At 38.4% G+C, this 63,021-nt stretch overlaps 1 protein-coding gene across 1 annotated transcript; it reads right to left on the bottom strand.

Annotated features, from left to right (window-relative positions):
- Window positions 1-24,042: 24,042 nt before the first annotated feature.
- Plscr4 (phospholipid scramblase 4) lies at window positions 24,043-55,360 on the bottom strand. Its single transcript, XM_005366655.3, has 9 exons — window positions 54,944-55,360; window positions 45,088-45,115; window positions 43,740-43,850; window positions 36,648-36,871; window positions 34,330-34,372; window positions 32,926-33,152; window positions 27,642-27,803; window positions 25,860-26,018; window positions 24,043-25,242 (listed from the first exon to the last, which is right to left on the bottom strand). Exons 2-9 carry the CDS (start codon window positions 45,092-45,094, stop codon window positions 25,195-25,197), a joined length of 981 nt encoding a protein of 326 aa, XP_005366712.1. The 5' UTR covers window positions 45,095-45,115; window positions 54,944-55,360; the 3' UTR covers window positions 24,043-25,194.
- Window positions 55,361-63,021: the final 7,661 nt, after the last annotated feature.

The raw sequence follows: 63,021 nt of genomic DNA, 5'->3' as shown, positions 1-63,021 counted from the left end.
TTTCTCTTCTATCAGGTTCAGTGTGTTCGGACTGATATTGAGGTCCTTAATCCATTTGGACTTGATTTTTGTGCATGGTGATAGATAAGGGTCTATTTTCATTCTTCTGCAAATTGACATCCAGTTTTGCCAGCACAATTTGTTGAATATTATGTCAGTTTGACACATTTGGGGAGAGAGAACTTCAGTTGAGGAATTGTCCCATCAGATAGACCTATGGACATTTCTGTGAAGCACTTTCTTAATTACTGATTGATACAGTAGAGCTCAGCCCAGTATCAGCAGTGCCCTCTGTAGGCAGGTGTGTCTGGGCTGTGTGAGAAAGAGCACATCAATCCAGTAAGTCTTCAAGATAAACTGAAAAACATCCAAGAAGATGGTCAATTCATATTGATTTGGTTTCCTTTCTTCTTAGACATAATGCTTGCTCTAAATCCTGGACCTTACTGAACAGATAGAGCTGTTTCTTCCCATGCAATTCCTCATCTCTCACTCAATCCACACAGCCTTTTATTCCCGATCCCTGGTTCACATCTCTAATATTTTGGCAGTGCTCATCCTCTAGTTACTTCCGGAAGATGGATGAAAGTGTTTTGAAACTCAACACACTAAAATGTTCAGTCCTGCCCTTTCTCATGCCCTGATTGATATTTTCTTGAACACAGAACTCTTGATTGGTTGCTCCATCTTCCAGAATCTTGGATAGCTTGTCCAGTCAGCAGCGACTCGGATTAGGCTTGTGTTTAAAACACATTGTCTTATCTCTCCTTTTTTTTCCTCTTTAAAGTCTTGTGTGATTCCTACACTCTAAAGTTCACTAGCGGTGGCAGAGCAGTGTTCCACAGGTAAGTGTCTGCCACACACTGCTCGCTTTTCACTGGATTATTTTCTTAAAGTTATTTCTCTCTGTTTTCTCTCTTCTGTCCTACATTTGCTCCTTTGATTTTCTTATCTTCTCCTACTGCTTTGTAGAATTTCCTTGCCTTCATGTTCTTGCTTCTTAGAAAATCCTATAAATTTATCTGCCACTCTCAACATTTGGGTGTCATAATTTGAGCTTTAATAATCTATTTTTGACTGCTTATTATTAAATAAAAATTGTTTCATTTATTCAAATATTTTGTTTGTGTGTCACCTATGAATAATTTTTGTGCTTGTTAAAATCCACTTCATGCCTGCACTTCTTTGTCTTCTAGCCCCTTTGCTTTAGACACTATAACTATATGAAGGTCTACATCAAATGCCCAAATCTCCTTAACACACAACAAGAAGATATTCAACATACCAGAGAGAGCTGAGTGTGCTGAAGTTGGGCCCAATGTGGATAGACAGTTAATGGATGAGAAGCCAACTGTTCTGTTGGGGAAAGCTCTAAGTGTCAATGTCCACTTTTTCTTCTGACGTATCTTATCTCCAGACAAAGTACCCCCTTTCTAAAAACAGGAGTGGCCTAGCTTTTAAACCCTTAAAGGCATTAGAGTGCAGCTTTTAAGCCAGGCTGCATTATTGTGGCTCCTAAAGAGGATAAGAAAGAAAAGCTGTGTGCTTTTTCTGTATGGGATGGCATTGATTTGTTGTCCTTTGTTAGGCTGATCTTATTTGAGTTCTTGTACTCCACAGTTTGTAGGGATTAAATCTCTGTTTTAACTGGTATACATCTTCTATACAGAGGACAAAGCAACCTTTTCACTTGTATAAAAATTGCATAGCCTGATCCCCTAAATTCAATAACCCAAATCATGAATTCCTTTTTAAATTTTTTTAAAAGAATCATTTTGCTTCAAGGTGGAATTTGAACTTACAGTTAACCAAGTGTTAGCTTTTGAAAGCCTTGAATAAACTCTGAGTGACCAACATACTAAACATATATTCTTTTAAAACTTTATTATCAACATTAATTTCCCCAATGAAGATAATTTGATATTACCAGAATTTCAGAAGAAGAAGGAACACAGTAAACAGTTTTATCAATTAAAGAGTTTTCCAGATCTTTGCAAACTAAGAAAACTTCCCTCTCCTCTGCCTGGTCTGGCATTCCTCTGCACCCAATTCTCCTTTATAAATTATCCATCTTTTTGAGAGCAATTGCTTAATATTATCACACATATGATTATCACCAGATGCTCACAAAATCTACTTATCTTAAGAGTAAGGGAACAAGCAAATGTTTAAGCAATTCCCAAACTTTATTTAATTTTCTAAAATGACAGAGGAACAGTAATGTTTCTGAGTGTACTAAAGTCCTCATACAAGGGTTGTATTTTCTTTTCAGTCAGGGACATGCCTGACGCTTGTTTGAATTCCCCTAAATCCCTGGCATAGAGCCTTGAAAGTGCAGGCATGTAATAACCACCTGATGAATGAATGAATACATTTACTTTTTTCTCTCCTTTTGGCTACATATAATGACTCAATTCATTGGTTCCTCTTCTGAGCCAGCTTTCAGTATTTAAGACCTATCTGTTTTACATTCCATGTGACAGCTAATAAAGCAAGATTCATCTCTTGTAATGTTGAACCCTAATCCATATTCTTAATGTTATTATAGTAGCACCTCATTATTTTCATGCATTCTTCTCTTTTAATCTATGTATGTGAATTTCTATGGAACCTAGGGTTAAGCTGATACTAAAGACTTTCAGAGAGAACTTCTGTATCTTGTGCATTTTTGTACCCCTGGAGTTCAGCTGGGCCATGTTTTGTTTCCTAAAACTTTGAAAGTCTCTAGTATAAGCAAAATAATGATGTCATTTTTCAATTATACAACATAGTATGCACTTTTATCCAAAAATAAAGAGTAAAGTTTGAAAAAAGAAGATGTGATTGGAACCAAGAGGTTTTCTATTGGAGCACCTTCCTAATCTAATAATGAAGTCAGTAGGAAAAGGGGGGAGGAATTGGTGCTCATAAAACTGCCCTCCAGCAACTATAAAATTATGGTGAGTTTATAAAACTGTGTGCTTCCTGGCTTTATGAGAAGCCATGGCAGTATTGGGAAAGCCAGTCAGTTCTCCACGAGCATGAGTAGCAGCAGATGCTGCAAGAGTTTCCTCTTGTAAGCCGCTCATTGTACACCAGTTGACATTTTCCCAGGCTGCTGAGTTGTGAGAATTTTTAAAGGACAAGTTGTGGGTTTGAAGGGATTAATAAAAATGGATTTGAGTTATCCGCAACACATTCAAACTTGGCTTGTTCTGGCCTCGTACAGGCAAGTAGACCTAATCACAAATGAAATTGTATTGGTAGTTATTCTCATGAAACCAGAGACATTTTTAATGAAGCTAGAACACCAAATGAAATTTGGCAGAAACATTTTTGAAGAAGGAACTTGTATGTTAATCATCTGTCTTGTACCTTGAAGCCAGTGTGTCCTACATGGACTGTCTCTAAGCCTGGAGAGCAAGTTTTGCTTTGCTGCCAGCTGAGGATAGACCAAGGACAACATCTGGCAGCTGAGGTTCTACAGAGCACATCTTAGAGTGAGTCATAGGAATGGAATCTTATCCATATTTAAAATAATTTTCATTCATCATACAAGGCTACAGATAACAAAGTTATCTGTAGAACAGAGTTACATGTTGATTTAAAAAAATCTTAGATTTGATAGCAGAAGGTTCTTGGAGTCAAGAAAAAATAGACGTACTAGAAGGCAGAGTTTAAGTTAAATGATAACCTTGCTAAGTGTTTTTAAATAAGATTTAAATTTATGATTTATGTACCAAAATTTAAATGCTTTAGGGTATTAGGTTGTTTAAATCTTTCTTCAAAGAATTTTCCCTTAAAAGATAACAAGGAGCTTCTAGGTTTTTATAACGAAATTTGTTTATATTTAATTGAATACATATGAATTTTTATCTGCACCACATGCATGCCTGGGGCCCATGGAGTAAAAGAGGACATCAGATGCTCTTGAACTGGAGTTAAGGATGGTTCTGAGTCACCATATGGGTGATAGGAACTGAACTCTGATCTGCTGCAAGAACAGTGAGTGCTGTTAACCACTGAGCCACATCTTCAGCTCAGCCTTTTCGTTTTTAAAGCTGTCACATGTAGTTGGTTGTTTTTTCCTCTTTTTTTGCAGGGACCACCACCCAGCTACCAAGTAAATATACACACCACATGGAATCTTATTCTTCCTGATAAAAGCCCTGTCTCAACTTGGCTTGTTTTTGCCAGCTCTTCTTGACTTAAATTATCTCATCTATTTTGGCTCTTGGCTTTTTCCTTTTCTTGCTTCTCTATATCTTACTTTCACTCTTGTTCCATGGCTGGCTGTGTGGCTGGGCAACTGGCCCCTAGTGCCCTCTTTGCTTGTTCTTGTTCCTTCATCTCCTCCCAGATTTCTCCTTCTACTTCTTCTCTCTGCTTGTCAGCCCCACCTATCCTTTCTCCTGCCTCACTATTGGCCATTCATCTCTTATTAGGCTATCAGGTGTTTAAGACAGGCTAAGTTACACAGCTTTACAGAGCTAAACAAATACAGCATAAAAGAATGCAACACATCTTTGTATCATGAAATAAATGTTCCACAGCATAAACTGTAAAAGGAAGTTTCTGTCCCACCTGGTCCCACAGCTGTTCAGTACCAAAGAAAGACACAGAGGCATATATTAATTATAACTGTTTAGCCTATTGGTTCAGGTCTAAGACCCTTACCCCTTATTCTCAAAGGAACAAGAAGGAATTTCCTAGCGGAGTGTTTTAAAAATCAAAAACCTCAGACTAACTTCATGTTCCCAGGAAGGATAGTGCACCGCCTCCCACACACACACAAAGCATAGAGTAAGGATGCCTGCTCAACCATCTGGTGAATAAGGATGTCCTGATTCAGGGAGGGCGTGGTCTTGCTTGCTAACAAAGCTGGATGGGAAAAAACAAAAAACCTCCAAAAAATTGCACCCATACCAAACCCCTCTGACCATCCTGAAGGGCTCGCTTGTAGTCTGTTCCTTTAAAAAAGTAAACCAGAGGGACTCCTCTCTCCTCACTCTACCTCTACCTAGCTGCAGGGTGTTGGAGACCAGTTACCCAGAGCAATAAAACAGAGCCTGCAATAAAACAATAAAACAATAAAACCTTGCCTACAGCAGTCTGGACTTCTCTGGTTTCTGGTGGTCTCTCTGGGATTCATAATCTGGGCACAAAACATAGGTTTATTATTAGTTAGCTCTTACAACTTAAAGTCATAATTCTTATGCATATTTAGCCATGTGACTTGGTACCTTTATTAGTAAGGCATCTCATCGCGTTTTCTCTGCATCTGGCCAATGACTGTGTCTCTGCCTTTTCTCTTCCCAGAATTCTTAGCCAGGTCATTCCGCTATACTTCCTGCCTACCTACTGATCAAACAGTGTTTTATTAAATCAATACAAGTGACAAATCTTTACGGTTTACAAGAGCATTGTCCCACAGCATTTCCCCTGTTTTTCTTTTTTTTTTAAAAAAAAAAAATCCTTAATCTAATCTTCTTTGTTTAGCTTTTTTTTCCTGACAATCATCCACAACAACTTGTAACCAACACCCTAAACAAAGACAAACATCCATAATCCATTTTTTTAGGAATGCAGGCATAGTTCTAGGCTACTTCCTGATGATTGAGGGTGTAAATATTATTTTAATTTGAAAATTGCAATACATAAACCTTATGCTTGTCCAGTGTGTGAGGGTCAGGTTAGGGTAGTTAACATTTCTACCTCCACAGAAACTTTAAAATTTTGATTAACAAATAATAATCAGAATAATTTATGAAGTATAGTGTGATATTTTAACATATGTGTACAATATGCACTAAGCAAGTTGTTGTAGCCAATATCCCCACCTCCTTATCATTACTCAGTGTTCGGAGACATTGAACTCTCCTTTCTCCTCATAAAAACCCTGTATTACTCTGGACAGTTCCCAAGCTGGGCTGTAGAATACTGTAATTCTCATTTCCTGTCTTCTCAGACTAGTTAAAAAAAACCTCTCGTTGTTTCTCCCTCCAGTAATCACCGTTCCACATCTGGGCCATCACTTTTACCAAACCCTTCCATTCATTTTCACTTCTGAGTGTATGTGGGTGTTTAGAATGTTTCTTTGAAAGAAGCATTCAAAGAAACACTTTTACGTCCAAGTTTATTGCTACATAATTCGACATGACCAAGCAACTACTTATCAACAGATAAGATGGAGGAAGAAAAGGTGGTATACATACATATCAGAATACTATGTAGCCACAGATATGCTGACGTTTTTGCAAACTGATGTTGTAGGGTAAAACGGACAACTGGAGCAGGAAACCAACCAATCACTGAGCACCCTGACTCTGAACCCAGAGTCGGAGAAAGAAAGACACCCTGTATTTGAGACCTGGACCAGTAAGAGAAACATCTTTATCCCTGAACCCAGGACTAAAGACATGTGCCCTGGGTCTGAAACTAGTGTCAAAGAAACACCCTTTTCTCTAGAATCAGAGCCAGGGAAAGAAATATGCCCTGGTCCCAAGATTAGAGTCAAAAAGCTAAAAAGGACCAGTGAAAGAAACACAGTTTGGCCATGAAGTCAGAACCATCTCTGCCCCTGATCAGCTAAACTGACAAATCCCTGATCAGGGAAAAACTAACCAATCCCCCTTCTCCCTGGGAAAACTCTGCCCCTAAGAAGCCCTATATAAACCTCTCCACCCTTTCATTTAAGAGCTGCCACTCTCCTGGATTCCTCCTTTCAAACAAATTTCTTTCTCAAACGAGTCTTGGGTTACAACCTTCATTTGCCAGTGCAGAGTAAAAGAACCTGGCTGGGACGTCACTTAAGGGACTGAGCTGAAAAATCTTACTGAGACCTCTCTAGGGGGCCTCAGCAAGGCCGGGCAGAACAGAAGAACCTTGTTAGTATGCTCCTTAAGAAGGGCTGAGCAAGGCCGGAACCAAAGGAAATTGCTACATTTCTACAGAGGGCTTCTTTTTAGCAGAGTGTTAACAGAGGAAACATCTTGGACCGGAGAAGAAGCAGATAGCTCTGCTAGAACAGAGCAGAACTCAGCTGTAGCGGCTCCAAAAGCAGGATCCCTATATCCTGCGGGGAGGCCATGCCCCCAGCTTCAGGTAGCCTGGCTTCCCAATAGTCAGGATATCCCATCCTCACTATGGTACAACATTCCCCTACAGATGTAACTGCGGACATTGTGCTAAGTGAAATTAGACACAGAAGGTCGTATGCTACACTTCTTTCTTCATGGATGCAAGTATTTTCAAAAGAGGGGCAAGTTGTGCCTTTCTGCGGTGATGACTTTTGAAGAAAAGATAGTTTGAGATAACAAAACATAACACGGGCTTGTTTTATCTCTCATACAAGTAAATGGAAAGTCAGATGTTTTCAGATGAACCCCAATTTGCTAAATCCCTAAAAAAAGTAAGTGCATGAAGGGAGTAAGAGATTCTAATTGATCAGAGATTTTGTAGCAAACTGAGTTTTGTGGTTTGAGGAGTAGTGATTCACTTCTAAGAGATGGTTTCCCAAACAGCACAACAAAGAAGAGAATTTAAGGCATTCCTGTTGTTTTTTCATTAGCACAAAGGTTGTGCTTTAATGTGCTGCTCCTCTAGGAAGTAATCACAGCTCTGCAGTTGCTGACCTGCTTCTCTGGCACTGGCCTGGCTGCTCAGGTGGCAGCCTGGTGGGAATTGAATTCCCACAAGCCACTGGCACAGACTCTGTCTCTGCCACCAAATACAGCTTTTAATTAGATCTCTATTAGTCTGTTTATCAATAAGACTTGGGAGTCAGAGACTGGGGTGAAAACCTTCTAGCTCAGAGAGGTTGAGTAGCAATTAGCTGACATTTTTGCTGGTATCTTGAAAGAGCCCTTCCTGCTCCTTGAAAAAAAAAAAAAAACAAATAGAAAAAAAAAGCACAAAACCTCCCTACTACTTGTGTGTCTCTCTGTCATCTCCCACTCTCTGACTATGATTACTTTCTGTCAATTATTTGCTAATTCTGTCTAGAACTTTACATTGCATTACATTACTTTTTTTTTTTTTTTTTTTTTTTTGAGACAGGATAGGATTTCTTAGCTTTGGAGTCTGTCTTGGAACTAACTGTTGTAGACCATACTGGCCTCGAACTTACAGAGATTCGTCTGTCTCTGCCTCCCCAGTGCTGGGATTAAAAGCGTGCACCACCCCACTCCCCCAGATTGCATTGTATTTTTAAAAGAGCTGCATAGGTACAATACCTTAAACAAGAATACAAACACGTATACATTATGTTAAAACAAAATACCCTTAAGTTCGTATCAATATATAAAAGTTCCTTAAACAAGAGTGGAAACATACATATAGCACCTTCTAACAGAAATAACTTTAAATTTTTATCAATATACAAAATCTCTTAAATAAGGGTAGAAACATATATGTATATATATATTATGTTCTAACAAAATTAATTTTAAATTTCTAGCAATATACAAAAATTCATAACAATGTAAATTATTTGAGACTGATAGTTATTTTTTAGTTTAAAAGTAGGTTCAATAATCTACCTTTTATTCTATCATCTCTATATTCCTCTTTTTTTTTTTCATTTAAGAAAGAGATCTCTGAACCTAACTTCCTTTGCTTAGTTTTTTCCCAGACTGTGACCGGTTGGGATAATGGTCAAGTACTAGAACTAGCTATATAATTTGTCTCTGTAATGGAAAATTTCAGGGCATATCTGTAGTCCTGCCTAGAGTAGTTTGTGAAGCTGGACCCTCTCAGCTATCAATTTTGAAGTTGTCCTGAATATTTGTAGTCTGAAACTGATCTTTGGGTGGTGTTTGTCAGCTTAATGGCATTAGCACACTTCAGGTGGATTTGTCATTGTAGGACATCTATTTGGAGACCTTACATGTTGCTGTTAGGAATGACCATGGTTCACTGCAGAGAACTTAAATATTTTAAATGCTGTATACAGATGAAATATGAAAGGTTAGAGAACCACAATCTATTAAGTGCATTTGGGACATAAAAACTTATTTCCTAATTACCTGCTTCACATTCAAATCCAAACTCATATACAGAAAGGTAGGTGAAGCTTATTTCTAGAATTAGTTAGTACCCTTTATGACTTAATATCCTGGCAGAAAGATATATAGATACAGGTATACAGATATATACATATATGCAATAGTCTTGTAGATTATGAGATAATACTTATATCTTAAGAATAGCTTTAAAGGGTCAAAATAAAATTAAAGAAGTAACAGATTTGTGGGCAATAGAATGGTCACTTAATTTTAGTTTCCTTCTGTCCAAATTCCATGTGGCCCTTCTGACATAAGACAGAGATTTTGAATTTTTATTTAACAAGCATGCTTGGGTTTAGAGAATAAGAAAGCCATGTTCCAACTCTAAAGCAAGCTTAATTTTTGCTTGAATTGAGACCAAAAGAAGACGATTTGCCTTCTATGTTTTCAGAGAGCAGCAGAAACAAGCATTTGGGAAGATTTATGGAATTCCATCTGGTTGGCAGCATGCTAGACCATTAGGCCAGTTTACTCTTTTTCTTGGAGCATTTTCTCTGGATGCTTCATCCTTCTTCTTCAGATGTTTCATTTGACCAGTGCTCTCCAGATTCCTTAGTTGAATGTTTTTATTCTCCTGGAAAGACAAAAACCAACTCTGCCCCAACCCTAACTTTGAGGAGTTACTTTTTTTTGACAGGTTATATCTTTGTTAAGACAAAATGTAATTTAGCAATAGAAAAAGCATGGTTTTCTAATTGAAAAATTTTGAAACTAAATGTATTGTGGTTTATGTGATTATATATGTATACACACACACACACACACATATATATATAAACTTAAGATTTATTTAATTTAGACCACAAGGGACCTTCAATTTGAATTCTAACCTGTCTTTACAATAATCCTTTGAATTTTCTTAAATCATTCTAAATCCCTTAACTGGGTTTTTAATACGAAACAATAAAAATATCCTTTTTATTTAAGAAGAAAACTCAAAAGCTGATGTCAAAGATGGTGTGGGCCATATGGCAATCTACAATTTAACATTCTAATATGGAATTAAGAAATCCATTTTTCCTTTCACGTCAGTAAGGCAATTGTGCTTCTGGGAAATTATCATTTAAAAAGTACTATTATTATTATTATGCATTTTTTAATCTTGATAAAATGAAAGGCATTTATTAGCATTATAACTTGGTTTGGATTGAATGGCCACACTGTTTGATGAATTATCACCCCTCTTTAATCAAGCATTCTCTCCTGTTCAAATCTAATTTTTATCAAGCTTGATGGTAGCCATAGCTTTTCTGATCCTATAAAAATAAAATTAAAACTTCATAAGAATTCTTATAGGTGAATGATTAGAAGGTAAAATAAGCAAAATACAATCAACTCTGGATCCAAACGATTCACATGTGCATCCTGTAATTTCTTTTCTACTAGACCCAATTCTCTCACAACTTCAGCTGATAATTTTCTTGGACTTTTAAGTCCTTATCATCTTGTAAGTTTTGAAATAAATTATGTACTTCATGGGTGGTCAAACCAATTGTGGGCCATAGCCAATTAATATCTCCCAGCAATTCTTGCAAATTGTTAAGAGTTTGTAATTGGTTTCTCCTGATTTGTACTTTTGTAGTTGTATTTTCTGGAAGCCTGTCTTATATCCTAGGTATTAGTAGACTCTCCTCTTTATATTTTTTTAGGAGCAATTCATAATCTCCAACAAGGCAACATTCTCTTTTCTTCATAAAACATTTTTTAAGATATGTGCATCTGAATCAGCTACTAAGATATCATTTATATAATGGTAACTTACAGATTGAGGACAATTTTAAGATTTCTAAAGGCTGTTTTAAAAACATTAACATAAGGTGTGGCTGTTTAACATTCCTTGTGGAAGACCCCCCCACTGGTACCTTCTAATAGGTTGAGAATTATAAGTGGACACTGTAGAAGCAAACTTTTCTCTATACTGTTCTTGTAAATGTGTAATAAAAAAGTACTCTTTTAAATCAGTCACTATAATAAACCATACTTTAGGTAATAGAGAAGGAAGCAGGAGAATTCCAGGCTGTAAGGAGCCCGTTGGTTAAGTCACCTTATTTATGGTTCTTAAATCTGTCGACATTCTCCATTTTTCTTTCTAGTGACAAATAGAGGGGATTTCCAAGGACTGGCCTAGTATCTAACTAGTCGAGCATTTAACTGCTCCTGTACCAACAGTTCTAGTGCAGATCTAATTTTTATGATGTCCAAGGTCATTGTTTCCTCCAGACAGGCTTGTCAGTTGTGGAAGTCCACAGAAGTGGATCCGTTCCACCTTAACTAAAGGTCAGAGAGCTTAGACCTACTCCTGCTCCTTCAAGGTGATATGACAGGAGATTTGACCTAAGCCGTGGCTAATAACAGGATGTTCTTACCTAGGGTGTGGTTACTGGATAATTTGGGTATTAAGAAAGTACTACTTTGTTCTTTGCATTTTGGTAAAGTAATCCGTTGCCTTCCCCTCATTTATGGATTAGTGTATATAAAGGCTATGATAAATAAACACAAAGCTTTTTTTTTTAGTATTTACTGAGTGGCCTCCTGACTCTGTTGTCTCTTGTCTATTTCTTTCCCATTTAACCATTTTAAAGGTAGGGTTGTTGATGCCTTTGAAATATCAGAAGCTGTTGTGCTCTGCTTAAATACAACCTGAATGATTTTTGACAGTTCTTGATAACACCTTTTAATATTTTTCTCAGACGCAGTCTTTATTTTATGGCTTGTTTCTGAGACTGAAGGAATATTAATACATGTTTTTCATTGCTGCAGTAAATCATGTCCCCATAAATTCAATTGTTATGTAAGCCATATATGTTTTAATTTTCCTACCTGTTTTCTGGTTCTATATACTCAACCCATTTTTGTTTTAATTTTTCTATCTGTTATTCTGGTCCTATATACTCAACCCATTTTTCAGTTTGTTCACCTGAGATATAGTTCCAATCACTAGAAGCTAAATATTTACCTCTTAAAGAGGTTAATCTGGATGCCAAGTTATTTGATGAAACTATTATTACAACTGTACCTGTGTCTACTAAATCTTCAATTACAATGTCATTTATTCTTATTTTTAGCTTTGGTCTCTAATCATTTATAGAAATTTGCCAAAATACTTGTTATATGCTCTCTTCTGAATTTTTTGTTTTATCTACTGAAGCTATTCTGTTATCCAGAGCAATATGGTTTATAAAAACAGGCATTAAGTCTTTTAATTATTCTGTGGATGAGTTTATTAAATGCTAACAGAAAATTATTAAAACAAATTCAATATTGGGGCCCGTGAGAGGACCCCTAAGGTGCATCTAATGGCAAAGGGTTATCTTGCCTGTCCCATGTGAATCTGCATTCATCAGTTCAACACTGGCCTTTGCCACACCTTTTGCATACTCCAGAAAGCTGGAGTCTTTTATTTCAATTATATCTAGAAAACACAAAAGAAACCATTGTTTCCAGGAATGCCTTGCCTACAATCCTTCTTCGGATGACCTTGCTTGCCACAATTAAAATATCTGATATTTTGATTTTTTAAATATTTTAGAAATCACTTTTTCTATTAAAGCAGCATCATAAATATGATGTGTAATGTCAGGGGTCTTTCTAATCCATTCATCTATGGGTGCTGCTGATCTTATCTTTAAAGGCCTAATTATCCTCTTACATCCTAAATTAGCATTTTAAAGAGCCAAAAATTCAATTAATATTTTTCTGACTACTAGATCTGATACTATTCTATTTACAGCTGAAAGCAATCTTTGAAAAAAAATCAGTAAAGGCTTCTTGGGTGCCTTGTGTAGTAATTGGAGCGGAGGGGCTGCATCCCCAGCACCCCGCTGCCCACAAGGCTAGCTTTACCCGAAATAATTACACGAACACTGTATTCTTTTAATTACTGCCTGGCCCATTTCTATCTAGCCTCTTTTAGGCTAACTCTCGCACCTGGACTAGCCCATCTCTAATAATCTGCTGTAGCCCACAAGGCGGCTTACCAGGGAGATTCTAGCCTATGTCCATCCTGGGTAGGAGCTTCATCACGTGTGTCTCGCAGAGCAGAGCTATCCCTGCATCTGCCCAGGAGCCGGGAGCATGGCGTCTCTGCTCCAGACAGCAGAGCTGTCGAGTCTCTGAGCTCACTTCCTCTTCCTCTCAGAGTTCTGTTCTGTTTACTCCTCCCACCTATGTTTTAACCTATCAGGGCAAGTAGCTTCTTTATTTAATTAACCAATGACCTTCCTCCGTCAACCTTGTATAATTTTTTTTTTTTTTCGAGACAGGGTTTCTCTGTAGCTTTGGTACCAGTCCCAGAACTAGCTCTTGTAGATCAGGCTGGCCTCGAACTCACAGAGATCTGCCTGCCTCTGCCTCCCAAGTGCTGGGATTAAAGGTGTGCACCACCACCGCCCTGCCCTTGTATAATTTTAGTAAAGGACTCAGACCTCTTTCCTGATTCTTTAACCTTGTCCCAAGCATTCAACGCTGCTAAACAACACTGGGTCAAGGTGTGATCATGAAATCCAAACTCTCTTTGAAAATCAGCATATTGGGATTCACTCTCTGACTCTCTATGATTACTTTCCACCAACTGGCTGTAACTTGAGTTCCTGCCCCAAGGTTGATTTTAATTAACCCAAATGAAACTTGCATGCATTGAATATCCCACAACATGTTCCTCTAAGCAGTCCTCCTCACCAAGTAAGTAATTCCTCACTAGGAATAAATATTTAGTTTAGAATAGATAGACACATGCAGTTGATCACATTTGTAAAACTTCTAGAAATCTAAAGTGAACATCTGAATTACACCTAGACAGATATTTCTTTTTTAATGGTTGGATGTGTTGTGGCTTGTTTAGTTCATGAATATTGTAAGCTTGGAATGATTTAATATCACTTAAGAGGACCCTAAAGTAATGTGATTTCCCTGAGCTCTGAAAACAGAAATGGAATCTGAAGCTTACTGAGAGTTTTGAAGGAGCTAACCAAGACATAAGGGACTGACGTTTTTCAATTTTCCCTTACTTTGTCTCCCAGACTGGAAGGATATTCCCGTAAGTTTGTCTGTGACTCAGCAGTAGGTTCCAATGACTTCATGCTTCCACTTAGAGGGAAACATGACTATTTTTTCAGTCCATGATCCCCAGTTAGGATGGCTGCAGTCTCAGAGGAGATAATCTTGTGTCTTGGCTTTCATCTTTTCTCTTTCCCTTCAGAAAGTCAGTACTTACAGTTAACCTTGTTACCAGATTTTTTTTTATCTCTTTGGATATTTCTGGGTCAGTTTGCTTTGAGATTGTACAAAAGCAAAGAAAAACCTTTTTTTCCCTCATTTTTACATCACTGCTACATCAAGATTCAAAAAATCCAGTAATCTGAAAATTCTCACAATAACATTGTCATCAAAGCAATCAGGTCATTTTGGAGTTAATTCTTTAGACACAGCCATGGAGAGCACAGAACTTCCTTCCTAGGATGCAGGCATTTTAGCAAGGGTGGCTGCAAGTTTCAGGCCACCAAGTCTAGTGAACAATTGCAGTGACTCCTGGTGACTCTAGAAAACACCCAGAACTTGAGAGGGCGATGCATACTACTCACAGTTGGATATCATTCATTTGCAGTGCAAGCATTTGTTATTATTTTTCATTATGTCTCTGTTGTGTGATTAATGGAAAGCTCTGGGAAGCGGCGTTTCTACATTGGCAGGGATTATAGTCTTTCCTTCAGAAGAAGGTTGCATAGTTTATATTGGAAAATGACATTGAAATCATCAGTTAGGAGATATGTTTCTCTGAATTCCTAGCTGAGCAGACACATCTGTACCCTGAAGTTTCTTTCCACACAGATAGTAAGTCGCAAGAAAAGACCTGAGTTTTCTACACACACACACACACACACACACACACACACACACACGCCCACCTGTACTGTCTTGATTTAGAAACATTTGCATGATTCAGATTTAAAAAAAAGAAAGAAAAAAAAACAAGATTAGCAAAGCTAAAGCAAGTACAATTGGTTAATACAGTTGGAAGGGAAATGAGTTGGGTTTGGGAGTCATCTGCCTATTTATTGTGTTGAGTAAGGGAAGCTTGTTCAATATTCAGGACTTGTAGAGAAGAAGAGAGATAGACATTTCTAGTCAACATTACCTAAGAGATTCTTCTCTGCTCTCTCCTCCCCCAAATTTACCCCTTTTCTCCTTCTTTTCAGCCTAATTGCTCTTCAGTGACTTTTAGAGTAGTTTTATGTCTGTAGGGTTGCAAGATTTCACAGGTGAAATCCTAGGGAAATACTACAGGATGCTTCAAATTAGATTGAATTTTCATCAAGTGTATTCAGAAAAGCACACTATTTTATTGTGAGTGTAAGTAAGTTTTAAGTATTTTCTGGAATATGTCTGTATTTAAAAAAATTGGTGTTTGGGGCCTAGAGTGATGGCAGACGTTAAAAGTATGTAGTACTCAGTAAAGGACCCAAATAGCTCCCCAGCTCCCATTTGGGTGGCTCAGAAATGTATTTAACTCCAATTCTAAGATCCTGTGTGTCCAGACTCCTAGGACACCTACTCCCCTATACAACTACCCCCCCCCAAATGACTGAAAATAATACTTAAAAATATTGATTTCTGAAATTGACATTTATGTGTGTACTTGTTTAGAGACAGGGTCTCATTACGTAACCCAGGGTGGCCTTGAGCTTCCTGTCTTAACTTCCACAGGGCTGAGATTACAAGGTTTGGGCTTCCACACCTGGTTTGAAATTTGCATTGAAATAGACTTCTTGTATTCCATGTAGCAATTTCATTAAAATTCATGAAAGCAAGAAAGTGTATTTTATTGTTTTATATGCAAATTGGGTGAAAATTTCCTGGAGGCAGACATTCTTAAATTTGAAGTCAGGATAGAGTTCTGGGGAACTGTGGTACCCTGCTGTTGCTATGGAATCCAGTCAGGATGTAGGATTTCCCACAACTTCCAGGTGACTTCCAAGTGTAATCACCAGAAACTGGACACCAATGCTCAATAGCTCTTGATCTAACCAACACAAAACCCACAAGAGTCTTTAGAACACTGTCTGGCATCTATCTTTAGAAAACTAAATCAATAGCTAAGGACAGATGCTTATTCATATTCCAAGGAAGCTTCTAGTACACTGGAGCATGACTACTTCTGGCTCCAAGGAATACTACTTTCTCTTTTGGCCTTTAGAGGTAGCTACATGCACACACATAACACACACACACACATACACACACACATCATACACATATTTCTTTCTATTTTTTTTTAATAAAAGCATTTGTGTTCAGGGGTAAATATGTTGCTGCTGTGCTTAAATGTAAAAGTCCTTCAGAACAAAGAAAACATATTCTTCATTCTTTTCACGCAGGTTTGCCACTGGATTTTTCTGACAGCTATGGGGTAGCATTACTTTATTTTAAAAGTCTTGGGTAGAAGTCCATATTTCTGTTATCTTGTTCTATCATTCAGTTTCTGTTCTTAAGATCTGCGCACAGTATAAGAAACTCTCTGTGTCAACCATGACATTGACACTGCAGTCCACAGGAAAAAAAAAAGACAGAGAAGGTCATTGACAAATATCATAAGAGCCAGTTACCATTGCACAGAATGGGCAGCCACCAGGTCTCCATCTAGCTGTGCAGAAACACTTTGTGTCCCAGGCTTCATAGCAAATTGGAAATGCAGTGTTGCCTAGGAAACAGGCAACAGGCTTGAATGGATGAGCACAACCTCCACCTTGGTCACTCACAATCTACAGCATTCTTGTGCAGAGAGAAGGTTTTAGAGAAGACACCTGAGTCCTTTTCAGCCCTTGTGTCCTTGCTGTGAATGGAGTTGACTTTCTCAAGGAATCAAAGTGAAAGACAAGAGTGGGCATGGGCAGATCTGCCCCCTTTTGTGTGTCTTTGGGGAGGCAGCTTGTTTAAGAGAGTGCATAGTCTTAGCACACCCATGGGACACATTTTATAGAAAAGACTCTATGGGGCCTCTAGTCACCTGGGACAGGGAAGAAACTCAAGCCGTTGTAGCATTGTTAGGATGATTGTTACAAGAGAATATGGCATGTTCTTTAATTAGCCTACCCAGGATAAAAGTGATGTTTGTTTCCTTCCTGTCCCTGTTTCAAAACCAATTTTATTCACACAGGAAGATCACTGAATACTGGCGATAAAAGCATTTTCCTATAGAAGTTATAAAGTGAAGAAACAACGCCATCTGAATGTGATTTCTTCTGTCCATATTTCAAAGAAATAGCAGGGACACTTTATAAACAGAAAACCACAGGAAAGCCAAATGGAATGAAGAAGATAGCAGAAGCAGAGGAACCAGAAAAAAACGTAATAAGGAAATTAAGTAGATCAAATAGCCACCCCATCTTTACAGTTGATGAGGCTTCACATTCGACTTGTCAAATTTTATGCATAAAATATTCTCACACCCCAGCCATTTGTCTAAAAGGTGTTTGCTGGGCCAGCAGGCAGGTTAGGCCACAGGTAGGCAGAATTAATGATGCCATTGGTCTTATTTCCTTTATCTACTGAATTCAAGGCAATCCCTTAATTTATTATGAAAATAATAAAATAACAAAAATATAAAATAAATGAATAAAATAACAAAATCTTATTTTTGCTTGTCTGAAACTTCTCTTAGACACCTGGAGGACATGGCTAGGGATATAGGAATAGTATTGATTTATTCAAATGAAACATGTTTGTAGGTTGCCCTGCTTTGAAATTGCCATCACACACACATAAATGAAACATACCCTTTTTAAATTTTTAAATTTGTGTTTTTATGCAGGAAGGTTATTATTTGCCCAACAGTTACCTGGAACAGATGGATCATTTTCATTATTAAAAAAAAATGCAGGAGCTAGAGAGATAACTCAGTACCCACATGGGGGCTCCCAGTCACCTATAATTCCAGTTTCAAGAGATCCGATGCCCTCTTTGACCTTATACATACAAGTGGGCATGCACATATGCACATAAAATAAGCAAAAGTAAAAAAAAAAATCCCAAAGCTGTAAAAGTGTTTGCTTCCATACAAAACCATGTTTATTTGTCCTTCATGCAACAGATCTGCCTGCAAAGCCCACAGAGTCGTCAGCAGCGCCCACAGCGCCCACAGAGCTCCCGTTATTACAGAGTTCATTACCGCCGAAATGGTACGCGGCCAAAAGAAGCCACACCCAATGGCTTCTTCCTCAGGAGGACCAAGGTGTTCCTTAGGGCTCATTGGGGTCCACATTAAGGGATCAGTCCAGTGAATCTCTGGAAAGAATCATTTTCCACCAAATGACTGAGATGGACAACTCTGATGTCTGGCATTTTCCACCACCCTGGAATAAACTGACCTCCGAAGTGGCAAGAAGAACTTAACTGTCGCTGATGTTCTTTCTTCTTGCCCTGCGGACTGGACAGCCCCAGCAGTGAGAACATATCTTCGGGTGCTAGGTTACTTATGTAGACTGACCACATGAATGCTGAAAAACACCCTTGAAAGCTAAGATTAATTCAAAATACCAACGTTGTGAGTCATGTTGCGTTAAATGTTTTCAAAACTCTGCGGAAGTCGTGGTTTTATGGCAAGGACATGGAAAATAAACTGAAAAACAAAACCCAGACCAGTGCTTTCACTCTTGTTTCTGCGGTGGGTTTCCAGGGTACATTGATGTCTCACCTCTATTTCTTTCAATTCCCTCATTTGTAGATTCGAATGTACAGCAAGTGGCCCTAAATGTCCCTTCCCGGCTAAAATCCTTAAACCCCATGGACGGAAACAGACTGAGTCTGGCTGAGAACGACTGTGGTTTCCGAATGAAACCCGTAAGCCTGTGCTGCCCCCTGTCGCCCACCATCGGATTCAGCTTCCTGACTCCAGCGGTCGGAAGGCTGCAAAAGCAGACAATACTTTGGTCTTCAGTTGCTTTACAGGAGGACCCTCCATACTTTGGTCTTGAGTTCCTTTACCTGAGTATCCCCCCCCCCATTTATGCATTCCTACAAAACCAACAGTATGAAAGACAGTACAATTTTAATTCTGTTGTTATATAGTACAACGCAAGAATTGAAACTCTAATTGTTCTTAATGACTGTTAGTGAAGACGATTTGGGCCAACTTTTTAAAAGGTTGTTCAGTGAAGATGCCATATAATTTGGCAAAAGACTTTATTTGAGTCTAGGATAATGAATGTGGTGGGGACAAAAGTTCTTAGAAGTTGTACCTTCCACCTGAAGCAACTTCTAGGCTAATTGGAACGTCTACAATTGTCGGGAGGTTGAAACATTCTCGAGCTCAATTGCAATTGACCCTGGGCCAGCTTTAGCCCCTAAATAGCTGTATCTTGACCACCTCAGTGTGGGACCTAATGTTCTGTGATGGCTGAAAGCCTTTGGGACATATTAACTTAGCAGAACACCAGTTTCCACCAAATCAAAGGCTAAGAGACAACACAGAGCACCTGAGGCCATGGCTGAGGTTCTCTGTTTTGCTATAGCCTGCCTCTCTGATTTCCCCACCTGGTTTATGACTTTCTTTTGTCTGTTACTATGAAAGCTTCCTGAAACTGCTTTTCCATTGAACACGGAATTAGGGGTTACTAAATCTGTGTTCATGGCCACACATATTTGGCTCCAGAACAAACTCTTCCTTGTTCCCTTTGAGGTGAGAGTTGTGTTTCCGCATCAACAATCTTTTATCTAACAACAATATTAGGAGTTTTAAGATTTAAATACAATCTGTAATTTAATGATGTGATGATTGAAAGATGGTGTCATTTCAAATAGAAAACAGAGGCCTCACATACTGCAATGATCCGCAAGCACAATGTAACTGCTCGATACGTATATTATAGAATTTCCCATGCTTACCTAGTACCAAATTTCATGCTAGCTTGTTTGTTTGTTGTTTTCAGCAGTTCCCTTCTATTGCTGTTATGATTGCAAAGTAACTGATTACAAACTTCTCTTGCTGTAGGAAGCCTAGAAATTCTGGCTGAAGTATAAACCAAAGATACTGAATGCAGAGTACAGCTTGATTCTAGACGAGTAAGAATTGGGAAGAAGTTAAAAGTGAGAAGTCATCTGAATGCCTGACTATGAAGAGAGGCTGGATGGGAGTCTACCATCCCCATTAACAAACGGCATCAATTTTATCATCCCTGATGAGGCTGGTGGTCAGCCTTGGTCTTAACAAGGTGTGGTTTCAGAGCAGAGACTTGGGCTGGGTGGTGGGGGTGGTGCATGCCCTTAATTCTCAAGAGGCATAATGAATAACCGTGAGTACAAGGCCAGCCTGGTCTACAGAGAAAGTTCCAGAAAAGTCAGGGCTATCTAGAGAAACTCTGTCTCAAAAAACCAAAAGAACAGAGACTCTCCAAGCCCTATAGGTACACATGATGTAAAGAGTGGACTAGAAAAATTCACCCGCTGTTAAGTGGACAAGAAGAGAATTATGTATGTATATACTATGCTATAATTAACATTATGTATTAGTTATATAATGTTTTATATTATTTTTCTTGTGCTACAGGTAAAAAAATACATTGCTTGTGGAGAATTTAAAAACAAAGTATTGTCCTCATTGTTTAGGATTTTATGTGTTAAGACATGTATGAACACAGGAAGTATGATTGCTTGGCACCACTGTGGCACTAGCAGGAATGATACTGAACTCTGAAGAGAGCATACCTCAGAGAAGACCTCCTTCCTGCCTCAAGTCCTTCTTAGCTGTATTCCAGAATATCAAACATGCTGCCATTCTGCTCTGTTTTTATATATGACATTAAAATGAAAATTAACTGAACACTGCCCAGAAGAACACAGCATATAGTTAAGGTGTAACTCCTGATCCTTTTAAGAAAAGTAACATGGGAGAACCATTCAGGATATGTTATGTGAGAAAAAAAAATCTATTTTCAATAAAAGTAAAAAAAAAGTGGTTAGGGATCTGAGCAGAGAGTTCTGAAAAGAAGATATAAAAATAGCTAAGACATATGTCAAAAGTTCTTAACATCCTTAGCAACTAATGAAATGAAAACTAATGAGATTTCATCTTACCCCAGTCAGGATGATAAATGGTAAGAAAAAAAAATCAAGAGCAAATACTGATAAGGATGTGGGAAAAGGGAATCCTCATTCACTGTTGGTGGGACTGCAAGCTGGTGCAGTCCCTCTGGAAATCCAGGCAGAAAATCCTCAAAAAGCTAAAAGTAAAACTGCCATATGACCTTGCCATACCTTTGGGTCATATACCCAGAGGACTCAACATCCTACTCCACAGATACTTGCTCAGCCACATTCACTGATCTTTTCTTTACAATAGTGTTGAAATAAGAGCGGCAGGGCTGCATCCCCGGCACCCGGCCGCCCACATGGCTAGCTTAGCTTATGCCCCGAAATAATTACACGGAAACTGTATTCTTTTAAACACTGCCTGGCCCCATTAGTTCCAGCCTCTTATTGGCTAGCTCTTACATATTAATCTAACCCATTTCTATTAATCTTTGTAGCCCACGAGCTGGCTTACCAGGAAAGATCTTAACCTGCGTCTGTCTGGAGTGGGACAATCATGGCGACTCCCTGACTCAACTTCTTTCTCCCAGCATCCTGTTCTGTTTTCTCCGCCTACCTAAGGGTTGGCCTATGAAATGGGCCTAGGCAGTTTCTTTATTAATAAGAAATCACTCCCACATCACAATAGCTAGAAAATAGATATAATTTAAATGTCCTTAAACTGATGGTGACCGCCTGCTCAGTGATGACCTGGGTTCTTCTACATCAATTATTAATTACGAAGCTTGACAGCAGGTCAATCTTACAGAGGCATTTTCTCAATCATGTGCTTCCTTCTTCTCATGTAATCTAGATTGAGTCAAGTTGACAGCAAAATCAACAAGGGCACTGTTGCCCATGTGTGCCTTCCAGAAAAAGAAGAGAAAACTTTATTGCTGAAGATACCACACACTTAGGGCAAGAGACTTGGAGGAATTGAGCTGGAACTGACCTGGAGGCCCCCTTCCCGAGGGCTAGCTTTCAAAGTAGTGGAAGCTGCAATACAAGCTGCCAAGGAAGAAAAGTAATTAATATCCCTATCCACCATGCGCTGGATAGGTATTTGTCAACTTGACATAAGGTAGAGTCATTGGGAACGAAGAACTTTCAATGAGAAAATGATTCCATAAGATCGATCTGCCAGAAGTTTCTAGGGCATTGTCTTAATTAATGATTAATGTGAAAGGGTCTATCTCACTGATGGTGGTGCCTCCTCTGGGTTGGGGGTGCTGGGTACTACAAAAAAGCAGGCTGAGGAAGCCATAACGAGTAAGTCAGTAAGCAGTACTTCTCCATGCCCTCTGCTTCAGTTCCTGCCTCTAGTTTCTTATCTTAATTCCTACCCTGACTTCCCTGCACTGTGAAGTTTAAGTAAAAGAAACCCTTTCCTCCCCCAAGTGGCTTTTGGTTGTGGTGCTTTATCACAGCACTAAGATACAGCTGTGATACTTAGAAACCATAGCAAGAACCAGAATACCAAAATATACCTAGGGTACTATAGAGACATTTATATCCCTAGAGTAACCAACAGCTGCCTAATTGAACTGAAGGCCTGCTTAATAGGAGGGAATTCAGGTCCAGTACTCTAAACCTAGCCAACTACCCATGGATGGTGATGCTGTGGACTCTAAAGGAGGACCTGTGACTGACACTTTCTTAAATGAATATAATTTCATCCTAAGGATCTAGATAGACAGACAATCAGACTGAAGAATCCAAAAATAGTGTTTTAATTAATTATTTGAGAATTTGGACATTATTTATATTTTGATCATATTCACTTCCCACTCTTAGCCCTTGTCCCTAACCACTACATTTCATGTTCTTTCCTTTTTTTTTTTTCATTTGGAAGAGACTATATCATGGCAGATATCTTAGTGATTTGGCTCTTACTATCTTTTGCCTCCTCCTCTGTGATGCTCCTGGAGTCTTAGGTATAAGCGTTGTGTTTTACATGTGGAGTGGGAAGGACAAGGAAATTGGAGGGGGAAGAGTATATTATATAAATGTTATAAATATATTATGTGTATATGATTTTTTTTTTGTTTTGGCTTTTCAAAACAGGCTTTCTCTGTGTAACAGCCCTGACTGTTAAGGAACTAGCTCTAGTAGACTATGATGGCCTTGAACTCACAGAGATATGCCTGCCTCTACCTCCCAAGTGCTGGGATTAAAAGTGTGTACCACCACCACCTGCCTAAAATTTTTGGTAAAATAAAATAAATGTCCAATATTAATTGGGACTGGGCATAAGACACTCACTTGTTCTCTGTATTTTGACCACTTGGGGATTTCTGTATCAGTCTCTGTCTGCTGCAGTAAGAAGCTTCTTCAATGAGGGCTGGCAGTGAAATTTTGAGCAAATATAAACTGGTATAAACACAGCTGGGCAGTGGTGGTTCATGCCTTTAATCCCAGCACTTGGGAAGCAGAGACAGGCAGATCTCTGTGAGTTCGAGGCCAACCTGGACTACAGAGCGAGTTCCAGGACAAGCACTAAAGCTACACAGAGAAAACTTGTCTCAAAAAACCAACACACACACACACACACACACACACACACACAACAACAACAACAACAACAACAACAACAACACTTAGTCAAAGAAGCTTCCTTTTGTAGCAAATGGAGACCATCACAGAAATTCTTCAGAGAAATCTCAATAAAATCAATAAAGAAAGGAAAAAAATATCTCAAATTATCAAATGTAATTGAAAAAATATTTAAAAAGGAATGTTAGTTATTACTGTTCAGTGACTCAGGAATTAATTAGTAAATCTATATAAGAGTGAGAAGAGCTTAGTTATTAATAAGCCATTACTTTTAATATCTCACTGGAAAGCATTCATACTCAGTCACAACTCAGGAAATAAAATACCATCTTACAATTAGTTCTATTACATGTTTATTTAAAAGTCTAAGAACCTAAGGGGACAAGAAACCACTTAACTATAAAAAAACAATCTGTTTATGTTTTAGTTACATTGGTCAATTTTTTATAATCAAATTCCATTATGAGATACAAAAATTGCATGAATTACATTAAAATATGACACCACTTTATTATGATTAAGAATTTTTTTCTGTTAGAAAAGTATTAGTATCACAAACATTAAAGTAAGAAACACAGAGATGTAAAGTATCCTGACTTGCACTATCAATGTAAGGTAAGTGTGGGAATACAGGGCTGTGGGTGGGTAAAATGACAAGTTCATACACAAGCTCTAAACAGTATGTGCAAAATCTGGTGTATGTGCAAAATATAAGATAGCACTACAAAAATGCATACATCTAGTCAAGATTAGAGTTGAATTTAAAATATAAGGTATTGAGTTTTTAGAAAACAATCCATATATCATATTTTTATAAAAAAATGAATAGCAGCAAGTAACAATCTGTTACAAATAACTGAATAAACCAAACTTTATCATAAAAAGATTACTGTAATTGAAAGTGAAGTATCTGTTTCAAAAAGAGTGGTGGGCTAAGCCTCTTCTCTTAATCTTCATTTAATAACCTCTGAAAGGAAACATCCATGGAAGAACACAGTCCACATATAGACAGAAGCCAGAGTGAAAGACTCACTAGTTGGTGTATTCATACATACACTGACTGTCCTTAGTACGACCTGCCGGTCCTCCATAGTCCTCACTAATAATCGAGAGAATGTGGAGGCAACATATTTACTGTGTTTTCTGATTGTTTGTGTGTAAAGAATTGTTTAACATGAAAATCAGGTAAAGTACTGTTGAACAATGATACGATTTATACATTCAGTTTTTATAAACTGTTTGTCATTAGGACACCCTGGTCATTAGACTGATTTTGAAAACATGTCAAATGAGATACAATATGTAATCCTTGACTTCAGGATAAACATTCAGATATAAGGTGTGTGTGAATGTTAAATGTGCATGTAAGAAAATGTACAAGGTACTGGGACACATATCCTGACTTTATTCTTGAACTTATACCAGTGAAAACAATGTTCAAGCCAGAGAAATATACTTGTGAATAACTGAAGGCTGGCTGTGAGTCCAATGTACATTTCTCTAATTTTGTTTTCAACTGATGCTTGGATTGATCCCTCTATACTGATGAGCGCCGTGAAGGAGTCCTTTCAAAGTACATGAAGTCCTGAAATGGGAAAAGGATTACAGTATTTAGATTGAGAAATGAATGGCAGATAGATAGAAATAATTATACCAAGGCATTTTGTAATTTATCACAGGAACATGTATTCCAGTAAAAGTAAACAATCTAATGAAATATTTATAAGTATGGCTAACATGTGAGAATGCAGATGGACAATAAAGCTTTTCATATTCAGCACCGACTAATTTTTAGCATTGACTGAAGGAAAACCTCGGAGTAAAACTGAGTACAACACTGATGAGCAGGATTACAGTTGACACACAAGAGGAAAAGGGCAGCTGCTTCGTAGTTACTTTATTATACTAATTATCACCGGACAGCTGTTTGGAAGTAGTGAGAAAGATAATAGGAAACAGTGAATACTGTATCCTCTGTCTGCCACCCTCCAGATATGCCCCAGCAGCCTTTACTTCGCTCAGATTGTAATGACAATATTTTTCTCCCTGCTACAACCTGTAAACCCCATCAACCAGTGCCAAACCTGTGCCTAGAAGTGGCACAGACAGAAGCTGGCCTAGCTTCAAAATTAATTTTCTCCTATAGAGTACTGCTTCTCATCAGACAAAATGATGCTCTCAAGCCCACAGCAAAAGGCTTACAATTAGGAAGCAAGCGCCAAAAATCATCGCTTTCATCTTCACGTCCAGATCCAAAGGGAAGCGAATCTCGAAGTGGTCGGCGTTTCCCATTGTTGATAAAAAGCCATTCCACTTCCTGATGATACTGCCGATGTTAGAGGCTCCATCTAGAGAGCTGACCTGCAATGCCAAGAGCGGGACGTTATGATGGCTGAAAAGTGTCAAGGGACATACCTCTGTCCTCTTCTTACAAGCAGTTTGTGGTAGGATAATATAAAAGAAACCCACTAATGACATCATTTCAAATGAGGAATCCTAGGATGAAGTGTCCTGAAACTGTTAATTACTGACCTGGGATATACCTAAAAACCCCCAATCTAGTGACTTTTCCTCCTCCTTAAATATATCTTTTGGGGATTTTTTTCAGAAGGCATGGTTTTAATTGATGATTAAATTGTTTTCTGTAGTAGAGGTTGAGAATTTGGGAATTGGAAGTCACCAATCAAGAGAGCCTTTAAACAAAGCTAGGGGGCGTGTAATACACACTGCACACCACTCAATCTCCTGTGAGCTAAGCCCAACCAGTTTCAGCAGTTTTAGGTATAAGAATGGGCTTCAGCTTCTAAAAAAGCGACCCCAACATTTGACAGTAAAAATACCTCTTACCTAGCTTCTAATGTCACCTAGTAATAGAATGACCTCACACAACCTGCGCCGGAAACCTAGTTTGTTGTCATTTTCTACAGTGTTCTTAATAAGTGAATGATGTTTCATTACATGGTGATATAAAATAAAAACTAGAAAGCTCTTCTGTATCATATGAAGTAAAAGAAGGAATAAATAATAATAATAGTAATTTAGTGTGTTGCAAGCCTTATCTTTTTAAAAGGCTTTGAGAAAGACTCCCAAACTGTAGTAATAGGAGTGGCGGGTCTGCGTCTCCAGCACCCCGGCCACCTGGCTAGCTTATGCTCCGAAATAACAACACACAAACTGTATTCATTTAAACACTGCTTGGCCCATTTCTATCTAGCCTCTTCTAGGCTAATTCTCACATATTGATTTAGCCCATCTCTAGTCATCTGTGTAGCACAGCTAGGTGCGCTTACCGGGAAGATTCTAGCCTACGTCCATCCTGGGTCGGAGCTTCATCGCGTGTGCCTCAGAGAGCAGAGCTATCACGTCTACCCCGGAGAGGGGAGCATGGTGTCTCTGAGCTCACTTCCTCTTCCTCCCAGCATTCTGTTCTGTTTACTCTATCCACCTACGTTTTAACCTACGAGGCCAAGCAGTTTCTTTATTATAATTAACCAATGACCTTCCTCCATCACCAAACCTCTGGGCTTTTTTTTCCTAGCAATTTTTTTGCCAGTCCCTGGGAAAATGCAAAACAAAAAATTGCTCTCTTTTGAGAAAATGTTGCACTATAGCCCTGCCATTCATTATATCCATGCCCTTATGAATTCTCTAAGTGTTGTGATTTGCTAGATTTTGCAATTAAAACCTTTACTCCGATTCTAAAAATAACTAGGGAAAAAAGATGATACATATCAAGAACAGTTACTGATCTAATTATGATGTTTACTCCCCAAAGTTTTAGTGTTCTAAATGGGAAAAAAAACCCATTTTTTAAAAAGGCACTGCCAATCACATTTAGAAAATGTTAAGTAACCACAAGAAACCATGCGAAAAGGATTTGTTGTCAACTTGTGATTAACTTTTCCTTCATACCATTCACATAAATCTGAAGACAAGAACATTATGAGGTTATGGACAAGGTAGAAGCAACATATATATATTGACCTCGAAGACAGAATCTGAACCACAGCCGTAGGTTGCACACGGCCCACGCACTCTCATCATACTCTCTCTCTCCTGATTTTGGATGCTGTAAGTGGCTCTGCATAAGTTCCAGTGTTCTGCAACAAATCCAATGGTGGCACCGGGAGGACACTGCACTTCCAGCTGCAGAGGAAATAGGAACAGATGTTATGATGTTATATGTGCACAATGCACACCTATACCACACATGTGCACACACCTGGACATTTTCATGGTCGTTCTAGGGCAAGGGAAATTAATGCTGGGAGAGGCTCATGTTTCCCCGAGGCCATTTACAGGGTTGTATTTCCAAAAACACTCTAAAGACATGAGCTCATGTTTTACTGTGGGGCAAAGGACAGGAGTAATTATGACTGAACTGCTTGATATAGATTCCAGTTATCTAAGCCCAATGTTCCTAGCAGGGCATACAGCATTGTCTGGCTAGATTTGCATCCTCTCCCAGTCAATTCTAAATGGTCTGAGGCAAAGAGGACCTGACATGAATCATTCATGTTGCTGTGCCATAATAAAGGTGGGGCAAAGGACAGGAGTAATTATGACTGAACTGCTTGATATAGATTCCAGTTATCTAAGCCCAATGTTCCTAGCAGGGCATACAGCATTGTCTGGCTAGATTTGCATCCTCTCCCAGTCAATTCTAAATGGTCTGAGGCAAAGAGGACCTGACATGAATCATTCATGTTGCTGTGCCATAATAAAGACCTTTGAGCAAGTGATGGCCGATGTCTTTAATCCCAGCCATTGGGAGGCAAAGGCAGGTGAGTCTCATGAGTTTGAGGTCAACTTGGCCTACAGAGGGAGTTCCAGGACAGTCAGGATTTACATAGAAACCATATCTTTAAAAATGAAAAAGAAAAAGAAAAACAACAATGTAGTAATGACCTTTGTTTTATCTAGGACTTTCATGTCTTTTCAACAAATACATTTAACATGACTAATTCACTTAAAAAATCATAAGCAGCAAAACTAAATCTCCTACATGACAACTACAGTGGGAAACAAGCTCTGGGGAAATTGTGTGAAAGTGCCCCCGTTTGATGGGAATGTGTTCCAAGACATTAGTAGAGGTCTCACATAGTTCTGACCCCAATACATAACACCCTTTCCAATAAACACATGCCTATGGCCATACAACACATGTCTATAGCAATGTTTAATTTATCAATTAGCCATAGTACAGCACTAACAATCAATACTCTGTCCTATAATAGAAATTATGTGAACGTAGTCTTTCAACTGCTACTGTGTGTATGGCAGGTGCACCTTGGATATGCTGAACAAAAGAATAATTCATGATCCAGAATTCGCCATACTATTCAGCTTAAGGATTGTTTATTTCTGGAAGTTGGCATTAATATCTCAGACTACATTTGTCTATGGTAACTAGAACCACAAAAAGTAAACCTGCTGGTGGAAGTGGAGCAGTTGCTATGCTGTAACAGTAAGAGCCTGTGTGTAGGGACTGACAATAGCATTTTATTAAAGGCTTCAAAAATATTGTACACAATGCTGTTTTATTTAGTTACCTGTATGTTAAAGTTTTATAAAAAGCAGTCAGGAGTTGTATTTCCAGAGCCATTGTTCATATATACAAATTTGTACCTATACAAAACATTAAATTTGATAGAGCCAAAATGTTATGCCTATGAAATAAAGAAAAACCTCAGAACTGTGTAAAATCAAATTACTTTAAAAGATAAGTTAATTCTATCTTAAATAATGCATAAATGCATAAGAGGGTGTATATTAGTGAAGAAATATACCTTGACTAAATGACTAATATATGCCTCGCTTATTATATAACATCCTTGAATAACAAACTGCAGAGATGCAGAAAATATTAGTAATTTCCAATAATTAATGATGGACATGAGAGAGAAAGAACAGCGAAGATATGAAGACTGTTTTTATAGTTATGAAATTGTTGGGACTTTGTTATATGGTGATAGGTAAAGGAGTCTACATAGGTGATAAGGCTATGTAAGGAAAATACACCAAATGAGTATAAAACTGTCTTAATTATGACATTAGACAAAAAGTAAGCTTATAAGTTTGCAGTTCTGGTTTGCCTTAATCTATTTCTGATCTCCTTTATAGGATTAAAGGCTTTGATTTGAAAACAAAATGCTATGTATGATTATAGATGCCTGATGTATTGAGAAAAATAAGGACTGGAAAAAGTCACCTCAGATATAAAGCTCCTATTACGAAGATAATAACTACAAAGAACAGTTGTTCTATTAAGAACAACAGAAACACTGATGGGACTCAACAGTACTATCTATAATCAGAAATTAAGTTTAGAGACTGGTGTGTACTGAAAAATCTTCAGTCTTCAAAGCAACCACTTTGTCAGAGAAGAACTGTTAATTATAATCTCAAATTTGCAGATAAATTGATAAACAGAGACTGTGATAAACAGATTAATGTTTAGGAACATAGCATACCATTTAAAATTCTTAGGTAGTCTAATTCCATGCCTAGACAAGAAAGTTTACAAAGTGGTGAAATTGAGGAGAAATTATAAGACACATGGAGGAGAAACAAAATTCAGCAAGGAATTTGAGGCTCTGAAAAATAATAAAAGAGAAATGATGAAAATAAAATTAGTCATCAGTCACGTAAATAAAACACACAATGGAAAGCATAATGACAGGCAAGACCAAGCAAAAGCATGAGTTTGAGGACTCAGGGCAATGGCAAACAACACATATCTGTCTGTCTATCTGTATGTATGTGTGTATGTATATGTGTATGTATGTATGTGTGTATATATGTATATAAAGAGAGATATGTATGTATATGTACATTTATATATAATACTATTAAACATCATATGCATATATAAATTAACACATATGAACAAAGCTTCCAAGATTTCTGGGGTCCATGCAAAATACAAGATCTAAGAATCTCTGGAATAAAAGAAAGGTATGTGATAAAGCCTAAATTCTAGAAATTATGGTAAACCTAGAGAAAGTCATAGCAACAAACTGGAGGCATTTAGAACCACAATGGGGATGAGCAGAAGAGAACCTCTCTACGGCATACCATAATAAAGATGCAAAAAATACAAAAGTAAGAAACAATACTAAAGCTATAAGGGAAAAACGCCAAGTCACAAACAAAGGAAAAGACATGAGAAAGAATAGCATCGACGTCTTGTCATCAACCCCAAAACCAGGATATCATGAAATGAAAATAAACAGCTGCCAAACAAGATGGAAACACCCAACCAAGCTATATTTTAAATATGAAAGAGAAATAAAACATTTAAAGAAAAGCACAGACTAAGACAATGAATGACAACCAAGGCAGCCCTGCAAAAAAAAAAAAAAAATTCAAGTTTAACAGCTGCCCAACATGGGTGCTGGGAACCAAATGTGGCTTCTCTGGAATAGAAGGTACTCTTTTCTCAACTGAGACGCCCTTTCCTCAAATGATTCTAGCTTGTGCACAGTCCACAAAACCCTAGCCAGCACAACTATAAAATAATTGCAAACATTCTGGCATCAAATATTTAGTCTCTCAGTTTCATAAAACAAACAAAAGGACAGAAGACGGTCAGACAGTGGAAGTGTAATAATTGTATAGGAGAGCTCAGTACCCCATTACCATCTTCAGGATTTCTTCTGGACTGAAAACTACCTAAAAGTCTAAAGAACTTTACAGCTAAACTATGCCATCATTCTTTTAGTGGCATATGGAATCTTTTATAAAAAATTTTATTTAATTTTTTTTTATTTTACATACCAACAGCAGTTCCCCCTCCCTCCCCTCCTCTCATTGCCCTCTCTCTAGGCCTTCCTCCCACCCATTGCCCATCTACTCCTCAGAAAGGGTAAGGCCTCCCATGGGGACTCAAAAAAGTCTGGCATATCAAGTTGAGGAAGGACAAAGCATTCTTCAACCTTGTATTAAGACTGAGCAAGGTATCCCTCCAATAACAGTGAGATTAAAGCAGTCATTACTATATCTCCTTACTAAAAAAAAAAAAAATCTTGGACATCCAGAGCTAAATTCAACTAAGCTTTCAAGAATGAGTTAATGTCTTAAACTATTTTTCAAATTGGAAGGTAAGAGAAACAAGCAAATTAATTGAGCAAAGGTAGTATTACCCTGGTACCAAAACCAAATAAAGGTAGAACAATAGCAACAACAACAAAAACCCACCACCATCAACACCACCACCAAAACCTACAGAGCAACTCTCCTGCTCAACAGCCAAAAACCTATCAGTAAAATATTGGGAACTGAATTCAAGAACACAGTAAGAAGATCATACTTTGTAACACATGATCATATTTCTTGGTCCATTCCAGGGATCCAAATGGCCAAGAACATGAGATTAGGTAGGCCATGGACATGGAGGAAAATTTACCTATTGTGCTAAAGGAAAATATTGTTATAGCCACAGAGCAGAGCCTCGATCCTCATCAGAGAATCTTCTTGCAGTAGGTGAGAATTAACATAGAGACACAACTGGCCCACATGCAGAGAGTGAGAGACTTTGGAGCACTCATTCATAAAGGGAATGTCTTTTTCAACACCTGGACCTCAAACCTTAGGATCTATTCTGAATAGAGGGTGGAAAAAAGCCTGAGAACCAGAGGTGATGAATGACTTAGGAAATGGCATCTCCCAGGCACAAGGACTAACACACATGGACTCACAGAGACTGTGACACAGGCGTAGTTTATTTTTAAGTAATGCTTTTTTTTTCTGAACCTGTGTATATAAAAGGGGATGGACCAACCTTAATAAAGAGCATTTGCACTGTAGGTCTAGCTCTGCCATCGGCAGGACACTCCAGTCTGGCTGGCATTTCATCTATTTTAGGACTCTTTTTTTTTTTTTTTTTTTGCACCATGGTGTAGGCTGTGATGGGTACAGCAATCAAAAGCTCTTTCCAATTTGACACCTGGGAAATATGTGGGTACCAGTACATATCATATGACTACTGGAAGTCCCTGTAAGAACCTAATTGATCAGAAAGCAGTTGTTCACAAAACAGTCTCAAGTTGTACTTGATCTCCATCTCTCACTAGAGAAGAAAAAGGAAAAGTGTGTGTTTCTGTCCTGTGAAATAACTCAGCTTCCTTCCTCCCCACTACTCAGTTTCAGTTTTATTCTGAATGGTAGGGTCAAAAATCTCCATCCCATGTAGTATTGGAAGGAAAAGGCAGACCACACTGTAAAGGGCAGGTCAGGAAGCAAGTCTATTCTGCTCCTGTTCTCTGACCTCTTGTCTTGCACAGGAGCAGCAGAAGCAACAGCAGGTGCATCGGAAAGGCCTCTGCATGGTCATGATCTCTCGGCCCAGGCAGTCAGTGACCCGGAGCACAAAGGGTCGTAGGTTCCGATAGGCATTCCTTGTGTAGTCATCTGTGTCTTCAGTTACGATGTAAACCATCTGGTCTATGTTGTTCTTGATGTCATACCTATTATTAGTTTCAAAACCTGTCATCACTAAAAGTTAGAATGGAGAAAGAATCTTAAATTAGAAACAGTCAAGACAGGCCTCAAGTTGCCTTTGCTATTAGAAGAAGAGAAAGGAAGGAAGGAAGACCAGAAGAAAGGAAGAAAGAAAGGAAGAAGTATGGTTAGGAGTTAAGAAAGCCAAATAGCTTTTTAAAACTTTAGGTGAAATCCAACCATGTGAGCCATGAGGGTTAAACATTTTAAGAATTTTAAACAATTACTAAACTTAATAAGAAATTATTTAAGCTTTCCCACATAAAGTAATGGCTAATTCAGTTTTCTTGGAATAAAGGAATTCAGAAAATTTTAGTAATAAAACCATTTTGAAGAATCAGACATCAGATCATGAATTGATCAGCATGTGAAACTGATGAAATGACTTGGGACATGCTCCCAGAAGATAAGAAAATAAATCCAGAAAAATCAGAGCCCTGTGTGGTGCTCCAAGGGGTGTGCCTGGCTTCTACCCAAGAGTGAGTAAGCAAGCAGGTAACTGAGAAGAGCACAGCGTCACCTGAATGGGATAATTTATTCAAACTTCCATAGCAACAGCCACAGACTGGAACTCAGCTGTCTTAGACTCTTATTTCTCTTTGCCACTGACTCTAGCAGAGTGTGGGGCTCTGGCTAGCTCAGATCACCTCTCACCTTCTTCTTGTTGTACTCTTTGAAATAAATTGAATGCAGAGAAAGAAAAATGGACACCTGGTCCAGGGGACTAGCCAGATTAGATGCAAGTCATTTCTGAGTCTAAGAGATTATCAGTGTATGGAGGATTGATCGATAAATCTACATAGAAAATTCACTCTATTGCTTTTGTGAAAATAAGGTAATAGGAAATAGTCTTCTCTCTTTGAATCACTAAAAGCTCATCGACAGAAAATAAGGCACTAAGTACGAAGTAAAACAAATTTCCATCTGATTAAAACACTGCTAATCAAGGGGTTGGAGAGATGGCTCATAGGTTAAGAGCAGTGGCTTCTGGTTGTTCTTCCAAAGGTCCTGAGTTCAAATCCCAGCAGCCAAATGGTGGGTCACAACCATCTGTAATGAGATCTGGTGCATACATGTAGATAGAACACTGTATATATAATAAATATACATATCTTTTTAAAAAATACTGCTACTCAAAACACAATGCTAGTCAAAACACAATTATACATACCTTCTAGAGGCTCAAAATGCTGAAGCACGTGTATGCTGTCCAGCTGCGGGAACAGAGCAAAAGCAATTAGAAGACAGAAAACCAGGATTAATTTTAATCAGCAAGAGGAAAGAATGTGATTACACGGTATTAAAATCTGTCAACCAGGGGCTGGAGAGTTGGCTCAGCCTTAATAGCACCAGTCATGTTTCCCGAGGATGTTTGTTTGGTTCCCAGAACCCACATGGTTGCTCACAACCATCTCTAACTCACATTCTAGGGACTCGGACGCACACTTCTGGTCTCCCTGGGTACCAGGATGGAAGTGGTACACAGATACATATGCAGGCAAAGCACCTATGTGCATGAAATAAAATAAAAATAGTAATTAGAATGTATCAATTGATGACAGATATCTCTCTGAAAATGAAATGGAATCTAAAAATGTAATCATCTGAGATTATCTTATCAGCATCCAATCAGACGGATATTAACAGAGGTGTCTAAATCAGAAAAACACTTTCAGGTAGTTCCACGTAAAAAATCAGAGAGCTGACTGACATCTGGAAAACATCTGCTTGCTACAGTGACCGCACATTGAGGAGCCAAGTACATGTAAAGGATCTCTGGCTGTTTCTCAGTCAACTTGTCTGAGATGTTCACGTGGGAGCCAGTCAGGATGACTTAACATAGACTAGACTCATGTGATGCTCTTGTGGTATAGGGAAGGTGAACAAGCCAGAGTAAGCCTGAATAAGACCTCTGCTCCACATTACCTCCTGAATACCTTTCAAAGATTAAGTGCGTGGATTTGCATTCAGCTGCATTCACCGAATGCCAAGTTCTTGAACAAGTGCATACTTTAGTATGGATGCATGAGGGTAGCACCATGTGGGTAGGATCTGGAAAAAGGGGTCTGGAGGGAAATATTCTAAAGTAGCAGTCCATGGAAAGGAGAGTTAGGAGCACCATTAGAGAAACTTCTACTTTAACGGTACTGGAATTACTTTGACAATGGACAGTTTAGTGGTTTTATCTTCTATTACAATTCATAACACCCCAGCAGAAGATAGACAATCTCCTCTAGGACAGACAGATCTTAACCAACACAATTACAAATCATTTATGTCATTAGGCTATTCATAATCACTGAACCCAGAATGCTGCCTAATATGTTACATTTCATCAAAACTCATTAAATAAGGAAAGGTATGTGAGTGTAATAACAAGGAAAAAAACCAACTGGTTATGGATGAAATTGTGTGAATAGCTACAAAAGGATATAGGAGGACACAGTCCATGTTCAACGTAAAACTTACAAATTAATAAGGGATCATTTCACAGAAGATAACAAAATTAATAAGGGATCATTTCATATAAGATATCAAAATGGCTGCTACAATTGCTTGCACTTTCCTTTGTAAAATACTAAGAAATTAAAATATAGAAATAAGAATAAAAGCATTGACTACGTGGTAAAAGTGTCTACTGCAGGGCGAAATGTTCTGATCACTGCTGATGCTGAAGTTTCCTAGTGAGGTGCTGTGCCAGCAGGAAATAGACAAGCAGGTGGAGTTACTGGCAAATACAAGGCTCTGGAAAGATTCTAAAGCTGCCGTGGGTGGAGAAGGCCTCGTGGTAGTCTTATCAAAGTAGCACATGATCTCTATGTGTCACCTCAAGCCACCTAACAGAGAAACAACACAAGAGTGTATAACTAATAGTTTCCGCAGCCAGCATCTCTAGGGCATGCCTCTGTGTGTTAACAACATGACAACCATTGCACGTTTATCCACCAAAACGTCTCACAACAGCGCTATAGCTTTTATTCTGCCTCTTTGATTTACATGCACAAGAAATTTGGCAGTCACTGTGCTGTATGAAGAAGACATGAATTTTGAGTTGAAGCAGTATCTTATACTTAGATTTATGTGTTTTGAGGCTCAGGAATGTTAAAGAGTCTGAGATGTTGAGAAGAAGCTGTGGGTTGTACATTTTGGTACCCACCGCCTCCCCTTGTCTAGTTTTCTCTTCTTACTCTCTTTTTCTCAATGTGAACACTTTACTTCTAAGTAAATGGTATAGCATCAGGTTAGTGACTCTCATTCTTATTTTTCTTATTTCTTTGAGAAAGTCACTTTTATTTCATCAAAAAGAACTCATGTGTCCTATGGATGTGTCCTTGTACCCACTGTCTACCTGTAAATCCCCCATCATAGCTCTCAGCAAGCCAGCCTCTGTCATCAGTGACCCTATTCACTCTAGCCAATATCTTGTTTCCTCTGTTCACACCCCAGGGGCATACTTCAAAGGAAAATGTTTTTGATGTATTACAGTACCTGAGCTAAGTATTCCAGACCAGGAGGGCAGTTGGGCATAGGAGCTGGTCCTGGCATCCACATTACTGGAGCAGGCTGATTGGTCATGGGATATCTGCCAGGCTGGTACTGAATAGGATGGGTACTACCAACAGGACAATACAAAGAGATGGCACCAGGATGCTGTGGAATGTTGTATCCTGTAGGCAACCCTGCAGGTGGAGGGGCAGCTGGTCCAGCAGGGCCTGTGTTCTCAAAAAGATGAAAATATCATGTATTATCACTTTAGTGTATTGGAAGTTATATAATTTTTACGTTAAAAAGTAACCATGCAACATGTTCTTAAAAAAAAAACAAAACAAGTCCTCTACTTTCTGAGTGTGTACCTAATATATTAACAACATATTAAGGGAATTATTCACATATTAGTTAATCTGATTCTCTTAAAACTTGTAACATAATTATTCCCATTAAACAGATATAGAAATAAAGATTGACACACTGAGAAACAAAGTAGCCTCTCACTGTATGAGGCGTCTCCTTTACTGATCATAAGCGCACTTCATTGGTTTGAATGGGGTCAGAACAAGGTCTAGCACGCAATTATCATCGTCATTTTTACTAGTTATTGCAAAGGGGTCCTTACCATCTATGCTGGGTTGCTCAATCACTTCTCTTTGTCCTTTCAGCTAGACATCAGACTGCTTACCAACACTGATATCTCTCAGACCCAACTTCTTAAGCTGATTTCTTTATCAGGCTACCGAAAGTGGATTATTTTCAATGACAAGCTTTACCTTCCCTGGCTCTAAGCTTGGAACTTCAAGATGAACTGTAAAGCCTGTGTTCGCCTTCTTCCTGGCCTGGGAAGGGCACTCTTCAAGAATACTCAGGTCATCACTCTCTTGCCATCTGTCGTAAGAGCACCAACTCCACCATAAATGGCTTCATCTTGGGACCTCTAGAAACTCCTTGGAAGACTCCATCCCCCAATCTTTATTATTGGGCCCAGCAGGTAAATTTGGGGTAGGGGTAGACAATGTTCAACTCATAATACTTATCTAAAATTATGGTCAATTCTCAATAGTCAAAAATAATCCAAAATCTAATAAACCATATCTAGGCCATCATAAATCATTCAAGGGCCCATGAACAACATTCCCCAATGTTTTTAGAGGGGTATTCAGAATAATAAAATACCATACAATAACTAATGCATAACCTCCTCTTCCATCAGGCCTGCTGAAGTCATGTTTGCTACAGAGGGAGAATGTATGGAAAAACAAAACCAGATGTAGATTTTTAAAAAGTGGTTGTTTAAATTTACTACTCTCAAACATATAAGAAAATTATTTCAGGATTGTTTCTTTAATTGTGGCTCAATATACCACAATTATAGTGTTTCAAAAAAATAGCCTGGTGTTCTCAGTAACAGATGCCTGGCTCAGTTTTCAACTATTTCCAATTCAACATAATGAAGAAAGTCATCTTCATTTCTTTCCTTCTCTAAATGTAGAATTCAGTGGGCTTTGTTGTTGCTTTAGTGCTAGCAAATTTGAGAAACTATCCTCACTGCCTAAATCCAGAAGAGTTATCATCCATTAGCAGCCACTTATGTTTTCCTCTCTCATCTTTGGAAACCATTATCTGTGGTTTTCCTAGGCAGGTCATGCCGCATAGATGAATGTGTACAGCATATAACCGGTGTTCTAGGTTTCTCTCAATCTGCACGTTTTTGCCTTCCATCCATGTTACAGCACATGTATAGACAAGTATCTCTGTGGCATTCTGACTAAAAATTTTTCAGGTGCATAACCAGGAATGATATGGCAGTTCTGTTCACCTTTCTGAGAAATTCCATGATGATTTCTATCGTGGCTGCCTGAATTTACATATTCAGGCCACCAACAGTAAATTAAGACTCCTTTTCTACATCCTCTTTAGTAGAACTTGAGTTTAGTCCGCAGAACCCAGAATGAAAAGAGAGAAACAACTTCCAAAGTGAGCCTTTACTTCCACACTCACTCTGGTACTCACTGCCCTCCCCCATAATGAAACTTTAAAAGTGTTTTGGGGGTGTTTGTATTCCTCTTCTGAACTATCCACTCATGCCATTAGCCTGTTTGTTGATTAGATTTTTGTTCACTTTTTTATTATTCTAGATATTAACGCTCCATCTGATGTGCAGCTGGCAATATTTTCTACACTTTGTAGGCTGGCATCGTCTGCTGCTTATGACCTTTGCTATGCAGAAGCTTTTTAATTGCATGCAATCCCATCTGTCCATTCTTGCAAGTGTCTCCTGTGCTACTAAAGCCCTTCTCATAGATGTGTTGCCTGTGCCTTTATCTTAAGTGTTTTTCTACAACAATTTCACCAAAGCCCGGATCATTTAATTTCTTTCTCTAGCATCATTTGTTAAAAGATACTGTCTCCACCCACCGGACGCCCCCCCCAGTGTATGTTTGCAACAGCGTTGTAATTTGGTGGCTATATCTCTGGATTTATCTCTAAATCTTCTATTCTACTGACTTATGTGATGGTTGTCAACTTGACACACTTCTAAGAGAAAACTTTCATTGAGGAAATGCTTCCATCAGACTGGTCTGTGGGCATCCCTGTGGTCTATTTTCTTGGTTGGTAATTGATGTTGATGTGGGATGGCCCAGGCCAATGTGATCAGTGCCATCTTTGGGATGTAGACCTGGGTCATCCTGGGCTTTGTACAAGGAAGGTAGCTTTGCAAGACAGAGGAAATAAGCAGTCTTCCTCCAATGTCTCTACTTTAGTTCCTGCCTTGAGCTCCTACCCCGGCTTCCCATCTATGATGGAATGGTGGACTATGATCTGTAAACTGTAATAAATGCTTTACCTGTCAGCAATAGACAGTAAATTAGAACCACCTGTGTCTCTCTTTTTGCATGCCAGTATCATTCAATTTTTGTGACTACTTGTCTTTAATACAATTTAAGATTATGCATTTTGATATTTTCAGCATTGGTTTTTCTACTTGGGAAACTTTAGGCTGTTCTGACAGTTTTGCTTTTGTATGAATTTTAGGATTATATGTTCTAATTTTGTGAAGAATACATTGAGGTTTTGTTGGGGATTGTGCTTAACCTGAAAAACATTTTTAATAATACAGTCATATTTATAACATCAGCTCCCAATTTATGGTCATGAGAATTCTTGTGTTTTCTTCCACTTCTTTCCTTCATGGCTTAACTTTTTGCAACTTTTATGGTTAGGGGTTTGATCCTTATGTATTTTATTATATTGAAAGCATTGTGAATGGAATTTTTCCTGAAAAACTGTAAATGGTGTAAAGTAAGACAACCGGTTTTTTAATGTTGTCTTTACATCCTGATATTGTTCTGCAAATGTTTTTAGAGATAAGTGCTTCATGCTAGAATTCTTAGGGTCTTTTAAGTATAGAATCATGTCATCTGCAAATGAGAGTGTTTAGATTTTGTCACTTTCTCTTTGTAGTCCTTGAATTTCTTTTTCTTGTCTTACTGCTCTAGCTTAGAGTTCAAGCATTATGCTGAATAAGATGGAGAGAGTGCGTGCATTTGTTTCAGATAAGAAAATACTCATTTTTTCTTTTGAGTATAATGCACATTATATATGGGGCCTATATAGCCATTATTATATTCAAAGGTTTCTTCTATTTGTGTTTTCTTCAGGGTTTTTTTAATCAAGAAAAAATGTTGAACTTTCAAAGACCTTTCATGCATCTATATTTCTTCATTATATAACATTAACTGAACACTTAGCTACATTACATCAATACCCCACTGTATCATAAGCAAACATGCTATCTTAAGTAAAAATAGGAACACTCTCTAAAGGATTTTGTGGAGGGCCTTGGATTCAGCAACTCTAGTGCCAACAGCTATCTTAATCCTTAAATTACATACACACATCCCAGTCATGGAATCAAAGAGGTCTCGGATTAACCAATGCTGAAAAAAATCAGTACAAGGAAGACACAATCTCAGAGCTTGAAGAAGTTTCTTTAAGTGAAAAATAGCAAAAGATATCATCTTCTGTAAAATGAGTTGTGTAAAAGCTCAAATCCTTGTGATGTAGACATTAAAGAAGTGTAGTTTTGAAGTAGACATCAAGGAAGAGTAGTTTTGAAGCTAAGGGAATCTCTAACATTCCAATCTCTAATAAAAAGTCATGAATGACAAAATCAATTCTCTAATACAATCTCAAAACGAAGCTATGAGATATACATCACTTTGTCTAGGAAGCATTTATCATACCAGCTTTGAGTACCAGCAGCTATAACTGAGGCTAGAAACAGACCTAAACACATATTGGTATTTTGGAGCATATTCATGCTAGTAAGAAAAGCAAATGGTCATTATAAAGTGTAGCATACCGATATGGGGCGGGATGGGATTTACAACCACGTTAAAGTGCACAAAACTAGTGGGATTGTCAAGATGGCTTGATGAGAGAGAGTGTGGAGGAGAGGGGGAGCCAGGCAAGAATGGGGAAAACTAGCTTTTAAGGATAGGGATAGAGCTCTTGATAAAGTATAATTAAATGATGGAGAGTAGTATTTAAAAATGCTTTAAACTTAGAACTAAATGAGAGCAAAGGTGAGTAGCTATGGAAGAAGAATGAGGGACAGTTTGAGTTTATCATGAAGAATGTACTTTCATCCCCAAAAGGACTATTGTAAGAGTACCCTTACAATAATCAGTGATCCTCCTCAGAGTCTCAAAGCCCTCGGTTAAAGAATACTGATCATTATATTATGTGAAGGAGTTAATTACCATATCTTGTACTTTTAATATAAAAGCACTTGAAGCAATAAAAGTTCATGATCAATAGCCAGAAGAAAAGTAGAACTTATGTTAAGGACTTATTCAATATGATTAAATTTCTGTAGTTATATACCAATTTATACAAATCAGTGAGTTTTGTTATAAAAATGTATCAATCCACATTAAATATGAAGAAGAAAAAACGTGGTAAAATTATGTGTAAGAAACTAGTAACCTATGCTTTTCTGAGTTGGAAATTGCCCGTAAGGGTTTTGACTGTTTTTGCAGGAAAACAAACTGAAACAAAGCAATCCATGTTCAAATTTGTATAACCACAAGAGCTTACATTAATTTACAGAAAACTCTAGCATAAAGCCACCTACCAATGTCATTGTGAGAAAATGCCTATGGGATCTCCTTCTTAATAATTTTTAGTGTTACCATTGTTTTTTATTTCAAAAAACCATGCCATTTTTTCTTCTCAAATGGATTCCATATAACAATGGTTTATTTATTAACTACTCTTTTAAAGAATAATTCTGGACAGCATTGCTTTTGGATGGAGAATACATTCAGAACTAGAATGGAAATTTAAATTAAATTTGAATCTAAATAATTTCATTATATCAAATTTTACAAGCATATTATTTCTGGTTTCTGTGAATTAGAAGAACACAATTTGTGTCATAAGAATTGACACATCCCTGAGTTGTTGTTCACAAAGGTGCCAGAGGCTCTCGAAACAAATAGGTTTTTGTCATTGCTCTTGGTCCCTCAGCTGAACTTGATGGGGCAATCTTACTGCCAAAACACAAACCATATCCTTTGGATATAGACAGAGACACAGAAATCAAGCTGGAAGTGAAGTAGAAGCTTCTTCCCTGATGGCTGGTTTTCACACTGCCAGAAGGTGTTATACAAGCTGCTGGGACAGCCATTGACAGACATCAGTCTTCTTACCCAGCGAGGCACCCTGTGAGCTACAACACTGACTTCCCAGGAAAATGTGCTCACTGGCAAAACAGAAGCAGGATTGTCATGAGGAACAAGGAGGCATGATGCAAAAAGCCCATCTTGCGTACACAGCACAGGTGTTGCCTTCACGAACCCACTGCACCTGTGGCTACCTGCTCATGAGACCTCACATCTCCCTGAGGAACTACTAGCAGTTAGTGGTTGCTGGGAAAAACAGTATCATGTTTTTATAGTTTATACTCTTGTAACTATGTAGCCTCCTCCTATCTTCATGCAAGCAATGCTAACCATACTCTGGGACATACACACACGCGCGCACACACACACACACACACAAATGCACGCACAAACACGTGAACACACACACCAGATAGAGACCGAGAGAAGGTCAGAGGGAGACACCCACAGACACAGAAAAGATGAGACTGAGACGCACACATACGGAGAAGGGTGAGAGAGATACCAAAGTAGGACGGGACTTCCAGGGACACAAAAAGAAGATGGAGGGGTGACAAAGTACCACAGATGAAAGCTACTGAGATTCACCATAATTCACCGGATCCACATGTGTGGAACTGTCAACCACTTTTGAAGGATATGGCCTAGCCACTAGATGGCGATCACAGTGACTTTTTCCTGTAGGGACAGTTCATCAGCAGTGTATTTTCAACATTTTCAACCTACCTATTTAATTTGAAGGCTGCCTCCTGGGACTGAACAGGGCCTTCATTTGCTAGACAAGACTCTAAATCCCCAGTCTCACCTATTTCTGATATAGAGGAAAGCAAGTATTTCCCATAGTGACCAATTTTAACCAATGTTTACTTCTTGGAAATGGTATAGTTACTTCCTAATGTCACTATACTATCTAAAATTTACTCTAGTACTGTGAGAACCCCTCCTCCTGAGTCTCCACCAATAGTCTTAAGACACAAAAATCTATGCCAGTGCCTTAATCACTGCTCATAGCTATGACTTTCTACGTCTCTGCCCCCTCCTGCCATTTACCAGAGCTTCATAAACACTTGTGTAACTTTATCAAATTATATACAACAAAGCCTGCTTTATTCAATCGCAGCTACCCTTCAATCCCTGGTAGGGTCCGACAGCAGCATCCTCTGGTTTCCACCATGCCCTCTTCATCTGTCCACTAGGAACGTAGAGAATGCTATCCTTACTTTGACAACTTCCTTCCTTGGTGCTTCCACAGCACAGCCTGTGATCACAGGAATAAATGAAAAGTGATACTCTTTCAACATTCGGTACATATTTGCTGAATCAGATGTTTACTGAGAAAGTAACCTTCACTGTCGCTATGGTGTTCGGGAGGAGGGTTATTCTTAAAACTTTACCTTACCTGGCACAAAATGAGAATTGTAATCAGGAGGGGCATCGGGCACTGCAGTTGGTGATATTATCTGCTTTTCCATCTCTCCTGTAGGCTGCTCAGGGTCTGTGGGGACCACACCTTGAGGAAGAGAGGAACAACCCACACAGTAAGTGATAGCATGATTGTAAAATGTACTCTTTTCCTCTTACAAGTACCAGCCAATACACTCATATTTCTTAGGAAAAATATCTATTTATAAGTTTCATAAATTTTACATTGACCATAGTTTAGAAAATGAGGCCAAGCATCAGCCTGAGCTTTCCTGTTCCTGCTTCAGCTGACCTTCTGCTGACTCCTGCATGTAGTTAGTCCGTCACAGACAATCGTGATTCACTCTCTTATTATGTGGGAAACACTGGAAATAGAAAGCTGATTCTTCATAGTCTTTTGGGAATACGGTGTCTAAGTTCAAAACATTAAATAAATAAATTCTCACTCGCTAAGAATCTAATATAGTCATAAACACATCAGTCAGAGTTGGTACAGCCCACACCTGTAACAGCCCACATTCTTATTGTATTTTTCCAAAAGCCACTTGGTCACAGTGTCCCGGTGGTTGCTGCAAGGGTAATAAAGAAGCCAGTTCATGGTGTTATAATTTGCTCTCTTGATATTAAAGGAAATCCGTACTTGATTCACTATAAGGACGGGGAGTCTCAATTTTATAAACAACTGATTGAATTTTACATCAGAGGAAACAAAAGACTGTAGCTGTGATGTTTCTCTTCTTATACCCAACAAGGAGAGCCAACATTTCGCTCTCCCACATCCAAATCAAAGGCCACAGCTCTTTCTGTCTGCATTTGCTCTCCCATTTTTCTTTTGTTTCACTTGAGTTATTCTCAACATTTCAAGACCTTTCAGGTCTGTGTGCAAACACGAGCTGCTTTTACTCCTCTTCCAGAGGGTTATATGTACAAAGAACGTCCACACAAATATACTGAAATGCTAACTAGTTAAATATTTCAGAATAAAATAGACCTCTTCAAAGAAAACAATCACATAATTCACATGTGAAACAAAACATTAAAAACTAGTAAAAGTAAAAGGGCTGGAGTGAGGGCTCAGCAGTTGAGTCCTTATTGCTTTTACAACCCTCATTTTGCTTTTTCCAGGTTCAGATCCCAGCAACCATACTAGGCTGCTCACAACTGTCTGTAGCACCAGCTTAATGGGGATCAGATACATATGGCCTCCATGAGCATCAGAACTCACATGTGTAAACCCAAACACACGCACACACACACACACACACACACACACACACACACCTTAAAATAATAAAATAACTCTTAAGAAATTAATAAAATTGTACCTGACATTTTTATGAATTCCAATTAAACCTGAAAAATAAAATACGTTAATGAATTTATGTATACAAATACAATATATGTGTACAACAACAGAGATAGCAGAAAATTTACAAATTCATAGAAACCAAACAACTCACTACTGAGTGAAAAATTGGTCAAGAGAGAAATAAAGAAGAAAATTTAAAACGTTTTATAATTGAATGAAAATGAAAACACAACGTATCCAAACCTATGGGGCACAATGAAGGCAGTTCCAAAAAGCAAGGTTCTAGCACTAAGTGGTTACATTAAAAAAACAAGAAGAAAGAAGAACAGGAAGGGAGGGAGGGAGGGAGGGAGGAAAGAAAGAAGAATAGATAAAGCAAACAAACAAACCAACCCTGGAAAACTGCATAATAATAACTTAGTGACACACCTACATACTCTAGGAAAAAGCAAGGAAGAAATAGTACCACCAGAAAGAGTAGAACGTAAGAAATAAGTCCAAGGCTGAAATCCATGACTTGAAATAAACAGGAAAAAAATACAAACTACAAATGAAGTGAAGATTTGAACTTTTGGGAAGATTAACGAGAGTCACAAATCAGTAGCCATATTAATTAAACTGGAAATGAAAAGGGGGATTGCAGCAGAAACTGAAGCAATTCAGAGCATTTATACAGACACATTTTAAAAATCTGTATCCTTTCAAACTAGAATACCTCAATAAAAAGAGTGAGTTTCTTGATGTATATAACCTACCAAAGTTAAGTCAAGATGAAGTAAACAATTTAAACAGATCCATAACCCCTAGTGAAATAGAACCAGTAATTAAAAATTCCCTAGTCAAATCAAAAATGAACCCCCCCCCCACAAAATCAAGGCCAGACTGATTCAGTGTAGAATAAAATTGTACCAGACCCTCAAAGAACACATTATTCCCCCCAAAAAATATAAACTGAAGGAACACTTCGTAAATATTTTTATGAAGCTATTGCTATCTTGATATTTAAGCACACAAAGACCTGGAAAAATAAAGAAATAAAAATATAGACCAATATTCCCTACACATACAAATAGAAAAATTTTCATAAAATACTTGCATATAGAATTCAAGAAGATATCAGCAAGATTGCCCACAATGACCAAAATGGCTTTAGCTCAGAGATTCAGGGTGGCTCAGCATACATCCTTGCAAGGCAGCTTCTACTTCAAATGACACCTGGCAACAGCAGAATGCCTATTCAATACCACACATTCTAACCTAATATAATTTACTTGTTTTTATTTTTTGTGCACTGATGTTTTGCCTGCATATATGTCTGTGTAAAGGTGTCAGAACTAGAGAAAATCCTTAGCAAATTTGTATTATTATCAATTCACTAGTAAATTAGGCATGGGTAGAATTACTATTTAAAATTCTCTGTCACTCCATCACTCAGCATGTACTCTTAAACAACCGCCAGACTATGCTGGGTTTGGGGAAAAGACTTAACCTCTCCCAGAGGCTTATGTTCTAGCAGATAGAATTGTAAGCTTAGGAAGGAACATGCACCTAGCTGTAGGCAAACAATTAACAAATGTTGGCTAATACAATTTGTTTACTAAGCAGTATATTTTACAAAGAAAAAAAAGCTAGCTACAAATCAAAAGGTCTCTGAGATTTCATCTTATACAGGTCATAATGACTAAGATCAAAAACACAAGCGACAGCTCATTTTGGAGAGGATATAGAGTAAGGGGAACACTCCTCCACTGCTGGTGGGCAGACAAACCTGTACAGTATGGAAATCAGTATGGTGGCTTCTCAGAAAATTGGGTATCAATCTATCTCAAGACCCATGAATTGGGGGTGGAACAGAAGGGGTTGGGGGGATATGAGAGGGAAAAAGGGAGGAGAAACTGTGGCTGGGATGTAAAATAAATAAATAAGTAAATTTATTTATTTTTTTTATAAAACCTTAGCTACATTAAAGCCCTACCTCTTTTAGAGACAAGGTCTCTCTAGGCAGCCTAGGATACCCTAGATTTCACAGTGTATCCCAGGTTGTCCTTGAACTCACGGAGAACGTCTTGCCTTTGTTTCCCAAATTCTGGGATTACAGTACTGAGTCACTTTACTAAGCTCATTGCATTTTCAACACCATTGTTCTTGGACTAGAGAATCAACTACATGCGTTCGCATAGTACTCACAGTTGAAACCTAAGTGTTGTAGGCATCTAAGTGATAGTATTCTCGTGTGGGAGTCATATTACATTCAGTGAATATGAAAAGAGAATATCAAAATTAACAAAATTAGAACTAAAAAGAGGGACATAACAACAGACACTGAGAGAATCATAAGGACATGCTTTAGAAACCTGTACTCCATCAAACTGGAAAATCTAAAAGAAATGGGTAATTTTCTCTATACCATTTACCAAAGTTATATCAAAATCAGATAAACAAATTAAATAGACCTGTAACCCCTAGTAAAAGAGAAACAGTCATTAAAAGTCTATCAATCAAAAAAAAGAGAAAAGCTTAAATAGAATATGCAGGTCTCTTCCTATGCTCATATTTAGCTTCATATGTCACAAGGATCCAAGACAGTTGAATATGTTATTGTTTTAACAGTTCTCAGGAAGTGTCTGGGCCTTATTTAAAAAAGGAAGCTCTGTTAGGCCTTAAGTTAAGTGCATTAAGGGCATTTACTAGGTCTTTAAAAAGATATCCCTAATTGGTCTTAAAAAGGGAAGTTTGCTAGGGCTTGCTGCCATCCGAATTATTATTTTCTTTCACTTCCATTGAAAGCGATAGTTATTAAACTTTTGTTATATATGCAGTTTAGTGCTAGATAGCAACAAGCCAATGTGGTTGGTTTTGTTCTGGGTTCTAAACCCTGTCTCAGTGACAGGTTTATTCTTGTTATACATGGTGACCCCTCAGATCACACTGGAGGTTACATAGGGGGGTGACTCAAGATGTAGTCTGGTCATGCCAGAAAGACACATCACATGTTTAGAGGGTTAGAATGTTCCTATTTGACTGACTGCTAGGGAGGTGGGGGACTAGGTGGCTGGACTTAGTCCAACTCAAAGCCAAGGATTTTAGCTCTCATGCCTAAGTACTGAAACCCCAATATAAGCTGAGCACTGAGACTCAAGTCAGCTTCTTAGCTAGTAAATCCCGAAGTGTCAGGAAAGCAATCACTGCAATTCCACTGGGTGAAGAGGTGAAGGTTTTGCTTAGGGCAACAATCCAACCTTTACACACACCCTATATGTGTAAGTGAAGACCGTAAAAGAGGCGTGGCGGTTGTGCGGAGGTCAGAGAAAAACTTTCAAAAGTCAGTGCCTTCTTCTACAGTGTGTGTTCCAGGGACTGAAGTCAGGTCCTCAGGTTCAGCAGAAAGCACTCAAACTCACTGAACCATTTGCCAGCCCCTCCCTCATGTGTGTTTTATTTATCTAATTTTGATTCGTGTTCTTAGAATAAATCTTTACTCACCTGTAGAGGGCTGTCCTGAGTCCTGTGAGTTGTTACAGAAAAGGACACCCCTGAAGGGGTGAGGGGACTCATGAGACTGTCAAGAGTGTTGTAAGTGATCTGGAATCCTCGAACTCGTGTCAAATGCCTGATGGGAGGGAAGTCTTGTGGGCTGTGAAAGTGCAGAGTCGGTATTGACTCTGGGTAGTCAATGTCAGAACTAAATTGAAATCAGTACCCAGATAACTGAAAAGGTTACTAGCCCACTTTGACTATAGGGATATAATCAGGAACACAGGGCAAGAAACTTCTAGTTTGTTTCTGGTACTCCTGGTTTCATATTATTTCAGAGTAGCCTGAAATATGGGGGCAGACACTTGGTTGTCATCAGAGCTTGCATGCCTTGTGGTTCTGGTTTGGACAGGCAAGGGTTACTCTAGAGAACTCCCAATAATGTTTCCCAGAACCTAACAAAGACCTGGAGAACTAAACAAGATAGAACAGTGGCCAGTGTGAGACTGAGTGCTGGGTTACGTCCACTCAAGAGCTAGCTGAAAGTCACAGAAAATAAAGCTGGCATTGAAGCCACACACTCAGAAGCTGGCCAGGGAGACAGACCTCTCAAACCAAGTGCATGAACTGCCTGGCAAAAGAGAGACTGCTGACTTTCTCCCTGGAGTTTAATAAGACTCGGATTGTCCTAAATCATACTCAAAATATCCAGGGAACAACACAAAATTATAGCACAAAAAGATCCAGACAAGGTCAACTTCTAGAAAATAATATCAAAATATGTTAATGCTGGTGTGATATCAATGTTGACTTTCCTGAAAAATAATATAGGTATTTTTTTTTCCTGATTTTCAAGACAGGGTTTCTCCATAGCTTTGGTTCCTGTCCTGGAACTAGCTCTTGTAGAGCAGGCTGGCCTCGAACTCACAGAGATCCTCCTGCCTCTGCCTCCTGAGTGCTGGGATTAAAGGTGTGCGCCACCACTGCCCAGCTTAATATAGGTATTTTCAAAATGCTCCAGAGCCTAGAGATGGCTCTCTCAGTGAAGGAGCTTGCCACACAAACATGATAACCTGAGTTTGAGTTCCAGAACCCACACAAAGGTGGCAGAAGAAACTGACTCGACAAGGTTACCCTTTGGTCTCCACATGTGTGCCCTGGGCACAGGATCCCCCCCCACCATCACACACACATAAACACACATAGTGTACAAAGATGCTAAAACATTTAAAAATGGTCCAGAAAGTCTGTAAAGACTGAAAGTCTCAGCAAAGAAATGAAAGATATGAAAGAGTAGACATAAGTTTTAGAACCAAGATAATACAAAAAAAACCCAAAATTTAAACATAATAGGATGAAATCAATAATCAAATGGAGAATGTGAAAAAGGTACTAACTTAATAGCCAGTCAGTGAATGAAAATTATCCAGCCAAACAGAGAAACTATAAGAAAAAGAAACCAACAGACCCATTATAGAAAAAGAAATGATCATGACCAAAGGTGGAACTCAACGGTAGAATGAATTCTCAAGGTGGGTGAGGTCCTGAATTTGAGCCCTGCCCTGCACCATGGCAGTTTTGCCTATTTGTTTTCTAAATGTCATATTATAATATCCTTACTACAGAAAACACACACACACACACACACACACACACACACACACACACACACACACGGAGAGAGTTTAGCTCAACTAAATGACACAGGCCTTCCTAGAAAGACACACCACTAATGGCGACTTGGTAAAAGTAGAAAACCTAAACAGAATCACAGTGAAACAATGAGTCAGCATTGAAGAATCTTCCCACATTGAAGGATCTTGGGAAACCAAGAATGCAGGACTCATCTGATAAACCACAAAGTTCCTTAAAAAAAAAAAATGAATGAATGCCAAGCTTTTACAAATCTCCCAGAAGAATGATTGCATCCCAATTATCTTGGTCAACTCAGAGTGACCCTCCTATAACCAAACTCAGAAACTATGAAAAGAGAGCTATATTAACACCGTTTAAGCACTTAGACCTTCAAAGTCAACAAAACACTACAGAACAAACTCTAGCCATATCACTATGTGTACACTATAACCAAGTGGGATTTATCTCAACAACTATACAGATTTTATTTAATTGAATATATTTCCTTATTACATTTTCTTAAAAATTTTATTCATATATATTCTTTTTATAACAAGAAATATAATTTTAATATAAAAATCAGCAGCTGTACCATATTATTAAAATGAAAAGCAAAACTTCATTCAATCTCAATAGAGCCCTGAAAAACTTCTAAAGGATCCAATTTTCTTTTTTGGTTAAAAATGTATAAAGCCAACCATTCAAAACCTAGAAAGAGAACAGCATCCTTATTTTCTGAAAAATAATCCAGACTGGAAGCAAGCTGTAACCTGCATGACGGCTGATACTGTCGCATGCTGGCAGGGAGAGCACCTCACAACAAAACATAAACTAAGAATCCGTGGAAGCATAGACACAAATGGCTTTGCAAGAACCATAAAATGTTTACAGCACAATCTGTAATATCACAATCTAGGTTGTCAAAATACAAAAAGGAGAAAATATGTCAAAAATAAACCCCATTTCTTCTTTACATTATCTACAATTGGTATATTATAGTCTAAACTTAAAAGAAAACAAATGGAAAACAAAGCTGCCAATGTATTCCTTCACAGTGAATTCCTAAAGAAGTAATCCTTAGAGTTTACCAGACAGGAAAGTCGAAAGCATACCCCTCATATAACTTTCTCCATCGATCTTACGCCAGTTTCATGGCTTCTGGGGTGTGAAGTGTTGGTCATTTGATGGGTTTCTCTGTGATGAGAGAAATAGTAGTGGAGGGACTGGATGCTGAGTCGATAAGAATCATTACAGGGCCCAGGCAGCACATCCCACAGTTCTGTAGTGGAAGAGGTGCTCGTGTGGGGGCTGGAGCTGAGAAATTATCCAACGCAGGCAGTGTAGATAGGGGTTTCTTTTTATTGTCAAGATAAAGGTGGGCAAGAGTTGTGCTGCTTAGTCTGTTTGAGGGACCCCTGGCAGTGGGTCCCTGGTGCATGAGTTTTTTGGAGCCCATTCCCTATGGTGGAATGCCTTGCTCTGCCTTGATGCAAGGGAGAGGGGCTTGATCCTGCCTTAACTTAATGTGCCAGGATTTGTTGACTCCCCACGGGAGGCCTTATCCTTTTGGAGGAGTACGGAATGGGGGGTGGGATGGGGGGAGGTGAGGGGCTAGAGGAGTTGTGGGAGGGGAACAGTGGTTGGTATGTAAAATGAATAAAAATAAAAATAAAGAAAGTAAAGGCAAAAAAGATGATTTGTTCTTTTCATTTTTGCTTTCAAATTGGGGAGTGTTTTTATTATACACAGTGTACAGAAATATTCTCACTACATTTATATAGAACATTGTATTACGCCCTTTTACATAAGGATCAAAACCTAGCTTAGTGCACTCTCAGGAGTGTTGCCAAGTCGTGACTGCATTGTCTTCTGGCTGGTAAACAGAAAGGCACGTGGCTTACTTTAGAAAACCTTGAGCTGGGCGGTGGTGGTGCATGCCTTTAATCCCAGCACTTGGGAGGCAGAGGCAGGCGGATCTCTGTGAGTTCGAGACCAGCCTGGTCTACAAGAGCTAGTTCCAGGACAGGAACCAAAGCCACAGAGAAACCCTGTCTCGAAAAACAAAAAAACAAAAACAAAAACAAAAAAACAAACAAACAAAAAAAGAAAACCTTGAAAAGCTACTTGTGCTAAAGAGACCTTTTAAAGCATACACGATCTGAAAGCACTTACACAAGCAGTTAAGCAATTGCATAAAACAAATTCACTCCCCATTTCTCATCTGTATATTGAACTTTTTGTGATTCACCTATATGTATTTCTGTGTAGTTTTGTGTATATAATATATATTGTGTATGTGAGTGTGGGTGTGCGGTTTATCTTTTAGTAGAGAGGAGTATCTTCCATATTTTGTCTTAGTAAAATGTCTATTCTCATTTTATAGAACTATTCTCATTTAATAACTGAATGTATTTGACTGACTGGAGGCTTAACAGTGAAATTTTAAATTATTTCAAAATTTATTCTATAACAAACAATTGTGAAACAAGCTTATGTAGACAACTCTGTATATCAATGTCTTAAATTCAGAAGTAAAATATTTGTGCGCTTTAAACACTGTTAAATTGATATCCAAAGACTTTAAACTAATTCACACGCTGGATGAAAAATGGACAATCTTCCACAGTTTTTGTTGTTGTCAATCTTGAGGAAAAGAAAATTTGGCTTCATTTCCCAGGTATCTTGTAATGGAGGAGGGTGAGTAGCTTTAATTGCATATGGAAGTCATTTCCACCTCCACTGCAGGAAATGTCTCATTTGTCATTTGCTCATTTTCTATTTATTAATTTTCATTTCTTTGTCATTTATAGGAAGGGTATTAACATTTTATTTCACATTAAAACTTTTTCCTAAAGTTTTTATTTTTCTCATTCATTGGTTTGACTTTTGCTTCTTAGGATATTTTCCTTCCTTCTTCTTCTTTTTTTTTTTTTTTTTGGTTTTTCGAGACAGGGTTTCTCTGTGGCTTTGGAGCCTGTCCTGGAACTAGCTCTGTAGAACAGGCTGGTCTCAAACTCACAGAGATCCGCCTGCCTCTGCCTCCCGAGTGCTGGGATTAAAGGCGTGCGCCACCATCGCCCGGCTTGATATTTTCCTTCTTAAGTAACACTATATCTATGTATTTAGTCCAGAAGAATATGTACCTATTAAGGTGGGGTTTAGCACAGTGTTGGTGAAATATATATAAGAAATATGAACTCGCCTTTATTTTCTGCCTTTGGTAACACTAATGAGTATGATACTCGATATACAAAAATTTTGTGTTTTTTTTTCCCTTTGTAATAAACATCATAACCTTCAGTATTCTTTAAGAAGAAATCTGAGTTTCCCAAGGGAGTATCTCAAAGAATCTTTAAAAAGAGAAAATGAGAAGAAGAGGAAAATCCTCATGAGAGAAAACACATTTTTTTCCATAGTAAATAAAAGCTACTCCATCCAGAAAAGAAACAGATACATGAATTACAAACCACAGATGCTCTCTACAACGTTATTAATTTTCTTATTATAACGTCAGATTTTCTTTATAAACATGCATACATAAATGCATAAAAGGATACGAACACCTTAAGTAACAATAATTCATTCTGTATTCCAAATGTTCTCAAGGGCTGCAGCGTCCATACAAGCTGTAACTGTGCGTCCACGTGATGCGCATTCTTTTGCTCACTTTGTATTTGAACTAGTACTTTGCCAAACTTCCACATTAAAGCATTAGGTCTTCCCAAGATCTAGTGCTTTAGACTATATATCTTCTATCTCCTGATACAGCATAAAATAGTCTACAAAACTTAAGAGATTTTTTCAATTTTGTGCTATTTTATATTATATTAAAGTCTGTTTTTTTTTCTGTACATTCCAGATTACCTGTAGCTGAGTCTCACATGACATAAAAAAGTGTGATGTTACTAGAAAGTTTACTAAACTTTCTTATTGTCCCCAAATCAGCTGCTCCTTGTGGACATTTAAAGAATGTACATATATTATCCAAAAAGTGGCAGCTTTCTGTCCTCTGTTCTGGTGATGCCATTAGTCCATATAATGTCACAGTGTAACTAATTTAATGGTAATAGCATTGCTTCCTTATCTCCCTGTGACCAGGTGAAGAAAGGTGGAAGTTTTGTGTTTACTTCTGTAGTAGTATCTGGATCCCTGCAGTACCCTGGAAAACAACCTTATTGAATAATGTCTTCATTTGTACGTCTGTTACCGGCTCTACATAAAATACTCTACACAAAAGCACAAGCAAACTGCACATAAAGTTTATACACATTCAGACAATAAATATAAAATTCTAAGTCTCAAAAGGCAAATACTGTACTATGTAAAATAACAGGAGAAACTGGCTGTATCTTGTAACAGCCTCTGCCCATCAAACTTTGCAGTTATCTGAAGACATCTTAACCGGGCAGAGGCCTGGAGACCTTTGAAGCTGGCTGCCACTGGTGTAAGAGGGAAACAACTGGAGAGGGTTGCCCATATAGGGCCCGCACCCACAGGAGTTCATGTCACCAGGGTTACCAGGGTCGAATGACTCTCCCAAGGAGCCTTAACCTGGCGCCCCATTGCCCTATCAGAGCAGGGGTGTACACAGGATCCCAAGGCAGGAAATCCCGCCCCACACCACCACGCCAAAGTTGCGCAACCACCTGCTGCTAAAGTCCTGCCTGGGGCGCTGCCCCGCCTCCACCAATGCCAGGGACCCGACGCCCTCCCGCATCCCGCAAACTTCCCGGGACCCCCGCTCCCCGACGGCCCCCGCTCACCGCCCGCATCTGCAGGCGCCTCCAGCCGCGATCCACTATTCCTCCCCTGGAAGGCAGGAGGTGCAGAGGAGGTGGGGCGATCCACGGCGGGCAGCTGGCGAGGCTCCGGAGAAGGGCTTCCTGAAGGGTGGGGCACCGGCCTCCTGAACCGCAGCCAAGCGCGGGGAAAACATGTTGCGGTCGCCAACGGAGCCCGCAGGGCAGCGCTCCGAATCCGCTCCTCTGCTTTGGGGTTGGCCTCACTGCTCTGATCTGGGAGGAGGAGGGACAGCCAGGAATGGGGTTCTGGTGGGGGCAAGAGCAGGCTTGCTTATGGTTTCTGACTCTAGAAAGAGGGTTAACTGGTTAATTAACGCTCTCGGGCACAAATACTGTATCAGACTAATGTGGGTCAGTCCAATATAGGAAGATGAAGGAAGAGGGTGAACCCAAACGTCCGTTGACCTCACACAAAACCACAGCTGGACACAAACAGATCTGAGAGCTTGGCCTTGCTGTGCTCTGGGAGGAGTTTACAAGGGGCAGGCCCTTGGGAGTGAAGTATTGGAATTTTCCATTTTGCTTCGCACGTGATTTGTCAAAATTGATTTAACAATTAATAATGTTTTGTCAGTAATAGCTGCCAAGAACACGTCTCAAATGAAGAAATGGTATTGGATTGAAAGCATAAAACGGAGAATTTGACATCAAAGTCTTAGCAAAAATTAATGCTTAGCTTTGTTTTAAACTTGTTGAAGGGACCAAGAAATTGAGCTAATGAGTGCTAATATCAGCAGTGGCCACATGAAAGACACCAAAAGTTCCAGATCAAAACATGTCTGTGAAGCATTGTTTGGGATACAAAATAAATATGAGAGCAACCACAAGCCCCTCTCACAGGCCTTGAGCCGCAGGCAGAATGACCAGCAATCATGGGATTCTGATTTTTTTGAGCTTTCAATATGAACCATTCTGTGGGGGAGTGGGTGATTGATACACTGCCATCTGTCTGACTCCCTGCTGCTTCCCGCCAGTGTCTCTTTGAAATCGCGTTTTGGGTTGTTTTTGTGTCGGATTTGCAATTCTTAATGAATAGGGTAGTTTAAATATATTGACTCCCATAGACTCATAGGGAGGGGCACTATTTGGAGGTGTGGCTTTGTTGGAGTAGGTGTGTCACTGTGGGGGTGGGCATGGAGGTCTCCTTTGCTTAAGCTTTGCTCAGTGTGACTCTCAGAAGACTTTCTGCTGCCTGCAGATCAAGGTGTAGAACTCTTAAGCTATCTCTCCAGCACTATGTCTGCCTGCACGCTGCCATTTCCCACTATGGTGAATATGGACTAAACCTCTGAGCTATAGGCCAGTCCCAATTAAATATTTTCCTTTATGAGAGAGTCGCCATGGTCCTGGTGTCTCTTCACAGCAATAAAAACCCTAGCTGGGACAATTCCTATTGGAGTAGTCCAGTAAAATTAAAATTTTAATAATGGTACGTTGCATTTTTCACAATCCTGTGTTTCTGCCCTGATGTTGACATACACATGTTATAAATGGTACAAAATATGAGGTTTACGTCAGCAGTCAATCATTTGTCTTTTGCCAAAACTTAGAGAAAAAAATAAGATAGCATGTATAAATTTCCATAGATGTGATTTCTTGTAATTTGCTGTTTTTGTTTGTTTGCTTGCTTATGTCTTTATTTTCAGTTCTCTTAAGCCTGGAAATGAATTTTTTTTGTAGGGCACAACCATTACAGGTGATTGCACAGTTTTCATAAAATCTGAAAATATTTTATTTTAAACAGAATAAAATATTTTATTCTGTATATTTGGTATTTAAAACTTATAGATAAGCACACAAAGTAACGGATTGCATTGCACTATTTTCTTACATATATGTCAGTATACTCTGTTGTTATCCATGCTGCTCTCCACTACCCTGTCCCATTCTCCTTCTCCCTTCTTGTAAGGTCTCTCTTCTGGTTAGGATCCACCCCACCCTACCTCAGTCCCCTTTCTGGTTTCATGTTCATACATTCCATTAGCTTCTGTCCTCATTAGTTTCTTCCCTGTTGTGATAAAGATCTCCAGCAAAAGCTATTCAAGGGAGCAAGAGTTTATTCTGGCTCACAGTTCAAGGCTGCAGCCCATCATGAATCGGAGTCAAGACAGCAAGAGTTGGAAGTAGGGAGTCATACCACACACATGATCAGAAAGCAGAGAATAAAGGAGTTCGTGCTGATGCTCAGATAGCTTTCCCATTTCCATGTAACCCAACCTAGGGAAAGGACCACCCGAGCCCAATTAACCTGATTAAGACGATTTCCCACAGGCATGCCCAGAGGTTAACTCAATGCGCGAGCGCGCATGCTCGCGCGCACACCCCCCCCCCACTCCTTCACAGATATTTGCAGAGGATGTTCTCCTATGTAATTCTAAATTCTAATAAATTGATGGCATTAGCTATCACATGAACCCCCTTTTTTTCTCCCATGATCCACTGTTGAGATAGAGAGGAAGAGGTTAGAAAGGGGAAGTGAGAGACAGAGCTATTTACAAAACTAAAATTTCATAAATAGTATGGCCTATGATTACTTATTTGTGAATAGAAGGAAAAATCTTAAGAATGTAGGTAGGAATTCTCCTGTTTCAGTAAAGCAGTCGCTGTAGGGTCACTTCCAAAATTCCCGACCTCACTAGCTATAAGCAGTTGGCTAGGTTACCAGTAGCAGGCATGATTTCCCTAATGTTGGGTGGACCTCACATTTAACTAGAAAGCTGTTGGTTATCACCAAAGTTTGTGCACTACTACTATACCCTTAGTGTTATCTCCCGATATTGGTCATTGCTGTGGCTCATAGCAATCACAGCTGACTAGGACTATTGGTTGCTTCCTTCCCTTGGGAGCTTCCACGGCATCTTCTGGTACTATGTAGGCTAATTCTTGAGGAGGAGGCTTTTGGCTTAGAACCAGCTCAGCTCTTCCTGGTTCTGTGTCCAAAGTACATGGTGTCTTCAACAATGGGGACTCCATATGGTATTTGTCTTTTGTAATATGGTTTTTTTTTTCACTAAATGTAGTGATCTTCAGTTTCATTCTTTTTTCCTACAAATGTCCTAATTTATTTTTATGGCTGAATAAAATAAAATGGCATGTTTTCACTTTTTCTTTATCCACTCACCTTGATGATGATCTAAACTGTTTCTATTTCCTGGTAGAAACTAAATCCACAAGTATCCCTGTGTTTAACGGTTAGAATCCTGTGGGTATAAAACCAGGAGTGGTAAGGTTGGCTCATATGGTAGTTTAGTGTTTTTCCTAGTGGTCACACTAGTTTACAGAACTACCAAGCCTAGAGAGAGGTCTAACTTTCACACATCTTTACCACATTGCTTTCTTGTTGCTAGGCATCCTGATTGGGGCACGTAGGAATTTTAAAGAAATTTTAGTTTTCATTTCCCTAATGGCTAAAGATATCAAACATCTTTAATATTCATTGGCCATTTACATTTCTTTAACTCATTAGACCATTTATTGATTAGATTTTTTTGTTTGGCAGTTATTATTTATACACTGTAAACACTAACCTCTGGTCTAATATATAGTAGGCAAATATTTTTTTCTCATTTTGTTTGCTGTCACAGAGGATTGTTTTCTTGGCTGTATGGAAACTTTTGTCATCTTATAGTCCTATTTGTCAAACCTGAGAGTTGTTTTCTGTGGCATGCACTTTCTTTTCTGAAAGTCTTGATGTTACAACTTACCTATATGCTAGTCTATCTAATTAATGTCTTACATTAAAGTATTTTATTCATTTTTAGTTGATATTTGTGTTGGTGAACTACATGGATCTACTTTTCTGAGAAACATTTACTGAAGAGCTCACCTCCTTTCACTAACTAACCACACGAAGTGTTTTGAAATGTTCATGTTTTTTATGTATAAGTTCACTTCATCCACAACAGGGATACTTGGACTTCTTTTTTCCCCCCTATTTTCTCCTGTCTATTTCTTCCTCTGGTTTTATTGCTGAATAAAAGTTAGAGCAATGAACTAAATAAGAATGGTAAGAATGATTTTTTTTTTGCTTTTTCCTATTTTAGCATAACATTGGGCCTAATTTGTCATATTTGCCTTTATTATGATGAGACATAGTTCTCTAGTTTTTCTGGAGCTTTTATAATGAGTAGATACTAAATTTGTCAAAGAACTTATCTGCATCGATTGAGATGAGCACCCCATTTCTGTCCTCAAGTCTTTTTCTGTGTTAAATACAGGAGTTGAGTTGGGTGTGTTTTACCAACCTGCCATGGGATGAAGACATCTTAGTCATGGTACATGATGTTCTTAATATGTTCTAAAACTTGGTTTGCATGTATGTGTTTGAAAATACTTGTGTCCATGCTCATAAGGGCAATTGATCATAATTTCTTTTGTTGTTTTTTTTTCTCGTTCTTGTTTTCTAAGCCAGTTTTGTTGCAAAGGTAATGCTGGCTTCTTAAAATTAATTTGGTAGTGTTCCTTCCATTTCTATTGCATGGAACAAACAGAAAAATATTAACATTGTCTTTTCCTTAAATGTTTGGTAAAACTGGGCAGTAAATTTTCCTAATCATTGACTCTTCTTTTTAGAGGATTTTTATTATTGTTTCAAAGTCATTATTTGCTATGAATCTTTTTTGTTGCTTATGTCTTATTGATTTAATTGTGGAAAATCATGTGTGTCTTGAAATTTTTCCATTTCTTCTATGTTTTCTAATTTCTTAAAATATAAATATTCAAATACTCTTTAATTATTCTCTACATTTCCTTGAAATCTGTTGTAACACATCTCTTTCATCTCTAATTTTATTAATTCATCTCTTCTCTCTATTTTTGCTAGTTTGGATACAGATTTGATAATCACACTCATTTTTTCCAAATAACCAACATTTAATTGAGTTAACCTATGTGTTGTTCTTTTCATATCTATCTCATTAGTATCTTCCCTGTTCTTTATTATTTCTTGTCATCTACTATTTAGGGGTTTGGCTTATTTTTGTTTATCTAGGACATTGAAGTACACTGTTAGTTCATTTATTTGCCATCCTTCTCATGTGTTTTTTTTTGTATTTTTTTTTTTTTTTGTATTTTTGCTGTATGTAGGAGGAGGGCAGGCCTTGGCATGTGTATAGAAGTCAGAGGATGATGTTTCGTGCTGGGTAAGTTATTTTCATTTGAACTTCTGTTTTCCAGTCTATTTAAGTGGAAACCTCCTGAAGTAATGAAAACCACAATCTGATGTTGGATTTCCCTCTGTATGCTGTGAATACCATTAGTTAATAAAGAAACTGTCTTGGGCCTGTGCAGGGCAGAATAGAGTTAGGCGGGGAAAACTAAACTGAAGCCTGGGAGAAAGAAGGCAGAGTCAGGAAGAAGCCATAGAACCACCAGAGGGGAAAGACACGAGCTGCCAGACGGAAGCTTGCTGATAAGCCATTGCCAAGTGGCAATACAAAGATTAACAGAAAAGGCTTAAATTAAGACGTAAGAGCTAGCTAATAAGAAGCTAGAGCTAATAGATCAAACTGTGGTTTAATTAATACAGTTTCTGTGTGTTTATTTCAGGGCTGAACAGCCAGAAAGAAATAAGTGGCCTCCTACTACAACATCCTGTTATTTGCTTAGAGCGAAAGGCTCTTATGAATTTCACATATATTTCTGATAATGTTCAGAAGCAACGTCACCTATGTTCTTTTGCAGGGGAAGAGGGGGAAATATAGTGTCATCAACATCCTATCCAGCTGTAAGGTCTAGGAATGAGACTAACCTGAACGCAATTCACAGCTGTATATTTGGATCTAAGACCCATTCAATATGAGGGAATTCATAGCCAATACTGTATACCTCACTAAATACCCATAGCTGATGATGTCATGTTCCCCAGAGATCTTCACAGTGACAACATTGTGAATTGGCATGTCAAAATATATAGAGGAAATCTCACAAGACCCCACCCCTAGATGAAGAGCTGCAGGTAATTAATGGGTCTTGAGAGGGGAATAGATCTTTCTCAGGGGTTAGTCCTCAATATTTTATCTAACCCCATGTGGTCAACCTTAAATACATACACATATAAACAACACTGAAAAGACTTTTCAGGCTGTTATTTATATCCACATATGTATGTGTGAGTATGTATGTTTTTCTAGGACACATCACAATAAGGAAAGAATAAGTTATGAGATCATGAGCTTGAGGGGAAATGGTAAGGGATGGACACAGGAGGAGGTGAGGGGAGAAGAAGGTTTGGAAATAATATAAATATAGTATTCCTATATTAAATTCTCAAAACATTGCTAAATGAAAAGCATTTAGTGTACAATCTTTTAAATCTAAACTTCTTAATAAATAAGGCCTAAAAAGGGAATGGAAACAAATGAAAAGAGGAAGTAAAACAGGAATGAATGGGGAAAATCTATGGGTTAGTAATGTGAGAAATAATAGATTTAAAAATTGCAGAATGAATACAGAAAAAAACAGTCATAAAAGCCTACCCAAGGAATATACAAGCTAAAAGCAAATAAAAGATTGAGATACAAAAGTGTACATTTAAAATGGCAAGTTAAATTTAATAGTACAATACTGTCACCTACCTGGAAGGAATGAGGTTCTTCTCATCTTCTTTGGATTTTCTGCATGTGGCAAGAGGACCTTCTAGTCTTGGTAATTCAAAATTGATGGACAGTCCTACTTACTGGATGAAATTTCTGGATGGAGTTTACCATTCTGTAAGAATGTCCCAGTCAAAGACTCTGCTTGCCAGCCATACCCTCTCTTTGAAGAGCTGGGCATCTTACTTTCCATGGAGCTTTTCTGTGTTTCAGACTCTGTAATATCTGCTTTTACCTTTGCCCCTGGGTGTTCCCTTCTTGCCAGCATCCTGGCCATTTTATTAGGCAATACCCCACAGGTTTTCCCTGAGATACCTGTATTGGCACACTTTTCAGGATGATGTGTTAACTACCTAGGCAGTGATGCATGGTAGTGCCTTCTATACATTCTATATATTCTTAAGGTTGGTCACTGAGACTCTTGTGAAGACTCAATCTTCAGGCGGCTGTGCCACACTTCTACCGAACTTTCCAGAGTCAGTCGGGCCCAGGTAGCTCTATGCCCTGGTCAGGTCTCTGCAGCAATCCTTAGTCTCTTTCCAGCTTGCCATTTCTTTGGTGCCCGAACTCAGGAGAGACAAGATCCTCTCTTTCTTTCATTGCCAACCAGTCCAGTATATACAGCATGGTTCTTTAAGGGCACTAGTTGGTGGCTGCTCCTTTCTACATCTCCCACAGAGGAATTTGTAGCTCTTTCCTCTGCTTATTTCCACTTTCTGCAGTACTCACCAAACTCTATTTCAACTGTCGTGCTACTCTTGGCTATTTTCCTGCTTTGTTTCTATTGTTCTTACACTCTTTCTGTTTTAAGGATGGATTCTACTCATTTCTCTCCTGACTTTATCCTTCAATAGATCACAGAAGAAGCAACTTGTCAACACCAGCTTGTCTAGATGTCTAGAATGTCATGCGTTTTTAAGAGTATTTTCCCTGAGAATGGAATTCTGTGTGCACAGAATTATCTTTAATTTCTCAATAGGTTTTTTTACTTCGTTTTATCTGCTTGGACTTACAGTCATGGTTCTAATATTTACTATTGTGCAGCTAGTCTACAATGTTTGATTTCTTTGTATTAATGCTATTTGGGGTTCTTTAAGCTTCATAAATGGCTTGGTTTCTTTCTTCACATTTGGGAAACTATTAACCAGTTTCCTTTTTTTATTCATATTCTCTTCAAACATTTTCCTTCTTTTCCTGCTGGCAATTCAGTTAAATATGTGTCAGGCTAAGAGATTGTCTAACAAGTCTTTGTTTGCACTTTTGTCTTTTAAATTATATAAACTTTAATATGCTAGGAAGTCTATGGCAAATATTGGATTTGTACTGTCTCTATTTGATTTCTTCTTGAAACATTCATATCTCTTGACGAAAGTTTATAACTAGTAATTAATGAGAACCATTGTTTTCTTTGAATTCTTGAACATCTTTTTTCTTTATTGAGAAAGA

This window comes from Microtus ochrogaster, unplaced genomic scaffold, assembly GCF_000317375.1.
Source record: "Microtus ochrogaster isolate Prairie Vole_2 unplaced genomic scaffold, MicOch1.0 UNK12, whole genome shotgun sequence".
NCBI classification, from domain to species: domain Eukaryota; kingdom Metazoa; phylum Chordata; class Mammalia; order Rodentia; family Cricetidae; genus Microtus; species Microtus ochrogaster.
Note: the sequence above shows the minus strand (reverse complement) of the source record. Positions and strands in the feature narration are given on the sequence as shown.

Coding starts and splice junctions, on each gene's coding strand:
- Plscr4 (XM_005366655.3), bottom strand. Junction 36,872..43,739: donor CAATTCTCATTTTGTGCCAG/GTAAGGTAAAGT, acceptor TTGAGAACACAG/GCCCTGCTGGACCAGCTGCC. Junction 25,243..25,859: donor TTGGCGCTTGCTTCCTAATT/GTAAGCCTTTTG, acceptor TTCCCATTTCAG/GACTTCATGTACTTTGAAAG.